The sequence below is a fragment of the Bidens hawaiensis genome, unplaced genomic scaffold (assembly GCF_021521415.1).
Source record: "Bidens hawaiensis isolate Kalapana, Puna unplaced genomic scaffold, B.hawaiensis_p1.1 tig00039982_1, whole genome shotgun sequence".
Lineage (NCBI taxonomy): Eukaryota > Viridiplantae > Streptophyta > Magnoliopsida > Asterales > Asteraceae > Bidens > Bidens hawaiensis.
The window spans coordinates 1-53,550 of NW_027497034.1; the positions used below are offsets into that span (position 1 = coordinate 1).

The 53,550-nt window shown below is 33.3% G+C and overlaps 3 protein-coding genes, 1 long non-coding RNA gene and 1 pseudogene across 5 annotated transcripts; 1 reads left to right on the forward strand and 4 right to left on the reverse strand.

Annotated features, from left to right (window-relative positions):
• Nucleotides 1-4,013: 4,013 nt before the first annotated feature.
• On the reverse strand, nucleotides 4,014-9,167 carry LOC143591673 (protein DNA-DAMAGE INDUCIBLE 1-like; annotated as a pseudogene). Its single transcript, XR_013145740.1, has 12 exons — nucleotides 9,026-9,167; nucleotides 7,481-7,604; nucleotides 7,271-7,376; nucleotides 7,060-7,176; nucleotides 5,858-5,923; nucleotides 5,708-5,749; nucleotides 5,577-5,621; nucleotides 5,215-5,276; nucleotides 5,000-5,093; nucleotides 4,652-4,744; nucleotides 4,305-4,557; nucleotides 4,014-4,080 (listed from the first exon to the last, which is right to left on the reverse strand). The product of XR_013145740.1 is annotated as a protein DNA-DAMAGE INDUCIBLE 1-like (transcript).
• A 3,328-nt stretch (nucleotides 9,168-12,495) lies between these two features.
• On the reverse strand, nucleotides 12,496-16,308 carry LOC143591675 (uncharacterized). Its single transcript, XR_013145741.1, has 3 exons — nucleotides 16,245-16,308; nucleotides 15,612-15,689; nucleotides 12,496-12,651 (listed from the first exon to the last, which is right to left on the reverse strand). It is a non-coding gene; the product is annotated as an uncharacterized LOC143591675 (long non-coding RNA).
• A 1,309-nt stretch (nucleotides 16,309-17,617) lies between these two features.
• On the reverse strand, nucleotides 17,618-21,712 carry LOC143591674 (protein DNA-DAMAGE INDUCIBLE 1-like). Its single transcript, XM_077071816.1, has 9 exons — nucleotides 21,623-21,712; nucleotides 21,457-21,489; nucleotides 19,941-20,068; nucleotides 19,749-19,854; nucleotides 19,000-19,116; nucleotides 18,331-18,396; nucleotides 18,168-18,230; nucleotides 18,033-18,077; nucleotides 17,618-17,649 (listed from the first exon to the last, which is right to left on the reverse strand). Exons 1-4 carry the CDS (start codon nucleotides 21,686-21,688, stop codon nucleotides 19,839-19,841), a joined length of 243 nt encoding a protein of 80 aa, XP_076927931.1. The 5' UTR covers nucleotides 21,689-21,712; the 3' UTR covers nucleotides 17,618-17,649; nucleotides 18,033-18,077; nucleotides 18,168-18,230; nucleotides 18,331-18,396; nucleotides 19,000-19,116; nucleotides 19,749-19,838.
• Nucleotides 21,713-22,788: 1,076 nt separating this feature from the next.
• LOC143591676 (general transcription and DNA repair factor IIH subunit TFB1-1-like) lies at nucleotides 22,789-31,197 on the forward strand. The gene is made up of 19 exons (XM_077071817.1): nucleotides 22,789-23,205; nucleotides 24,010-24,088; nucleotides 24,605-24,666; nucleotides 24,762-24,822; nucleotides 25,012-25,135; nucleotides 26,496-26,571; nucleotides 26,768-26,863; nucleotides 26,955-26,999; nucleotides 27,090-27,146; nucleotides 27,246-27,401; nucleotides 27,492-27,557; nucleotides 27,630-27,753; nucleotides 27,860-27,916; nucleotides 27,993-28,120; nucleotides 28,192-28,485; nucleotides 28,555-28,632; nucleotides 28,702-28,749; nucleotides 28,833-28,901; nucleotides 30,632-31,197. Exons 1-19 carry the CDS (start codon nucleotides 23,125-23,127, stop codon nucleotides 30,716-30,718), a joined length of 1,788 nt encoding a protein of 595 aa, XP_076927932.1. The 5' UTR covers nucleotides 22,789-23,124; the 3' UTR covers nucleotides 30,719-31,197.
• Nucleotides 31,198-35,620: 4,423 nt separating this feature from the next.
• LOC143591678 (uncharacterized) lies at nucleotides 35,621-36,204 on the reverse strand. Its single transcript, XM_077071818.1, has one exon. It carries the CDS (start codon nucleotides 36,117-36,119, stop codon nucleotides 35,637-35,639), a length of 483 nt encoding a protein of 160 aa, XP_076927933.1. The 5' UTR covers nucleotides 36,120-36,204; the 3' UTR covers nucleotides 35,621-35,636.
• Between the last annotated feature and the right edge of the window lie 17,346 nt (nucleotides 36,205-53,550).

Consider the following 53,550-nt stretch of genomic DNA (forward strand, 5'->3'; position numbering starts at 1 on the left):
AAACATGTTATCACAGGCTTGTCCGTTGCTCCAATTAAATGCTTGTTAAACTCATCGCATATGCTGTTCAATAGGATATCACACTTTGCCGATACTGAAAAATGTGCTCTTGACCAACTTTTAGCTGGGATTTGTTCGAGCCACTCAAATAAAGTTAAGTCTGCTTTTCTTACATCCTCCATAGCGTTGATGTAATACGGGGAGCGAAGTGGCAGAAGCGGCTTTCAAAAGCATGCTTTTAAACACATCTCCACACCATTGCTTCTTCATGTTTTTGTGTATGTGTTTAAGACAGTGCCGATGCTCGGCCATTAGGGAAGACCCGTTCTAATGCTGGAATAAGTCCCTACATGAAATGGAGAAAACAACTGATACAAGATAAGCATATATTGTAAATTTGAGCCCAAAAAAAAAGCGAAACCGAAACTCGATCGAGCGAGCTTAGTCGAGCCTTAGCTCGAGCGTAAAAGTAAGCTCGATTAATAAACGAGCCCGAGCCCGAGCTTCACTTATCGAGCTCGAACCGGCTCGCGAGCCTAAACGAGCCTGCCATTTATATAATTTTTAATATTATGAAAAAATAACTAAAAATAACAAAATACTATATATTTTTTTATACATAAAATAATATATATATATATATAAGTAATTATTAATAAATAGTAAACGAGCCGAGCTCGAGATTGAGAATCTACACACGAGCAAAAGTAAAAAAAACGGGTTATTGGATTTTAATAATCACAACTGAGTTTACCGTCATTGGTGGTCACAAGATTTAAAAACATTGGCTCTCAGTGGTCCGACGTTAAAAACACTCGGCATTAACTTTTTTTCGAATTTCAAACTGATTTTTTAAGGCTTTGATTAGAAGGATGATACGATTCGATTGATGTAAAACTTAGCTCGAAACGACGCTGCAAATGGCTTAATTTTTATTAATTGAAGTTCAAACAACCAATTCGAAACACTAATCAAGTCGTTTGGAGCATCATTTCGAGCTAAGTTTTACATCATTCGACTCGTATCTTGCTTCTGATTAAAAGCCCTAAAAAATTAGTTTGAAATTCGGAAAAAAGTTAACCCCGTTAAGTTTACGGGAGAGTGCAAACGAGCCGATCCCGGGCTCGAGCTCGGATCGTTTAACTTACACAAAGCTCGAGCTCGGCTCGTGAGTAGATTTTCAAGCTCGAGCTCGGTTCGTTTACTATTTATCAATTATTTCTTATATAATTATAATTATACTTATATATTTTTTTCTATTATAACTTTATGTATAAAACAATATATATTATTTAGTTATTTTTATTTATTTTCTTCATAACATTATAAATATTAATTAATAATTATTAAATATATATTTTAAAAAATTATATACATGACAGGCTCGTTTAGGCTTGCGAGCCAACTCGAGCTCGGGCTCATTTATTGACCGAGCTTTTTGGCGAGCCGATCTCGAGTAGCTCGCGAGCAGCTCAACTCGTTTGCACCTCTACGGGGGACCACTGAGAGCCAATTTTTTTAAATTTGGAACTACCAGTGCCTATAAACTGATAAACTCAGTTGGGATTATTATTGGCCAATAGTCTTTAATTGAGATTATTAAAATCCAATAAATCAGGTAAAAAATAAAATAACCTTTTGGCCGTCACTAAGAAATGTGAAAGTAGGCAAATCAAGATCATCTCCAAGGCACTTTAAGAACCACGCCCACGACTGATCACTTTCCGCTTCCACAAGTGCAAAAGCAACCGGATATATACCATTGTTACCATCTATACCAACCGCAGTCAATATCTGACCCGGAAACGGATCTTGCATAGAACACCTACTTAACCCAAGAATTTCTCGCCCACACATTTTAAACCCGCTCTTCATACCACCATAACATATATAAATCCTCCTGAATTGCCTCGTAACACTACTAGGATCACAACACGGTTCCACGTCTATTTGGACGGTGGTACCAGGGTTGGCTCGTAATAGTTCTTCACAATATTTGTTTAGCATACCGTACTGCTTTCGAAAATCACCGTCCTTTTTATACGAAATTAACAACTTGGCTCTTCTCATTTTAGATTCCGAGACGTGGATCTTGTGCTTCTTTTGAATTTCGTCTCGAAGTTCTTTCGCGAGTATATGTGGTTTGGTGTCAATAGTCGCCTCTATCTCCTTGGCTATGGTGCTCTGAGTGTATAGACCGATAACTTTACTTTCGAAACATTGATGTTGGTAACGCATTGTCTTCACACACCAATGATCTTGAATGGTGGCTCTTGAGATATGAAGCGTCCAAGGGCAAGTCGGTTTCATGGACCTTTTTTTGACCTTTTGACCGTCGGGGTTTTCATGACTCGGCCCGGTTGAACCCAAACACACTACTCTATACCTAAGTGGATCATTTTTCTTAATATAAATGTCTCTTCTTGAACTAACCGCATATTTTTTAGTCATCTCGTTCAACTTCTCCTTCGTTTCTATTAACTGACCAACATAGAATGGACATGTTTCACTCGCGTTAGTAACTTGTTTCCTTCTAATCTTCCTTGCCACACTTTTCAACATACGCTGATTCTCATCATCGCTATCAAAATTATCAATGTCAACATTTAACTTATCGTCATTTAGATCGCCACCATCTATGAGATGTTCATGTTCATGTTCATCCGCATCAAAATCATCGTCTACATCCTTCACATGATTATCATCAAATTCTTGAATATAATCCGGATCGTCGTCTTTACTACCCTCCGAATCACTTTCATACGAATCGCTTTCACTACATTCCTCCTCCTTTCCCCGAGACTCAGTGAACTTTATTAACGTCCCCTCATTCGAAACGGGAAAATAAGTAGAAAACGGCGTGTCCGTTATCACGCGTGTTTGCCCATGTTCAACATATACTTCAACAAGGTTAGTTCCACCTCTTACAATATCAAAAAGGTTTTGAAAATCGCCATCGTCACACAAGGGCTTAATACCCAAATCCAAACACAAACACGGTTCCTTATAATGAAAGTACAAAACTGTATCACACGGATATCCCCCGGACCTAACAATTTCTCCCAACTCATCCTTGTCAAATTTATCAACCTCGACATTGTCAACGTAACTTACTTTACCTCCCTTGTAAGCTCTACCGGGATTCTTAGAAAACTCACCTCCATGGAAGATTTTCATTGTAAACATTGTCCGGGTTGTATCACCTGTAATTATAATAAACTAACACATGATTTAAATTTTTACTACAAAATTTGGTTAAGTAAACAAAAAAGCCTTAAACTTACCGTACAAAAAGTCCGGCTCATAATACTCATCATCGCGACGTATCCTGCAAACCCCACGAGCCATGTCGATTTGTAAAGCTGAGGATGTTGGTTGATTTGATGGACGGATGATCGACGGATGATCCTGGGAATTATAAACCAAATTACAAGGTATACTAGAGGGATACAAAGGGTAAAATCTACTTTAAGTACAAGTTTACCACAATACCCTTATTTAGGGACAAAGGCAAGAAAAATTCTTGGCATTGATAAAATAGTTTTAGGTACAAGTTTACCAAAATACCCTTATTTTGAGCCGAGAGCGAGAAAAAATTTTGACATTGAATTTTTAAATAGGCTTATTATGTTATGGTCTGGGATATGCAAAACCTTTTTTTATAAAAATGGGCTTAAATGAATTAGGTAATTGGGTCCAAACATTAAATATTACATTTTATATATATATATATATATACACACACAAAATTTCGGGCCTACCTGGGTGATCGCGCTGGGGACGGGCGCCCTCACCACCCCAGGGCCGGCTTTGACAAAAAGAACATTATGCGGTAAAATAATTCACAATAAAATTGTTTTTGTATTCAGTGAAGCATATTGTTACAACTAGTATTTTGAAAGCTTAATAATATATGTGGAGATTTGAGCATTTATAAGGATATATTTGAACCTAAGCTGTTATTTTCATGTCATTTGCCAATAAAATATAAATATAACTCACATGACTGAGAACACCATGATCTGACCCTGCAGATGGTGTTGGGGTGTTGCTCCTCTCTGCTGCTGATCCAAATGAACCCTAAAATATAATAATACATAGATAAATAATAATAATAATAATAACAGTGACAGTAACAGTAACAGTAACAGTAATAATAATAATAATAATAATAATAATAATAATAATAATAATAAAACAGATGTCTCTGCCACTCAAATTGTGAAAAGACGGTTTGGTTGGATAAAGTATTCAGTGAACTATAAATAATTCTTTAAAAACTTAATTATAGTGAATAATCTTACTCCAGTTCCGGAGCTAGATGCTTCGTTTAACTGCTTCTCCCCTTCTATGAAATTGCACGGGATGTCCTTTTCTGTTAATTTATAAAGAAAAAAAAAGACGGTAACCATGTAGTATGATACATTTGTTATTATTTAAGAGTCGATAATATAAGGGGGTTTTTTTAGAAAATTGACAGAATAACAAACCAGGTAAAAACGGCACAGTAACCTCTTCACCAACTCTCAAAACATTATCTTTCAAATCAATTGTGCACTGTTACAAAAATCAATATTTCAAAATTATATAAACAGAATTAAATATCAAATACCATTTGTTTCATTAAGCAAGTTAAAATAATGAAAATTACCTGGTGCTTACGAAGCATGTCTAATCCAAAAACGAATTCCATATCAGGTGAATCCGACACGACAAATGAACACGGATAGAAGTTATTCCCAATCTACAAAAATTCGAATATTTGAAATCCATTAGATGGTGTTAAACAGATGCATTAAAAAGCTAGCAAAAATTTAAGACACAGAATAATAAATAAAAAAAAAGCGTATTTTGAATAATAGAACAACTGTTTTAACAACCAAGTTACGTTTTATTACCAATTATAACATGTCATCTTTTAATTTTTTTTAGCAAAAAACATTTTTGCGCATGTGGCATTTTACAGGTAAAATGATTAAATTCAGTTAACAACATTTACCTTAATTTCAGCAACATGTATCCTACCAAGAATCTCTGATTGGCCAACTCCGTGAGCAATGCCCTTATAACGTTCATCTAAAAGCCTCAACAATCTAAACGAAACGAAAAAAAAAAAACAATATAATATTTGATTTTTTGTAATAAGTTACATGATGTAAGTGGATGCAAAAAGTATAACTTATATATAAAAAAATTAAAAACAAGGGCTAGTACCCCAAACGCTCTGCGCAGCTTTTGGATAATATGGTTGATTCAGCTCCAGTATCGACAAATGCCTGATTCAAAAGAGTACTTGTTTAACAACTTTTTTGAATCAAATTGTACATATATATTCATCAAAAAGATCAAAACTTCGTATACATTTCTAAACTCCATAAGATCATATTTACCCTTGCGAAAACTAAAAATATTAAATCATTGAACGAACGATTACTATGAATCATCTCAGTGCATAATGATTACTAATGTAATTTTATTTATTAAAATATGTAAATATGATATTTTCAGTTTTTTGTAAAGATAAATATGATATTATAAAATTTGGGAAAGGGTATATAAGAAGCATGTCACATCACCTTCACGGGAACACCGTTGACTTCCATGTCAACATAAAGCATGACCTGAAAATTTGATTCGAACATGTTTTCCAAAATTAAACATTTTCAATATATTAAGATGTATAAATATGGTGGTAAAGAATACTTACCACACGTTCTAGTGCAGCAGCCTGGTTCTCATCAATACCTTTCTGTAAAACCAAAGTATTTATTAGTGGATTTATAATTGCAAGAGTTTAGCTATGAATTATGATAACTGAGTATAATGTCCGCAAAGTTTTAAAAAAAATATTATAAACCTGTCGAATTGCAGCTTCAATTTTCTTTTGTGCTTCCACATCGAAAGGGTCTGCATAAAGTAGTGCCTTTTTTTGTTTTTGGAAAAAGAACAAATTAGAGCAGAGCTCGTATAAATTTTTCTTACAAGTGGCAATTTCAAATTGTTTAAACAGGTCAATTCGAGTTATTGTCAATGCTAACAGGTCAAATGGGTCAAAAGTCGCCAAAGATTTAACTTTAATTCATAAAAACCTCCAAACTTTTTAAATCAAAAAGTTTAACTGTCACTGAAATAATATAATTTCTACAAACATATCTGACACACTTAACTGTATATAGAAACTTATAAAGTTTTAGTAAAAAAATATTATTAGGTCAACCTAGGGGTGGCAAATGTGACCCATTGGTTGAATGTGTCGTATTAAAATGTATATAATGGGTCAAACTAAAAAAAGAAAATGATTGAAACGGGTCAAAACGGGTTGACATTTCTTGAAAGTTTTTTTTTTATGGAACGAGAAAAACGGAGAAAACTTTTTAGTATTTTTACTTTTTTATTTATATTTCAAGTTATAATTTTTTAATTATTTTTTTCGAATTTTTTAATGAGGGGTTTTTGAAATCTCAACCCATTTTGACCCATTTCAAAAGCCCCTCATTAAGAAATTCAAAAAAAATAATTAAAAAATCATAACTCGAAATATAAATCAAAAACTAAAAAAGTAAAAGTACTATAAAAAGTTTCATCCGTTTTCTCGTTCCATAAAAATATACCTTCAAGACGTTTTGACCCGTTTAAATCATTTTCTTTTTTTAGTATGAACCATTCTGACCCATTATATACATTTTAATACAACCCATTCAACCCAATGGGTCACATTTGCCACCCCTAGGTAAACCCAACCAAACCCGACCCATTTTGATTTGTCGACTCATAGGCGAGTCGATTCAAGTTATGTTTCATATCTATCAAGTCAAATATAAAAACCTCTCAAATTTTTTTCTGTATACAAATTTGAACTTTAGGTAAGAAAGTGTTCGGGGTCAACCTAACAAAACCTGACCCGTTTGAACCTGTACCAAAAAGTTGCCCATTTTGACCCGCTTTCCAACCAGCCCGACCAGTTCACTTTGCCAATTCTAACACATTGATTTTTTTTGCAGAAAAAATATTCTTTTTAGGCCAACCCAAACGACCTGTTACCCAACCCGCTCAACTCACCATCTCTGCTTCTATTAGCCTACGCAATTCAGTTCTCTGATTGTGCCGTCTTCTTAATAACTCTTGCAGCTTATTTAGATCATTCCCGATTATGATTTGAGCCAGTTCAGGATCACTCTGCCATTAACATTTACATGTCAAGAACTCAACTTTATAATAATAATAATAATAATAATAATAATAATAATAATAATAATAATAATAATCCAACCTGAAGCAATTGAGCCATTAAATCTAAATTATCTCTAATTTGCTGCTGATAAGCAGCCGGATTCAATGCAGAACCGTCTGGATTTAATACTACATTACTAGAAACCCTGAAATTTAAAAACTTCATTATTGATTCTTACATTTGTAAAAAAAAAAGATAACAAAATATTAATAATAATAATAATAATAATAATAATAATAATAATCATACATTGAAGAAGTGTTGGAAACCATCATGACTAAACCTCATCAGTAACACCTAAACTACTCGGTGTCTCAAATTTCTTCATCTCCTTTCCATTGTGAAGCAGTTGTTGTTGAAGCGGCATTCGACTCTGATATAAACATGCATGTTAACACTGAATCTAAGAATGGAAATTATGATTTTTGAAAGTGAAGATTGATTTCAATGGCGTGTGAAATTTGAACTTGTGATGATTATATTTGGAAAATTATGGTTATTTAGCGATTTACAGATGAAAACTTAGGGATGTAAACAAGCCAAGCCGCTCGTGAGCTACTCGAAATTGCGAGCCTAAACGAGCTTTTATTTACTATAGTTATATAACAACTATTATTATAAATAAAACTATCATTAAAAAATAAATAAATAATTTACATTATATTATATAAATATATAATTAGAAGTATATAAACAAAATAATTAAAAATTTAATAAAACCGAGCCGAGCTTGAGCTTGACGAAATACTCACAGTCTGAGCTCGAGATTTAAAAATACAGTTCTCGAGCCCCCTTAACCTAAAACAAGCCGAGTTCGAGCTATAAAAATACTCTAAAAGCGTGAACCCCTCTTAAACTACAAGAGTCAAGCTACAAAAATACTCTAAATGAGTCGGGCTCGCACTCAAGCCCGCTTAAACTCCTCGGGACAGGCTCGAGCTTGACAAAATACTCATGAGGCGAGCTGCGCCCTCGTAAACTAAATGATCGGCTCGATCACACCCCTAGCCATACAATCAACACTAAATAAGTAAACTGTCAAATTAAGATAGATATAATTTCTAAACATGCGCAAAAGATACTTGTGGCCCGTGACCCCCCCCCCCCCCCCCGCCCTTTCTTTCGTGCAACAGTGTAAATTTACCCGTTTTCGATTTATACCTTTTAACCCCCCCCCCCCCTCCTTCTTTCGTGCAGCGGTGTAAATTTACCTGTTTTTGATTTAAACCTTTTACCCCCCCCCCCCCTTCCTTCTTTCTTGCAGCGGTTTAAATTTACCCGTTTTCGATTTAAACCTTTTACCCCCCCCCCCCTCCTTCTTTCGTGCAGCGGTGTAAATTTACCCGTTTTCGATTTAAACCTTTTACCACCCCACCCCCCTCTCCTCCGTTTAGCGGTGTAAATTTACCGGTTTTCGATTTGTACCTTTTAGCCCACCCACTCCCCCCCCCCCCTAAAAAAGGTACACCATTTTCGCACGGTAGTGTAAATTTACCTGTTTTCGCCCGAAAATTCTTTTAACCCCCCCCCCCCCTGGTGGCACTGGTTCTAAACGAGGCGAGCTCGTGCCCGAGCCCTCTTAAACTAAAACGAGGCGATCTCGTGATCGAGCCCTCTTAATCTAAAACGAGGGGAGCTGAAGCTATAAAAATACAATTCTAAACGAGCCGAGCTCGCGCTAAGCACTGATTGGGTCAATTACACCAACCCTAGCCCTAAATATAATAACTAAACACTCAAACATATTAATTGTGGTATGCAACTTACAATAAATTGTGAGAGAATGCGGCTCACCTCAATCTCAATCTCAAGCAAAGCTTTCAAAGTTTCCAATTACAGACACAATAATATTTCAATTACAGAATTTGAAAGTAAAATTAACTAATTATATATATATATAGATATAGATATAGATATATGTGTATATATAGATAATAAAGAAAGAAAGATTGTGTACGGTTTACGGTCTTCTCATTTCCTTCTTCCTTACTTCCTTCACTTGCAAGATTTAGAAATTGGAACGAAACTATTTATTATTATTATTATTATTATTATTATTATTATTATTAGGGTATTTGGCCTAGCTTTTTTAAAGCTTATAGCTTTTTTAGCTTTTTTTTACAAAATAAGCTTAATTTGGCGTTTAGCTTTTTAAGCTTATGTTTATTAGCTTATATAAGCTCACTAGTTTGAGAGACGTGTTTTACACGGATAGCTCTTGAAAATACAATGTATAATAAATAATTAGTATACAAGAAGCAATAAACCCGTTAAACACTATTAATACAGTCGTTGTACAATAGTTTTTAAAACAATTTTAAAGTAAGAAATAATTATAAATATCAAATTTTTGAGAAAAAAAATAGGAAGTAAATATTAAATTAATAAATTTTGAAGCATAAATTTTAGAAATGGTAACTATCATTTTACTATTATAAATTTGTTATAAAGAGTGAGGTTTAATGTGGGAGTGACAAGTGGCAAAACTTGTAGCTTTTTATTAGAGAGTATAGATATAAAAAAGCTTATTTACTGAAGCTTATTTGTTTAAGGGTGTAAATTACTTATTTGTCTTCAAATGGAGGTGGATTAGTAATTATTACTCTAACAAATTAAATAATGTTGGATTTAACAACTTATTAAAACACATAATTAACTTGTATAATATAAGTTAATCAAAACACTTAAAAAAAGTTTATCAAATAATAGAAAAAAAGCTATAAGCTAATTTTATATATAAGCATAAACTTAAAAATAAAAGTTAGGCCAAACGCCCGCTTGTTGTTGTTGTTGTTGTGTTTGTTCAAATTATACGGTTTTAGTCCAATAGTTTCAAATTTGTGACTTTTGCCGTCCATGTAGTTTCAAGACCCCACTAAACCCGTTAAGGCTGGTTGTTAAACTCATTAGTGTGTCATTCACGTGAGGGGCAATTTTGTCATTTTTCCTCAAATAAACCTCAACTTGAATTCGCAAGCCCTCTTACGTGAGGGATTGGGTGTATTTTGAGGGGAAAAAAGAGCACAAAAGTGCCCCTCACGTGAAGGCACGTTGATGGGATTAACGATTAAACTTAACGGGGTTATTAGGGTCGGATTTAATTGCAAGTAAGTGAAACCACAGGGATGAAAATCGCAAATTTGAAACTGCTGGATTAAAACCACATATTTGAACAAACCACATAGGTAAAAACCATAGTTTATTATTATTATTATTATAACATTTTATAATATCATTTTGTTTTTTCTCTAGGTTTATTAGATTTCAATAATAGATAATAATCACAACTTAGTTTATTGATACCGGTAGTTTCAAATTTTATAAAATTGGCTCATAGTGGTCCACCGTTAGAAATTTTAACAACATTATTTTTTTCCATTTCAAACTGATTTATAAGAGGTTTTGATTTGAATGAGGGTACGAATCGACTATTGTAAAACTTCACATTAACAAAACTTAAGCTGTTTGAACATTGTTCGAGCATAATATATATTTTATATTCTGTAACTATTCTCAACAACAGGCTAGTTCACATGGTAAGCTTGGTTATTGATAAACAGGATGTATAGGGTTTGAATCTCGACCTTTACATTATTTTAGCATATTATTTTTATCAAATGCTCCACTGGAGGGACTCAAACTAAATGTTTCAAAACCACAGGGAATAGAACATCGAAAAAGGTAGGCGATGGGTGGCTATGTCATTTAACCACTCACTGGATAGGTTAACTAACCTAAGGATGCAATTTTGTCCACCCAAATAGTTCAGGGACTCAACTAGCGCAAATTGAAAAATGGGGGCATAGGGTGTCCCTACTCAGTTAGTTAGGGATGCAAATCATAATTCTCCTTTTTTTTTCTAAACACAAGTTTTTAATGTCTTTGCTTCATGTAGTTTGCGAAAGGTTGTGAGTAAAGTAGAGTGAAAATGTTAGTATTCATCAGTAAATTTAGGAACACATTGTTCATACCATGTAACTTTTTAATATTTTTATTAAGTGGTTGTGAGCGGATGAGATAAACAAAAATGATAAAAATATAAAAAATATTATTGTATTAAAAAAAATAGAGAAAATTTAGTGATTTTGTATGTAATTATATGAATATGGATAAAGAAAGGACTGGGAGTATGCATCTTCCATTAAATTACTATGAGCGTATAAAAATGAGAAATAAAACAAGACAGGTATTTGTGAGTATAAATATGAAAATTGTGGATTTGATATGGGAGATTTTTAAAAATAAGATAAATTTTTAAAAATATGATTTTTAGTTAAATTATCTTTAAATTATAGAGTAAAAAATTATGAATGGGATGTGAATGCTCTAATCCTTATCATTTTATATCTTATAATTTAACTAAAATCATACTATTCACCATTTATCTATATTTTTAAAAAAGTCTTCCATATCTCATCCACCATGTTATCTTTATCTTACTCAAAAACACATATCTTATTATATTTATCGCTTTTATACACATACAATAATTTGATGGAAGATGCATAGTAACTTTTCATATATGAAAAGTTACCGTAACATATTTTTTTTTATAATTTAGGGTTACATAAATGAAATAGCAGAAAAGATTGAGTGTGTTTTTGAAATAAATGTTTATAGACGAGGAGGGGTTGATGGAGGGGTTGTGACTTGTGAGTGCTCTAAGACCATTCGTATTAGGCTCCTCTTAAGTCATAACAACTCTCGTCACTAAACTTTAAAAGAATAATGAAAAAAAAATGTGTGTGTTTTTTCAAAGGTAAAATGTCTGCAGTCTGCATCTGCTAACATATGTAGAAGAAGATGTGGACCAAACATCTGTAGTCTGCAAGAAGAATACTGTTTGTTTGTTGACATCTGTGAACTCTGCTAAAATAATTGGTGGTGGTGTACAAACTATGGTGGTGGACGACGATACTGACAATGGTGGAGTTGAAAAATGAGAGAAATAAAATCAATTGGATAATGGATTTGAACACTTAAAAAAGGGTCAAACGGATTAGCAGATCAACCTTTTTATTAATTAAACAAAATTACAGGTCTACCTATTCAACTAAACAAGTTAAATATGTCAACCCAAACATGACCCGTTTTTTAAGCATGTTAGGCAAGCCAACCTAAAACATGACTTATTCGCGTGTTGTGTCGAAAATGCATACTCAAAAGAACATAAGATCCAACTAACCTTTAAATGTTTACAATATTCAAACCCACAAATAATTCACTCATAAAATAGTGTCACCTTAAATGTTTACAATATACACATAATATAAATGACTAAATGAGTATATTTAGCCCCCAAAAAGATATCCAGCTGCTTGTTCTTCATTACCATCAAAAAACTTTAGAGCTTGTATAACTGTGTCTCTACTAAACCCCAACTCAACTAACTTCCCAATTTTGGCTTCAAATTCAGCTCCCTATATATATTCACACCATATATACATATATCAAAAATTCAAAACATATGTTACTAGCTTGGTCTAATGGCAAATAATATGTAACACACTAACACTTTGAGACACGGAGTAAAATAAGAGTACGAAAAAAGATATTAGCCGTTAAAAAAAGGTGTTATTTTGATACAAAACACTTCTAAATCATACATAAAATCAGAGCAAATAGCATATATTAGACTATATGTAGTGGAGGGCTACAAAATCGGAGATTTTTGACACGTGACGCCACGTCAGCAAAAGGGCGATTTTCATTTTAGGGTGTAATGGTGTTGTAGACTTGTAGGGGCGATTTTCACACATGGAGGGCTATCAACGGTCATGTTATTATTTTATTATTATTTTCCTTCACAACCAGGCGACATGAATATCCCCCCCCCCCTATCACCGGGTTGGGGGGGGGGGGGTACTCCTTATCGCCCCACTACGGACAGCCTTAGCAGCTTATTACATATTTTCACAAGTGTTCTATTTTATGCAACTTTTTATTTTCCGTACGCCTATGTCAAGAGACATATTCATGTATGATAGTTCATAAATTTACATAATAATAATGTTGTTTTATTCAGTGAAACATAGTGTTACAAGTAAATGAGTTTTATTTTTGTTTACTATGAAATAAGTAAAAATGTTATATTTAGTGTTTTTAAACAGTGGCGGATCTAAAATACAAAATCAGGGGTAACCTAATTTTTTTTTACCGTACATCCATACAAGGTCATCTATGAGAATTCAAAAAACCCTCAAGGTCCTATACGAGTGTAACAGTGAGCCCCTATTTTTTTATTTTTCAAATTTTAAATTGGGTTTAACGTCTAACGTATCTAGTTATTTATAACATCATGTTTGACCCAACTCGTTTTGAATAAAATTTACATTGAAACATACACATGATTGTTGTGAATAAATTTATATCGATACGTATATATAAATAAGCACGTCGTAACAGAAGATGATTAATTCGGGTTACCCAATATTGTCTGCCATCGTGGGCCTTGTGCCAGTGTATTACCTCGGGTAACCGGTCTTTATTCATTACCTCGAACAATCGGTCTTTATTCATTAGTCGTTATAAAAATAAAGCAAATAAGATCAACTAAATTAAATATATCAAGTTTCCAACAAATGTATAAATACATAACTAATAACTAACAAGTAAAAATCCAATTTTATTACTTTTTTTATGGAAAATAAGAAATCCAAATTCAATATCGAAAATTGAAAAACAATTGAGCTCTTTAAAATATATATTATATTATTAATAATTTAATAATAACTCAAATGCAATGACATGACTTTTCAGTTTCCACTATTTTTACCTCGATATCTGTAAACCAAAACCCATCTTCAACCTTTATCATCCTCTTTCACTTTTCTGCAAGTCTACATATCACCGGAAAAAATTCCGATGAAACATTTTACAATTTCTCTTTATATAATGTTTGCTTAGGGGTAACCTAATCTTCCCCCAAGGGTCCTCATATAGCAAACTATTAAAAATAAATAAAATTTTGCACTACGTAGGGAAAGTTAAGTTGAGGTTACCCCTGGATATATGGTATATCCGCCCCTGTTTTTAAAGCTTAAATAATATATGACAGAATTACAAATTTTGTCCTTTAAAATAAGACGAATTACGGTTCGTGTCCTTTTCTAAGTTTCCTTGCAGGCGGTGTACTTTAAACTTTTTTTTCCTACAAGTTTTGTCCTTTACGCTAACTGGGTTAGAAAAAGTCAGTTAAATCCCATCACGTGAGGCGCATGTGAGGGTAGTTTTGTCCTTTCGTTTATGCCTACAACAAAACCCCCTTTTATCTGTCTCTTTGTACCTCACCCACCGGACACCAACCCACCTTCTTCTTTCCCCATTCACCATCGTTAACCACTACTCAATCACCACCATCAATACCTCCAGCCACCACCAGTCCACCCTACCCTCTTCTTCCCTTGCACCACCATTAACCACTCCGCCGTCAATCTAACACACACAAACCCTAACTACCACCGCCTGCTACCTTCCGATGGCCATGTTCCAATTATATGTTTGCCTAAACAACAGTTTCTCACTCATAGCCACCGTCTCACCCTTCATCTCCACGTCTCCTCCCTGCATCGTTGCCACCGTCTTCCACCTCCACCCATCTCCATTACCCGGAAACCACCACCACATCTTGTCCTTCATCAGATCTGTCTTCGAAACCAAAATCACGGTTGCTATCAGCAAGGGGCGTTGATTGTAAGCCCGAATTGGTCCACCATTATTTGACTGCAAGTGACGGCGGGGCTGCTGTTATAAAAGAAATACACTCTGATTAGGTTTTTGGCAACGATTATTATGGTTCAATTATGGCCCTAGCGGCGCCGGTGGGTTTCCGACAGCGGATACGGATGTTGCAGTGGTTGTAAACTCCGGCGAAGCACCGGAACTCAACATCTCCGGCGACGCTAGAATGGTTCAAGGCAGTGGTGGTGTTGGCCATGATTTGAAACTAAGATATGACAAGTAATCGGGGGAATTTAAGAAATTGATGATTGTAGTGATGGGTTGTGTTTCAGTGGTTGAGGGAGATGAAAAGGGAGAGAGAGAGAGAGTGAGTATAAACTTTTTGTAGGTGTAGATGAAAGGACAAAACTACCCTCACATGCGCCTCACGTGATGGGATTTAACTGACTTTTTCTAACCCAGTTAGCGTAAAGGACAAAACTTGTAGGAAAAAAAAGTTTAAAGTACACCGCCTGCAAGGAAACTTAGAAAAGGACACGAACCGTAATTCGTCTTATTTTAAAGGACAAAATTTGTAATTCTGTCATAATATATACTAAATTTTGAAGTTCTTAGAAGGATATATATATAAAATTTAGTTGCAATTTTATATCATTTACCAATACCAATAAAAGTACATAAATAAAAGTATAAAACTCACATGACTGAGACCACCATGGGCAGACCCTGCAGATGGTGTTGGTGTGTTGCTCCTCTCTGCTGCTAATCCAGATGAACCCTAAAATATAATAATAATAATAATAATAATAATAATAATAATAATAATAATAAAAGATGACTCTCACTCAAATTGTGAAAAGAGCTATAAATAATTATTTTTAAAAACTTAAAACACAACTTGGCTTGTGTTTGGCTGGGCAGGGGGTAAGCATGCGTGTGTTGACCTCACTGGGGTGTCCCCGTTGGTGGGGCTGAGAGACAGTGGCTTCGTACCGGGACAGGCGGTTTTGAGAGCGGAGTCTAGGAAGGTTGCTAAGCATGAGACATCATGTTTGGAGAATCAACACGTGTTTATTCCATTTGCCTTCGACACTTTTGGATCCCTAGCTCCCGAGGCGGTTCGCTTCTTGGAGCGGGTGCAGAAGGTGGTCCACAGTGACTCGCAGAGCCCGAGGAACCAAAGATTTATATTTAGTAGAATAGGCTTTGCGATTCAAAAGGGGATAGCGGCGCAGCTTGTTGCTCGCTTACCCATTATCCAGATGTAGTTCGGTTTGTGTTATATATAAAAGGATCAATATTTTCTATTAAAAAAAAAAACAAATAATCTTACTCTAGTTACAGAGCTAGATGCTTCCTTTAACTGTTTCTCCTCGTCTACGAAATGGCGCGGGATAATTTATAAAAAAAAAAAATAGAAAATTAGCTTGTTATTGTTAAACAAGTTTTTTTATTATTATTTTTTAATGACAAAATTGAGGGGATAACGAACCTGGTAAAAACTGTACAGCAACCTCTTCACCACCGACTCTTAAAACATCACTTTCAAATCAATTGTGCACTGTTACAAAAATCAATACTTCAAAATTATATATACAGAATTAAATAATATATACCATTTGTTTCATTAATGGAAAACCACCTGGTGCTTACGAAGCATGTCTAATCCGAAAAGGAACTCCATGTTCGGTGAATCCAACACGACAAATGAACACGGATAGAAGTTATTCCCGATCTACAATAATATAGGGTAAAGTTAAAATACAAAGATGGACAAAAATGAGAAATGTGAGAAGAATTTGTGACCACATAAAAAACCGCTTAAAAATAAATTCAATAAAATATTAAAAAATCATAACTCAAAATATAAATAAAAAACGAAAAAAGTTTAGAAAACTAAAATGTTTCCGCCATCATTCCCGTTCAAATAAAAAAATACAAAAAAAATTGACGAAAAGACACAATGCCAATATCAAAGACACAATGACGAAAATGAACATCATACACAATTATAACTAAAAAAAGACACAATAGATAGCAAAATATAACCCGATTCCGAACAAATATAGCACAATGTTGAGTAATATAACACAACAAAAAGAGACACAATGTTAACGAAAAAAGACACAATCAATGACGAAAATAAACACACAACACAATGATAAACAAAAAGACACAACGACTTTTTTCACTTACCATTGTGTTTTTTTTATGAGAATGAGAAAGACGGTGGAAATATTTTTGTGTTTTTACTTTTTTCGTTTTTTTTATTAAATTTGTAGTTATGGTTTGTTTTATTTATTTTTTTGTGTGGCTACAAATCCTTCTCATTTTTGTTCCCCTTTGTAGAAATGAAGGTAAACGAATACGTGTTTCAAAATTTGCTAGCATGTATGCTATGTGACACTAAATACTTATTTTTGAAAAATCGTAAATAACTTTGTAAAATCAATAAACGATATTTACCTTTATTGGAGCAACATGTATCCTACCAAGAATCTCTGATTGGCCAACTCCATGAGCAATGCCCTTATAACGCTCGTCTAAAAGCCTCAACAATCTAAACGAAATGAATATAAAATAAATAAAATAAAATATTTGATTTTTGTAATAAGTTGCATGATTATGTAAACTGGATGTGAAATGTGTAACTAGTATATTTAAAAATTTGAGTAAAAAGGACTCGTACCCCAAACGCTCTTTGCAATCGTTGATTGGGCCCCACTATCAACAAATGCCTGAATTGAAAGAGTGCTCGCTTAGCAAATTTTAGAATAATTTAGTATTTAAAAATGTATTTCTCTTATTTATATTGGTATTCATTTATTTTGTTATAAACATTACAATATTTGACATATACAATATCCAAAAATTAATTTTCTTTATATTTATCATTTCCGAGTACTCCCTGAGGACTCCAAGTGCACCCAAATCCCCAGTCGGCCGCATAGGGTCCGCCTAGCAACTTTTACAACCTTGATTATAACTATTTCATTGAATGAACGATTAGGGTGCATAACAATTACTAGTTTTATTAATATGTAAATATAATACTTTTAGCGTTTTGAAAAAATAAAAAAAGATATTATAAAATTTAGAAGGATATATTTATCATCATTACCTTCACGGGAACACCGTTGACTTCCATGTCAACATACAGCATGACCTGCAAATTTGATTCATAAATGTTTTTCATGACAAAATATATAAAAAACTTAAAATATATATTTTAAATGTGATGGTTAAAAATACTTACCACCCTTGCAAAAGCCTCAGGATTGTGTTCTAGTGCAGCAGCCCAGTTCTCATCAATACCTTTCTGTAAAACCGAAGTATTTATTAGTGGATTTAAAAATGCAAAAGTTTAGCTATGATATAACTATATATAATGCCTGCAAAGTTAAAAAATGATGGTTTACCTGTCGGATTGCAGCTTCAATTTTCTTTTGTGCTTCCACATCAAAAGGGTCTGCATAAAGTAGCGCCTTTGTTTCCGAGACAAGCAACAAATTAGAATATAGCTCATATGTATAATGCTAAAACACAAACTGAAAAAAAAATATATGCATGAAATTTTAATTTTTTAGTAAAAATTTGTTTTTAGGATGACCCAACCAAACATGACCGGTTTGACTTGTTGACCAACAACACAGGTGTATTGATTTGAGTTATGTTTTATATCTAACAAGTCAAGAGGGTTGAAGTCGCCCAACTGCCCAAGGAGTATTTTTTGTGCTTAAAACCTCCCAAATCTTTACAAAAAGTATATTATTACTGAAATAATATATAACTTATGCAATCATCTGCAGAAAAATGAAAACTTCAGTTAAAAACATGTTTGAGGACAAGTCAACCAAACCTGACCCGTTTGAACCCGAACCAAAAAAGTTGCCCGTTTTGACCCGTTCTGCAACCAACCCGACAAGTTCACATTGCCAATTTTAACTCATTGATTTTTTATTTTTTATTTTTAAATTGTTTTTGTAATTTTAGTTAGTCAACACATTCATATTAAAAAAAATGAAATGTACAAGAAAGTGTTATCAGGTCAACCCGTTTCGACCCGTTACCCAACCCTTTAAACTCACCATCTCTTCTTCTTCTTGCCTACGCATTTCAGATCTCTGAGTGTGACGTCTTCTTAGTAAGTCCTGCAACTTATTCAGATCATTCCCAATAATAATTTGGGCCAACTCAGGATCTCTCTGTCATTAACATTTACTAGTCAGAAACTCAAATTTGTAATATTATATATATATATAGGGTAAGGATCCTAAGAGAACCTTTTGAAATTGAGAACCATTTTGAACCACAAAAAAACCCCTTTATAAAAATTAAAAAAAAACGAAAATTTTGAAAAAGTAAAAAAAACCAAAACGTTTATCTAGCATCCCGGTTTCAAATAAAAAAAAGCAAAAAAACAAAAAAAAAACTCGGTTCTGTTAAATTGTACATATGCGTATATTATCATTTAATCTCCAGTTACATAATATACACATATGCACATTATCATGTATCTTAATTGTACAAATGTGTATAAAAAGAACATGTGTATGCACATATATGTATATACGTGTTTATTAGTATTATACATATATGTATAATTTCGCAAAACCGAGATTTTTATTTTTATGAAACCGGGATGCTAGATAAATGTTTTGGTTTTTTTACTTTTTTTATTTTAGCATTTATTTTGGTTTTATAATTTTTATTTTATTTTTTCTTGAAGTGTTTTTTGTGGTCCAAAATGGTTCTCAAAGTTCTCAATTTACAAATGGTTCTCACATGATCCAATCCTATATATATATATATAAAAAACTAACAAAAATAATCTAACCTGAAACAATTGAGCCGTTAAATCTGAATTATTCCGGATTTGCTGCTGAAAAGCAGCTGGATTCACTGCAGAACTGTCCGGATTCAATACTTAATTACTAGAAACCCTGAAATTTAAAAACTTCATTATGATTCTTGCATTTGTAAAAAAAAAAAAAGATAACAAAAATATTAATAATAATAATAATCATACGTTGAAGAAGTGTTAGAAACCATCATAACTAAATCTCCATCAGTAACACCTAAACTACTCAGTGTCTCAAAATTCTTCATCTCTTTTCCATTGTGAAGCAGTTGTTGTTGTTGAAGCGGTATTCGACTCTGATTATAACAAACATGTTAACATTGAATCTAAGCAGATAATTTATAATTTTTGAAAGTGAAGATTGGTTTCAATGGTCTTTGAACTTGTAATGATTATATATGGAAATTTCTGATTATTTAGGGATTAAAAACTCGAATCAAGCCGATCTTAAACGGGCTCGAGCCCCAAGTTCGAGCTTTTATCAAGGTGCATTCAATAAACGACCTCGAACTGGCTCGCACGCCTAAATGAACTTTATTTATAAAACTTTTATTTAATATATTTATATAACTATTTTTATAAATAAACATTTTATAAAAATAACTAATTAATATACCTTATACTATACATAGAATTAAAATGCAATGTCGCTGCAAACGCACTAACACCTTTGGTTCATGACAGCTTTAGGGTGTGCCACCTTAGCAGAAAAAGTTAACTTTTTTTGCTTTTTTAAATGCGTTATTTTCTTGTATGATAAACTATACGAGTGCTGATACTATTTAGGGTGTTAACTTGTGTATCATAAACTATACGAATGCCCTATTTGGGTATTTATTCATTTAGTCTTTTCCATTAGCGCAGTTCCAGTAACGAACTTAACTAGGCCTGTAATCGAACACGAACACGAACAAGGGCATGTTCGTGTTCGTGCATTTAACTTTAAACGAATACGACCACTTAATCGAACACATATTTTGTGTTCGCGTTTGTTTATTTAAAAAAAAGAACAGTTCACGAACATAAATGAACATAAATGAACACAAACAAACATAAACGAACACAAATGAACAAATATAAAACCATTAAGTAGACGAGCCATTTAGATAATATTTAATTATTTTCTACTAATATGTAAACAAACATAAATAAACGAACGTTCATGAATAAACAAACAAAACATGTGCTCATGTTCGTCCGTGTTATTAAATGAACAAAAAAATTTTGTTCATGTTCGTTCGTTTATTTAACATAAACGAACTTCCCGCCGAACGGTTCACGAACAGTTGGCTGAACGTTCAGTTCGCTTACAGGCCTAAACTTAACCGATACCAGTTCGCCACTACAATGCATACCTTTTGTTAATTAATTAGTTCTACACAAAACATAAAATTATAAATACATATGCAAATAACTATAAAAATATATAAACAAAATAATAAAAATTAAAAATAATAATAATGACAAAGAGCCGAGCTTGAGCTATAAAAATACACATCTAAACAAGCCAAGCTCGAGCTCGATTCGACTCGTTTACATTTCTAGGTAAAATCAACCCTAAACAACTATACACTCAAAATTAGTTTGTGACATGGCATGCTAACTTAAAAACACAATAATCCAATAATCTAAATAATAATAATAATAATAAAATTTTTGTGACTAAATGAGTTCAATTTCTGACCTCAATCTCAAGTAAAGCTTTCAAATTTTCCACCTATTAACAAATAAACAGACATAGTAATAATTTAATTATTGGATTTTAAAGATAAATTTAACTTTTTTAAAAATATACAAATTATTAATCAAAGAAAACAAAAAAAGTTACTACTATTGCTACTACTACATACGGATTCGTTATGGTTGACATCTAATGTGATGATTTGTTCTTCAGATGTCATTACACTTATCTTCATCTTGTTTGCTTCGCTTGCAAGATATCAAAGCGTTCGTGCAGCAAGTTTTATTTGTTCTTCAGATGTCATTACACAAAGTTTTTTAAAAGGGCGTGTGTGGGGTGCGGATTGTTGCGATTTTGGGCTAAAATCGAAACTTCGGTTTGGATTTTCCGTTTTTCTTTTAATGGTTTTTTCGATTTAGTACCCAACCCTGGTTGTTCGGTAGTGTTTGACCAAATCTGTGGTTTTAAGTATCGTTGTATTTTTCTTATTAGAGTAATATGCGGTTTTCGTCTATGTGATTTATCTAGATCTGCGGTTTAAGTTCAATAGTTTCAAATTTGTGATTTTTGTCCTTGTGGTTTATTTCACTTGCAATTAAACCCAAATTCATTAACACCGTTAAATTTGGTCGTTAAGCCCATCAGCGTGTTCACGTGAGGAGCAGTTTTGTCATTTTTCTCCCCAAATAGACCTCGGTCCTAATTCGCAAGCCCCTCACGTGAGGGGCTTGGGTGTATTTGGGGGAAAAGGACAAAATTGGCCCTCACGTGAGGGACACGTTGATGGGTTTAACAACCAAACATAACGAAGTTAATTAATTCGGTTGAACCAGTTCCGACCGGCTGGTTCTCTGAGAGTCGAGAGAACTACACAGAACCGGACCGGTCAGCGGATTAAATCATGGTCAGACCGGTCCGGTCTCAACAACATTGGCGGGCGCTTCCTACAGAGAGTCGAGTGAGGGAAGGGGGGGTGTTGGTTTTGATTGGTGGGTTTTTTATTTGTTATTTTTTTATAAATAATGGTAATGTTTGGTTGGTGCTTCATCCGCTATACCGTTTTTTTTGTCAAAACGTCACTAATGGTGACGTGACGTCTCATGATGCATAACACTCTAATAGGGGCTCCATCTACTACATATGGTCTTATGTGACTCAGATTTGATTTCTTCTAGCTCTCAGAATTTAATTTTAGATGTACCATGTGATGATGGGCGTCTAGATGAGTATATGAGTTTCCCTAATTAGATCCTAGAACTAAACGAGTTTTATCTCACCGCACATGATGACTTCGAGCGTTGTCATTAGAGCATTCTCATTCGGGTTCGGCTCGGGTTATCCAAGCACTTCCTCACTAAATAGAAACTTCACACCCCTACGAACAGTTAAACACCCCATCTCGCATCTTCACTCATTCATTGTTATTGTTATTATTATTATTAACAAACCCACCGGCGATACTTCACCATCGACGATCTTCCGACAACCATTCAAACCCACACAACACCAAACTCTAGATCAATTAATCCATTCATTCCATATTACTACACCATCACAATTCACAATTACATACTCACTCACACCTTCCAATTCATCAATTACTCTCTTATTAAACACACTCAAAACCCCTAATAATAATTATTATTAGCTAAACCTATTGCCACGTGGACCATGACGGATGCGCAGGTGGTTAAGCGTGCCAAGTATAAATCCTCCGTCAAGGACCCTGGCGTCCGTGGCATATTGAAGATGGTAATATAATAATATTAATTAGTAATTAGTAACACTTCAATGTCATAGTTATTATTTTAGAAAATTTAGGTTTACATTTAGGTTTGCATTTAGGTTTACCGAGTCGATCCGGTACAAACAGCTCTTTAACGTCAGAAGCGTGCAAATAACCAGAGTAATTATGTTAACACCAGAGTAATTATTATTATCACGCTATTGTTTTTGAACTAGAGTAATTATTATTATTATGCTACATCGATATAAAGTAGCTTAATAATAATTACTCTGGTGAACCAGAGTAATTATTGTTATGCTACTGCGAAATGAAGTAGCGGAATAATAATTACTCTGGTTCAAAAACGATAGCGTGACAATAATTACTCTAGTGTTAACATAATTACTTTGGTTATTTGTACGCTTCTGATGTTTAGAGCTGTTTGTGTTTGATGCTAACGCTAGTTTATTGAGATTCAGTGTGATTGTTAGTAGTTTGTTGTTTAGGTTCATGGAGTCTCTTAACGTCAGAAGCGTGCAAATAACTAGAGTAATTATGCTAACACCAGAGTAATTATTATCACGCTATCGTTTTTAAACCAGAGTAATTATCATTATTATGCTACAACGATATAAACTAGCTTAATACTAATTACTCTGGTGAACCAGAGTAATCATTATGATGCTACAACAATTGTTGTAGCTTAATAATAATTACTCTAGCGTTAGCATAAGTACTCTGATTATTTGTATGCTTCTCACGTTAAGAGTTGTTTGTATTGGATTCTAAAGCTAGGTTTATTTACTCATTATAATTGCACATATTTGCAGACTAGGGGGAGGTTTGTTTTTATGCCTAATGATCCATCATCATCTATGAAGCTTAATGTGGAATTTAGGCTTATAAAAGGTAAGCAATGTTATCATATAATTGGGATCATTATATTCGTTAATGTAGGCCTGTAAACAAACTGAACGGACATGTACAGGGGCATGCATGTGTCCATTCATGTTCGCCTGTTTAAAACTGAAACGAACATTTCACGAATGTAGAAAAACAAACTTAAATAAATTGACATAGTTGACCAAACGTAAACGAACACAAAGGAACATAAGTTAGCATTATAAAACGCAAATATACATAAGTTAGCATTAATGAACACAAACGAACAATTCTAAATACATCACAATTCATCCAAAAACACATCTAAATTTGTGTCAAGTGAATTAGGATTTAGGGTTAGAACTTTTTTTAGTTGATCAGCCATATTTCTTCGTTTAATTAAATGAACAAAAAGTTTTGTTCATGTTCGTTCATTAAATAAACGAACTTCCCGCCAAACAGTTCATGAACGTTCGGCTCATTTACAGTCTACATTAATGCATTTTATTGTTGTTGAGTATGATTGTTTTTCGGCTTTTTTAGGACACAAATCCAGTAAGGAAGGTGCTAACAGGCCTGCTTTACTTAATCTTACTCAAGAACAGGTTATTTTGTGTGGATTTTAATAAATCATTTGTTGTTTATTTGTCTGGTCATTGATTAAATATTTGAATATATGATTTTCTTTGTATGATCACAGGGTAATTATATATTCGAGTTTGAAAATTTTTCAGACAGGGAAATTTGCAGAGACTTTGTAGGTGAGGTCTTTGATGTTTTCATCTTACTCTTTTCTTATTGTTTTTTTAATTTATGATTAAACATGTCTCATTGTCTTTATATAGTATCAATAGATGTTGCATTTTTATGCATCTGCTTCTTAGTTACTTATGTGACACAGCTGACTATTCTTTTATGTATAAATTGGTTATCTTATGATTGCTTAACAGCCAAGGCTATCACAATGTCCGGGGAAGGTGGGGGGCCCACCTCTGAAAAGGCTAATCCACTTAAAGATGAACAACTTAGTTCAGCAGAAATGGAACGTCGAATTAAGCTGTTGCAGTCTGACAGGTAGGTTTCTTCTTTCAATACCGGTTATGTTTACTAAAGTTTATCTTTTATTTCAGTAATAACAAACAACCAAACGTACCCAGTAAAATCCCGTTTGTAAAGCTATTGGCAGGGTCTTGGGAGGGTTGGAGTGTTGGACGAGGGCAAACCTCTCCTCTATACCAACATATAGTGAGGTTACTCCCACTGAGACCCCGACTCTAAAAATCCCATTTTTTATATGTAAAGTGTAGAAAATTAAGTAGCACAAAGTGTGGCTAATGGAACCAAAACCAACAAGATGTGGACTACTAATAGTAATAATTGTGGAAACTACTGATAACCTAAAGTGGTTAGTAACTATTTTAGAACCGGTAGGAGAGCAAATAGCAAAGAAACAAAGAAAACCCCCCTTGATAGATCTCAAGCGAAGCTAAAGGCAAAAGTAAGGCTTAGGCATACGAAAAGTATATGAAAAACTTAAGTGTAAGCAAAATAATGTCCCAAGAAAAAGCTACAACCAAACACACACACTCCCCTAAAAGTCTGGAACCTTTAGCCTATGTCTCCGAAAAGTCATATCCCCAATCATGTACCTTGGTAGGTGCAAGTCTAACAAATCCCGCCTAATTCGCTCATTCCATGTAAGTTTAGGTCTGTGTTTGCCTCTCCTTCCCTCCACCGTTATTGTTTTCATGGTTCTTACTGCCTGTCATCTGTCTACCTTTCACGTGACCAAACTATCTTACTCGAGATTCATATCACCTCAACTAATCCCGAATAACTTCATTTCTTATCTGACCCAACCTTGTGTGCCCACACATCTAGCCGGTTGAACTGTAAAATTTCCCCTTTGGTTTGTTGGGATCCTTTTGTCACACAATACTCCTGCAGCTTCCCACCGCTTGCACAAACCTGCCTAAACACGGTGAGCTACATCACTATCTATGTCCCCGACACTCTGTAGAAACGACTCTAAATACTTGAACTTGGTTCTCTGTGGGACATCTAGTCCTTCAATAGTGATTGGGTGTTCTCTTTGATCACACCACCGAAGTTACAGTGAAGATACATGGTTTTAGAGTGACTTATTCTTTAATCTTTGCACTCTAAAGCTGCTGCCGCTTCTCTAACTTCTCATTTAGGCTCAGTTATGCTCTCCGATAGTAACACAATATCGTCTACGTAAATCGTGCAATACAGAATTTGCTTCTGAATTAGATACTTCTATTTTGTTAATGCATAGTAAATATGATTTGTGAGCAATAACTTCATGTTGACATATTAGATACTCTGCTTAATGTTTTTGTTTCACATTCAACAGTATATTTTATACGGACTTTTTGCCACCTACATTTATGTAGCTAAAATGTTACTGTAGTGAGTTGCAGCAGCTTCATAAGCAATTTGTGATTGGAGGCGTGCTGTCAGAAACTGAATTTTGGGCTACAAGAAAGGTTAGTTCTATATGTGTATGGAACTATTGATTATTTTGAGCCTGTGTATGTTATTATGTTATATGTGTGTGCTTATGTGGCATTAATCTTTGATATTTTGTTAAAGTTGTACATTGGCATCTGTTTTTTGTTGGTGATTTAGTCTTACTGCTGTAAAACATGTAACATAAAACTTACATTTATCAATCAAGTGCAGAAGTTGCTAGAGGTGAACGCCAGCAGAAAAGCAAAACAACGGGTTGGGTTGAAAAGTGAAATGATTTTCAATGTCAAACCGTCATCTGATGGTCAGGTATAACTCCATTCTCTCTCTCTCTCTCTATACACACATACATTAATTATGCAGTGATATTAATGTTGGATCCTCAATTTCTTTGTTTCAGTCTAACAAAGTTACTTTTAACTTAACACCAGAGATGATTCACCAGGTATTTTCATCTTATTTTGCTTTTCTGGAAACTTAGTTGAATTTAGTTTTTTGTAATATTCTTTTGCACATGTATATTTTTTTTTGCTAGATTTTTGCTGAAAAACCAGCAGTGCGACAAGCGTATTTAAGTTTTGTACCTAACAAGGTAAGGAGTAAACGTTATCAAATTACTGTCTTTATGTCAGACAGTTTATGTTTTCTGCTATCTAAACATACATAAAATTATTTACTGGTTTAACTACAGATGACAGAAAAAGACTTTTGGACTAAATATTGGAGAGCACAATATCTTCATAGTACAAAAAATATTGTTGCTGCTGCTGCAGAGGCTGCTGAAGATGAGGAATTAGCAGTTTTTTTAAAACAAGATGCCATTTTGGCTAGTGAAACTCGCCAAAAGGTGCTCTAATGTTTTAGCATATTATTATTTGATAAAATAATGATAAACTATAATGAAAACTCTCATTTTTTTGATATTTTCTTGTTACAGATTAGGAAAGTGGACCCCACTTTGGATATGGAGGCTGATGAAGGCGATGATTACACACATATTCCGGTAACTTGGATATTTCTTATAATTGTTAAAAAACTTTGTGGTCAACGGGTTAATGTATACATGTAATTATAGGGTCACGGGTTAGCTAATGAAGATATCAAGGATGAACTAGAAGCACAATACGAGCCGTATAAAAGATCTTTCCTGCAAGATATTAACCGCCATGCTGCAGTTGTTCTTGAAGGAAGAACTATAGGTAAGTTTTAAGTATGTATATTATTTAATTTAAATTAATGATACTATAAGTATTTGTTTTATTACTTAATGAGATGTTAATCTATTGTCTTTTGACTTGATTGTAGATGCTGAGACTCGAGATACAAGGTCTGTAGCTGAAGCACTTGCTAGTTCAAAACAAGGTGAGTACACTTCACATCTTTTATACGATTATTTCTATTTTTTAAATGTATTTATTAAAATTTGGCTTCAAAACAGTTGAGTTAGCTAAAGAAGTTTCTGATGTCAATACACATCAAGAACGGTTAGATAGGGTAACTCGAATGGCTGAGATTGAAGACCTTCAGGCCCCACGTGACCCGCCCGTTGCACCCCTTTGTATAAAGGTTTGACCTTTAACATATTGCTTATTTTCTTTTTATAATATTCTATGTTTTATACGTTAGTTCTTAAACAGGATCCACGAGATTACTTTGATTCGCAACAAGTAAATGCACTGAATCAAATATCTGGATCAAGACAAATGAAACCTAGGTTAAGTACTTCTGAAGCATACGGATCTTTGCGGGCTTATATCTCTGAAATTAGAACCGCGGGTCTGAGTGAACCCATTGTTAGACCCGAAGTGGCTTTTAGGGTCTTCAACAGTTTGACTCAGAATATATCAAGCTCAAAATATCAACTTGGTAAAAACCCAAATGAGAGTATATTGGATACATTACCAAGTGTCACAAAAGATGAGCTTTTGCTTGTAAGTCTTTTTTAATATAACTTTTCAGTCACATTTGTTCATTCATTAAACTATATAATTATCTTTCAGCACTGGACGTCTATTCAGGAATTATTAAAACATTTCTGGTCCTCGTATCCGATTACAACATCGTATCTTTATACAAAGGTAATATTATGTCTTATGTCATAATTAGCATAAATTAATCTGATAAATTACATATATTCGTGTCTATAGGTCAGTCGGCTGAAGGATGCCATGTCGCAAATCTACCCAAAGCTACAGGTATTTTAATTATTATTATTTTATTACTTTTTTGAAGAGTTATTTTGTATGTTGTAAAATATGATATTTTGTACATATTTCAGGAGATTAAAGAATCCGTTCAGTCAGATTCCCGGCATCAAGTTTCCCTTCTTGTTCAACCAATGTTGCAGGTTAATAAATATAAATGTTAAGCCAATACTACTTCTTTGCCCATTATTAATCACTGATAAAACATAAGTAACATTATAGGGGTGTTCTTCGGGTTTCGGGTTTATCGGGTCCGGTTATTCGGATTTCAAAGTTTTAATTCTGGACCCGAAACCAAACCCAAATCTCTCACGGTTTTTTCGGGTTGGGTTAATCGGGTTTCGGGTATCTAAAAAATCAAAAAGAAAATAAAAAAGTGAAGAACAGCTACAGCGCAAAAACTAAAGCAACATTTTTCTCTTTACTCGTTATGTAAATAATCAAATTATAAACTAGTCAGGTGCCCGCGCTATGCAGCGGAGTACGTGCGCAAACCCGATGACAATGCGTTCGTAACTTGAAATTGGACGCGTAACACGTGAAAAGCCAGTACGTGTGTAACTAACAGTTGAACACGCATAAACGGCACCTGGATGCATGTTACATGCATTAAACATTCTTAACCGACATCATGTGTGTAACTCGCGTTGATTACTTATGCGTTACGTGGTGTTGGGCGCTTACCAAGGTTGGGTAATGCTCGTTACGTGATGTTGGACACGTGTTTATCGGGTATGGTACATGTAAACATTGTCATCACGGAACTGATGCCGAAAATGTACAACAATTTCAAATAAATCGATTTCAAACCAACCCGTTTTGACCCGAAACCCATCTGGACTAGACACCGTTTTAACTCGAAACCTGTTTCGACCCGATACCCTTTTGACATGACCCCTTTCGACCTGAACCGAACCAAATTAACCAGCTTTTGTATTGACATGTTCCGACTCTAATTCATTTTGACCCATGATTCGAACCGCCCGACCTGACCCATTGTCGTTACAAACCGGTAATCACGTAAAATGTTATTTTTTTTAAAATTAATAAACTCTAGCAATATTATACTCAAATTAAAGAGAATATAATGTTCGTTTTCATAGAATGATTTTCTTAAAAAAAATATTAACGTGGGAAAAAATTATGAACGTTTAAAAGTCGTGGAGGTAGTTTGTTTTAAATAAGGGGTAGATGTGTAATTATTCTATAAATTAACAAAATTTTATTAAAGTTAGAGGATTAAAATTGAAACTATTATGGAAGAAACTAAAGTAACCGTACATGTGTGCTATAAAGACAACATTACCCTTAAAATTTCTTAAATCTATGCATAGCATGTTGTACAATAAGCAACAAGTTAGGTACCTCTTAAAATTTAAGAGGTCCCTAACTCATGCTTTATATATAGTAGAGATAAACATAACCCAGTAAAGCAACATTTTCTTCTATTGCGGTTGACGGTTGTTATTAAAAAAAGATATGTAAACAATAAATAGTCGATAAACTATAATAGGTGGAATAGAAGCAAGTGGAATGTGTAGAGTGTTCCGTATACTGTATGCATACCTAATAATAATAATATCATGTTTTTTTAAACAAACAGTTTATTCGGGTTTTTCGGGTTGACCCGAAACCTAGAAATCAGACCCAAGAACCAACCCAAATTACTTCGGTTCGGGTTCGGGCTGGCCTTTTCTCTGGTTAGTTTGGGTTCGGGTTCGGATTTTCTCGGGTTGGGTTCCGGGTGAAAGTGACATCCCTAGGTAGCAAGCATTACGGTTGATAAATACTATTAATTTAACGTTAAAGTTTATTACTTTTTGGTTCTTTTTATACTTATAATATGTCGTAAAGGACTCTATAAATGTTGCAGGCACTAGATGCTGCTTTTGCTCATTATGAACTAGACCAGCAGAAGAGATCTGCAAAGAGTGGCGAGAAACCGAATGGGTATGTTTGATAATGTTTTTTTTTTTTTACTTTGTTTTATTACTTTTAACCAATGTTGATTGGTTACTCTTACATACACATAAATGTACATTGAACAAAATTTTGCTGTGAGTCACCTCTCGGTCTAAAAGACCTGTTTTTTTCTATTTGGATGCATGTGTCGTTATCCCATTTGTAATCGCGACGACGTATAAACCATTTAAAAGTTTTAAAAGTTGACCTTTTCTAAATATCATTGACTTCTGGGAATCTGTTTGTAATGCTTGTTTGTGTTATAAATATTTGTTTTTTTATTCTTCTCTATGTATTACCATAATATTTGTTAAACAGGATCGGTTTGAAAACCGGTTTTGATTTGGTCAACGTTGAATATAATCAAATTGGTTCGTATCTAAACTGGTTTCGAATGGCAATAATCTTGAACCGCTAGGAGCTAGATCGGATTGGGTTGGAACCAGATCGTACCATTTTTACCAATGCCAACGGATAATTGTGGTCGACCACATTCGGATGCCATTACTAAAAGTGTTTTTAGGAGATTAGGAAGCGGCAAAGCGCTTTTGAACTGTGATATAACCAACAATGAGGGGCAAAAGAGTCATTAGAAAAAAAAAGGCAAGCTTTTTTTTAGCAGCTAGGATCCCGGACTGAACTTGTTCACCAAGTCAAGTTTCGCTAACGGATTTTTCATTTGTTAGTGATGGTACTTTGGTCCGTCGGTCATTTCACGCTAAATTAACATAACACAACTATCCATGTTAGTAAGTTGAATCGAAACGACAAAAAAGTGTAACCAAGTTGTACTACTTAGAACATTTTGATCAAAAGTAACGAAATTGATCAAACCGTGTGGACAAAAATGACAGATTAGAAGAAATTAAGGTTACTATCGTTTGAAAAGAGATCATTTTAATATTAATCTATAAATAATAAATCTTCGGTACTTATCATTCGACTATTATACCACACATATTTTTACGGTTATCATTCGATTATTAGGCAACACGTATTATTATGTACTTATCATTTGTTAATTATGCAACACACATTGCTACACCTAAGATGACCTTATATGTGACGATATTCAAATGCGTGTGGCCAACACAAATTTGATTACTTGAGTCAACGCGTATGTTATTCACACATCCATTGAATTGGGCGAACGTCACTCATCAGCACGTTTATTTAACGAGTTTGTTATTATCACTAACAACGCTGTTGTTTAAAGGTTTTTGGTGACAATTAAGTGTGTTTGGCCATCGAAAAACAACTTGGATTGCTAGACCTAACGTGAGTCATTATCACTCGTCAATGAAACTGGGCATGCACCACTGGCTATCATGTGCGCTATTAACGTGTGTTTGTCGTTATCACAAGAAATATTGATGTTGTTCTTAGCCATCGAAAAACAACTTCGAATGCTAGACCTAACGTGTGTCATTATCACACACCAATGAACCTGGGCAGGCACCACTCACTATCATATGCACTTTAACGCGTGTTCGTCGTTATCACATGCAATATTGATGTTGTTCTTAGGGTTTGGTATAGTTGATTAGGGTTTGGTGCAATTTTTCTTTGTCCATAATTTGTTTGCTATGGACATGTTCACACTATGATTTGTCATAACCATAAGTTTATCTTGATATGTACCTCAAAAAAATTATCATATTATGTGACTTGTGACCAAGAAAAGATGATTGTGATCTTCATTAGTTATAATAAAATTTGTCAAGTGCTTGTCATGTTATACAAGTAACATAATTTGTTATGTTGTTTTTTTAGATAAATGTGAATCCGTGCAAAGATAAAGTTTAAAGGATTTATAGTGATGCTCGATAGTCATTCTAGCACTTTCAGATTTTTTTAAACTACTAAGCATATTATACATACTAGTTTCCTAAAAAATGCTAAAAACCTTAAATATCTGCACTTCGCCGACAAAGCTGACGGTTAACCCGGGCTACCCCTCAAGCCTCCTAAATCCGACCATGCTTTCAGATTGTTAGTTGATGTCCTGCTCTTTCCTTTACAATTAGATTCTTGTCTTTATTTTTTTATTTTTTAATTTTCTTTTTGACATATTTCTCCCTTCTAATAATCATTGCAAACTCAAAAAAACATCAACATTCATGCTCACCTCAAATATGTATTTTTAATGATTAAATCTAATTACTCAACTTATTTAAAGCCTATTTTTATAAACAAAACTTTTTTACTCAACCCAAATAATAACCAAGTAAACTCATTTAAAATTTTATTTGTTTAAAGTTTAAACCTAACAAAAAACTCTTTTACTTAAAACCAACATTCTTTTTTTTTTACATTTAGCCGAAAATTTTAACAATTTTTGAAAACGGCCTTGATAAAGCTCAAACACTGCAGCAACATGTCAACACGAATTTGACTGGTATTTTAAATTTAGCAAATAGCAATTAAGAAAACAAACAACAACAAAAGGTTGGCACCCCCTAAATGCTTCACATGTCCCATACTTATAATACTATAAATTAACATCATTTGTACATTGACTCTTAACACAATCCATTAATATTAATAATATTATTATCACTAAGGATTGAGGTATAATAAGAAATTTAGTTTTAATAAGAATGATAAGAAATAATCTTGTTCATTCATTTTAAATTGAATGGTTGAGATTAGATTAAAAAGATCATCAAGTGTAAGATAAGGGTAAGAGCATAATAGGGATAACATATTTGTTGACTTTCTCTCTCCACATGCAAGGCACATGTCAAATACCCCAATCATTTTAAAACGCCCATAACTTTTTATACGATATTTTTTTTCAAAACAATTTCACCATAATAACGAGTATTTTTTTATATTTTATATGAGTACCATATTGCTATATAAAAATTAAAAAAAAAATTTCGTGGGTTTTTTACAAAGTGTGTTTTTTACCAAAATTGTGTTTTACAAAATTGTGTTATACAAGTGTGTTTTATTTTTTCATAGTGTTTTTTGCATTGTGTTTTTTACATTGTGTAATTTAATTGTGTTTTTGTCATTGTGTTTTTATTTTCATAGTGTTTATTCCATTGTGTTTTTTACATTGTGTCTTTTTCATTGTGTTTTTCTGTTTTATTTTCCGATGAAATTTCCGAAGACTTTTCCGGCAAGGTGGTGGCGGTGGGTGGCGGTGGGCGGTGATGGTTGTAGGAGATAAGTGAAAATTTTAAGTGGGTTTTAATTAAGTGGGTTTTTGAAATTAAATTAAGTGGGTTTTCAATATTAAAGGATTAGACAAAAATACCCTCTTCCTAACCTTCTTAGGATAATCAAACTTCTTATTTGATCTTTTCTCTTATCACTAATCCTTTGTTAAGCATTCTCTTAAACATGGCCGGAACTCAACCACATCCACTGGATCAACATCTTTTAACTTCCTCAACAATACCCGCGTGCCGGCCTCAGTGCCAGGCGCACTTGTGCATATTAAAAGTCGCAACGCTGCTCCCAAAGCATCACTCCACGCAGTGATGGATGAGCCATTGGTCGAGTCTACAAAAAATAAATCGACGAGTTTGTACGATGTTTTAAACGTGAAGCGAAACGCTACGCCTTCCGAGATTAAGTCGGCGTACCGAAGACTGGCCGAAGCGGTACCATCCGGACGCTTCGGGCTCGAAAAAGGGCGGTGATCGCGATTTTATTGATGTTCATAACGTGTATGTCACGTTGTCGGATCCCACGGCGCGCGCAATGTATGATTTTAAGTTGGGTTCGGGTTTTGAAAGGCGAGCGGGAGTGTACGCCGGAGGGGGTTTCGGAGTGTATACCGGAAGGAGATGGGAGACTGATCAATGTTGGTAGAAGTTGTTAGTATGATTATTAGAGTTGTATAAACGTATTTATTTGATTGTAAGATTGGATTAAATTATTTTAATGAAATCCTAATTTAACTATCTTAGATCTTGTCAAATGTGTAAAAAACATATGACTACTTGTAATACTTATAATTGTTTTAACTAAAAAATAAAAATAGGTAACTGTTATGTCAGTGTTACTTAGTCTTGGGTTTTCATTTACTTTTTTACATTTGTGGATAATAGTTTAATTAGTAAATTGCATTAAAGGTAAAACAAGAAGAAATGAAGTGTTTGCATATAATTGGTAAAAACTTTATGGACCTTTGGCTGTTCCCAAGTCAAGTCCGGGTGAGCTCAAGGTCGAAATTAAACGAGACAGCTCAGCTATGTTCGAGCTCGATTTTGAAATTAAACAAGTCTAAGATCGCGCCAACGACCCGGGCCGAGCTTGGGTAAGGTTTGGCTCGGTTACAAAAACGAGTCAACTTAGCTTTAGATTGTTTTAAATCAAGTTTTTTTGGCTTGTAGTATTCGAGCTTTTATCGAGAGAGCCAAGAACCCGAGCTTCGAGCCACAATCTTTTTGAACGGCCCTCAGGGCCCATCTCCTTTTGCATGTATCCAACCATAGAAGTTTAAGAAATAAGGGCGTTTAAAGCTCTCGAGAAACTCATATTAACTCGTTAATAGTCTCACTCGCGTCTTCATATCTCTAATGCCCGACACACAAGTGAACCGCCCCTGAAATACCACATTCGAGTATGAATATTTTGGGTTTCGCTCACCTCTAACTAATTTCATGAATAGACAAAATTGTGTTACGACCAACAATATGTTGAAAAAATAGGCGAACATCTGCTTCGCTTACAGCTCTAAATTTACCGATTAAACTACATGCACAAAAATAAAAAGTAAATGAAAACCCCAAAATTACGTGACAAAAAATTACGTGACAATGACGTGACAGTTACATTTATGTTTTCTTATAAATTTGACAAGAGTTAATAGAGTTAAATTAGGATTCCATTTAAATACTTTAATCCAATCTTACAATCAAATAATTATGATTATACTATTCTAATAATTATACTAACTTCTACCAACATTGATCAGTCTCCCATCTCCTTCCGGTATAGACCCCGGAACCCGCTCCGGCCGCGGCGCCATACACTCCCGCTCGCCTTTCGAAACCCGAACCCAACTTAAAATCATACATTGCGCGCGCCGTGGGATCCGACAACGTGACATACGCGCTATGAACATCAATAAAATCGCGATCACCGCCCTTTTTCGACCCTGAAGCGTCCGGATGGTACCGCTTCGCCAGTCTTCTGTACGCCGACTTAATCTCGGAAGGCATAGCGTTTCGCTTCACATTTAAAACATCGTACAAACTCGTTGATTTATTTTTTGTAGACTCGACCAATGGCTCGTCCATCACTGCGTGAAGTGATGCTCTGGGAGCAACGTAGCAACTTTTAATATGCACAGGTGCGCTTGGCCCTGAGGCCGGTACGCGGGTGTTGCTTAGGAAGTTAAAAGATGTTGATCCGGTGGATGTGGTTAGAGTTCCGGCCATGTTTAAGAGAATGCTTAACAAAGGATTAGTGATAATAATATTATTAATATTAATGGATTGTGTTAGAGACAATGTACAAATGATGTTAATTTATAGTATTATAAGTATGGGACCATATGAAGCATTTAGGGGGCGCCAACCTTTTGCTGTTGTTTGTTTTCTTAATTGTTAGTTCCATAAAAATGATTGCTAAATTTAAAATGCGGATTAAATTCGCGTCAACAACTTGTTGTAGTGTTTGGGTTTTACTGATGTAACGAACGTAAGCGCTACAGTATTGCTCGGGTTTTACCAACAATTAAGAAAACCGATCGGCCCAGCTACCGTTGCACCAGAATATTGTCTGCTTTGGTCATGACGAGTCATCATCACCTCACGAATCTGTATTTGGTTAAACCAAACCAATTGAGAAACCAATAGTCTGGTTGCTATTTTCTTATTGGTTTGGTTATGATCATATGCGTATAAATTAACGAATTAACATTTAACCAACACAAAAAGAACAAACTTTTATACAATTTGTTTATAAATAATAGTAAATTTTGTTGTAATTGTTCATATATGACATATGTTATTTATGAACAACTACAACAAAATTAAAATTAAGAGCTTAAAAGTTAAAACTCGTTATGATAGGGAATGTATCCGTCTCGTTACCTTATAAACAAGATTTTTTGCTCTACTCCCCAACCGATATGAATTGTTACAACTCGGGTTTTTCCAACGCTCGCGTTTTACCAACCGAGTAAACATCGTTTTAAATATTTTAAATTATTTTATATGTTATAACGAATTTATTATATCAAGTCTAATTCTGATATGTAACGATATAATCAATACCGACTAAATTCACGTCAACTCGTCGATGTATAAAAAAGGAGTTCTACGCGTAATTCACAGTAAATCACTGGTTATGTATTATTATTATTATTTATCATTATTAATTATACATTGTGAAGAGATATAAAATGATATTAAATTAGTACAGTATCCTGATAATATGGGGCATATAGGGGGCGCCAACAATTTGCCGTTGTTTGTTTAGTAGACTGCTATTTCCAAAAGCCAGATTACTAAAGGCAGATAAATATACAAGTTTTAATGCATGACGTACATGTTTCTTGAAGATGAGAGGTTTGGGTATGGAAAATATGGGTCTGGAAAAAGGTATACAAAGTATTGGGCAGATTGTTTGCCTAATCCAATTGGCTTTTGAGTTTATTATTATTATTATTTGTCGTTTTTGTTTGATTATTTAATTAATTATTATTTGCATTAGTTAAAGAGCCTAATCACATGATTACTCACAACTTACAATAATTGGTAATAAGGCCGTATGTAATTTGGTCTGTTAAGTAGATTCAAGAGTCAAAAGGCTTAGATTAAACTCGTGTGTTGAAGCGGAACTTGATTTGTATTGATTTGGTTCGTTACGGTATTAACTTATATCATATTAAAATTTTGGTGGGTTGTTTGTTTGTATAACTTAACGAAACTTGAAGGTCAGCAAATCAAAAGGTTAAATTTATGAGATTAATAGTGTAACAAACTGAAAGTTGTAAGACTAATGAGTAGTTGAGTACGGGTCATTCATTTATTTCCAACCCTTGAAGAGTCTTATGTCGACAATCCCTCGTTCAAGAGTGAATAAGAACCCCCTGATCAGCCATTACGGGATGCGTGGGACCACAATCATTCCCATCCTCCAATCAATTTTTACTTTTTTTTGTTTTTCCTTTTCTTTTTTATTTTTTTCTTATTAAATAATATAATGGTGAAGAATGAGGTATAACATGGGTTGATTGAATGATGGACGAAAAACTGAGTTGACAGCAAAGTGACACAGACGTGTCGAATGATAATAATTGAGGAGAATGAACCATAACAGATAGTATAAGATAGAATATATATAAATACTTCTGCACGGGTTTCTAAACTAAGCCTTTAATCAATGCTATAATACACAAGTTTCATGGTCACTAAAAATATACGAAACATGGTTAGGGACACGTACGTCATATAATTAGATTTAAGTTTAGCACGATGAAAAACACATGATTCAATTGTACATAGTGTTTGACTTGTCTAACGAGGGTTACATAAAATGCGAGAATCTTTATTATTATTATTATTATTATTATTACATAATTATACGTTATTTAATTATTTTAAATAGCAAAATTGACTTCCTTTAATTTCAACGTTGACATTCGTATTCGTATGTCAAAAGCATCCGGATTCACAACCTTCTAGATGGTCCGTTATAACAGGAGAAATACGTTACATCCACTCGATGAAGTTACGATGTATCATCACACAAAAAAGTGGTTGTATTCGCTTACATCTAATTAAAAACCGAATATGTTATTAAACCAATGACCGCAGTATTGTGGTATTGTACAAGTCGATGATCTTTTATTAACATTTAACACAACCCAAACTACATCTGGATAATGGGTAAGCGAGCAACAAGCTGCATCGCTATCCTCTTTTGGATCGCAAAGCCTATTCTACTAAATATCAATCCTTGGATCGCAAAGTCGATGATTGGAATGGTTGAGAGAACTCAAAACCCGATTATGTGATAACCAATTTTAATAATTATGTTACATAAATATAAATAATTAATTTATATTTGGTTATATTTAAAATAAGTTTATTATTTGGAAAAACAATAACTAAAAGCCATCGTTTCCCTAAACTAGTTGACAAAGTTTTCTTGTATGTACAAAGGTATTAACTATTATGTTCTATTTTCTTTTATCTAAACAGAAATACTTTTATAAAGTTTTCTTTATTTTCAATTCAACCGCTAATGAGAATGATATGACATTGAAGCGATAAACTGATAAAGTATTGTACTCGGTACAATTGCCCTTGCTACACGCACTTATGCTTTAATAAGTTTCTTTAGTCCATTTATTGTGGCAATAACAAATTTTTGATGGAGTATAACAACCTTTTGAAATCATTGTTATAAATTAATAAATATATAATTTCTAGTCATATCCCGTATAAACTTTTAAATTTCTTATCAGGATAAACAGTTTTACATATAGAATAATACTATTTAAGCGATCTCTCTACTAATAATTTTGTTATTAATAAGACTTTTACTTGGGTATAATTGATTGATTGACATGTAATGTTGAAAGAACTAGTAGCGGTATGCAATGTTGTAAAAATCCCGACTAGGCTCCCATTAATCCCCGATTATTTTTGGGCTAGTCGACCAATCAATCGATCAATGGTCAAATACCCAAAATCACGATTAATCAGACTTCTTCGACATTTTATAGCGAGGTTCCGACCAAATCAGCGGTTTTCAATGAGATCCCGACCAATTTCCAACCAAAATGTATATACAGCATATATATAAAACTGAAAATTGCATAAAAAATGTGTGTGTTTATATATAAAACAGAAAAATCATAAATTAAAGTCCAATCCAATTAATCGTTAGTCTCCACCCCACCACCCAACTAGCGACTAAAGATTTCTTTAGTCATATAATTTGGTACCTAATTATGTATTACATTTCTTTAACTCCAAATGGTAATATTCCAAGTTCTTTAAAAATATTTAATGATCGGCTAATCATTAATGAAACGATGCCAAGTGTAAGTTGATAATTTTGTTTTTGTATTAGATTCCAAAAGAATACCATTATTGGATAAAGTCGTAGATAGGTGTACACAAGAAAAAAAAAATAAAGTTTAAGATACAAGTAATATAATCAAAATAGCATAGCTAACTTTTAGAATTTTCTAAAGAATTATTTTTGTGTTAGTTCTAGTTAAATAATAAGATGGGACTCGCATATTGATATCGATGATGCGTGTTCAATTATGATTGTCTTGTACAGGGCAAGCTTGACCCTTGAAACAACCGGTAAGATTGTTGTTTTGTGACCCGAAGCTCACAGATGGGAACAACATCGTATATAGAAAATGTAGCTCAAAACTATATAAATTAAATCACGAAGCAATCTGGCTTCTTCACGACCCTACTCAAACACATAGCCTAGTGCAGCGAGTACACCATTTGTCTCATAAAATATTTCACGTGTCTTTGTGTGAGAAATAATAAGATTTGAATGAGAGAGTTTAAAGTTATAAAAGTTTGTTTGCCAACAAAGTTATAAAGTATTATTAAACAAATTTTATATATTATTAGTCTTTTAAGTACATAATTAAAAGTCACAACCTTTTGTATTTAACAAGGTGTCACACTCTTGTAAAGTTGTCATATTTTGAACAATATGTGTATGTAGGGTATACCAACCTTACAAACCTGCCTAATCCCATTTGGCAAAGTGGCCCTATAGGAACATTGCGTCTCTGTTGGTGGCGGTGCTGGTAGTTTCCGAACACCTATATTATTATGAGGTTCTTGAGAAAATTAACATATTGTCTCAACTATATTTTTTTAAAAATTGGGGGGCCTCGAGACCCGAATATCCGTCAGCCCTAGTTTCCCCTCTCGGGTTTATGGTGTCTCTCGGCAATTGTCTCATCCCTATTAGAGTGTGCGTTTTAGTGGATTTGTTTTGGTCACGGTTAACCAACCCATAACCAACTCGCTATAACTTTCAAATCCGATTAACAAGAAACCGTCATAACAAATCAGCTATAGTTATGTTTATCTATTAACCGACATATTAGTTATGGTTATGGGTTTGGCCACAAAGTAAGGCTGACATAATGGGCACCTGTTTAGACATGATAAGACACGTTAAAACACGAATTGCCAGCCCTACCAAAAGCGTCCCAAACCAACTTATACACACCCTAGGTTGTAAGCTTTTATAGTTTAAAACTAAATATTTTTTTTAAAAAAGAAGCTAAAATATGAAAGATGAATATTTTCTTGGTTGAAAATGAGATGAATGGTGGAGGAGAGTGATGATATAGACTACTGCATAGCACATGAATTTTTTTTGTTCACGGTATATTTTAACTACGATAATAAACGAGCCTAGCTTGGATTTGTAAAACTTCTCACAAGCCAAACTTAAGCTTTAAATTTACTAAAAAAAACCTAATGTTATTTCGGCGTTCATAAAGTGCTTGAGAAAGGCCCACTTAATAATCAAGTGTGGAATGTTTTTAGAAAATTTAAAGATGCATTGTATTAAATCCATGTAAAGTATAATTGGAAAGTGACTATGTCGGATTTTCAAGATTATGTGAACCTTAGCTATAAAGAATTCAACACTTATGATTAGAAATAAACTTTTTATCTAGGTTTTCAAATTTGGCTTAATTTAACATAAAAACTTTTATATTTCTTCGGTTATGTTAACAACGAACCAGATTCTCTTTTATTGGCTAGAAAAAAATGATGGTCCCACCTCCTTGCACTTCCAGCGTTTTCTCCACAACTTTAAGTGGCATTTTGATGCCTGAAAACACCCGGGGGGGAGGGGGGTGTTCCCCCGCGTTTTAGGCCAACACCCCCCCCCCCACAATGCTCTCACTACGCTCGGTCTAAATGAAACTAAATTGAATATAGAAAACACATAGGCAAAAAACGAAAGAAAAATAAAATTAGTTTTGTGTTTATTTATGTTAAATACATAACCATAAGTCTATAAGTCCTGAAAAAGGGAAAAAAAATATGAATCTTTTAATTCTTTAAAAGTTAATGTCTAGCATATGATTAATACTTTCAACTATCTATAATCTATTGACTCAATAAGTGGTCTTAACATTTAATATAAGACCGTCACCGACGAAGCAATGTCAATATGATAAAAATATAATACAATTATTCGATAAATTGACTTTTCTATTAAAAAAAGGAATATATGCATTAAACAATCATTATTTATCTACTACGTATTGCGAAACACAATTTATTTATAAAAAGAAAATACAAACACACACAATAATTATTTACAATAATTATTTTTTGTATAAAAAAGATATAAAAAAAGTCACCATAAGATGATAATCATATTTGAGCATAAAATTAAAAACAATCAAACAAACACTTGTACGCAATAAAGGTCATATGTATCGTGTTTATATTAGAATGATGTTAAAAAGAAAACCCTTAAATATGTACGTTGGCACGAGTGCCACATCATATAGTGACAATTATCAATAAAGTCGTTTATGTGTTAGTCTAACACGTCAGATACTACATATTATTTGGGGAGCATGATCTCATACGAGCCTTTAAACCTATACGACCATTTTCACAGTCTTACGACCTGTATAACCTCTTTTTACTCACAACACGACCTATGTGACTCTTTTTCATGTCATATTCATATGCTTTCAATTTCATTTGCATGTTGACACATATGATTCCCACATTGACTTTTATATTTGTGGAATTGTGAGATGTTGCATAAATGGTATTGGGCCCACCACTCTTCGAAGCCCAATATAGTATTAGTTTACACTTTTGAAGTTTTGGTTTATTTATGCTTAATATATAAAGATGATTCTAATTTCTATCCACCAGGTGGATTATTTTATTATTAAAGGCTTAACATAAATAACCACCATTAATCATTAACATAAACTTTTTATATTTAGAAATGGTATAGTCTTATCCATATTAAAAAATAGTTGCATTATTTATGTCTAAATAGGGTTGTAAAGATAGAGTTTTTTATCAAAATAGGCGGAGAGGAAAAACTATTTACTAAAATGGATGATTTGAAACTTATTTATCAAAATAGGTATTTTTTAAAAACTCCATCTTTCACTCCTATTCTTGTTAGATAAGAAAAGGTTCTATATTTAAAAATATATATAATTTGAAAGAAGCTAAGAAAAAAAATTCAAATAAAATATAATAAAATAATAAGTTGGACCATAATATTAAATCAAAGATATTTTTATATGCTTAATAACTTACAAACGTACTGTAACTTTTTAAATACATTTTATTTTAAAAAAAAATATTTTTACAAGCATCTATGTTTTTAATTTTTATATACATTCTATATGTAACTTTAGAATTTTTTTTTTCTTGGGTTGTTCAGCAAACTTTAAAAAGCATAACACGAATAAAAATATAATTTTACAGACAAAAGATTGATGATCAACAATTGGAGAGATTAATACACAGTTAAAAAAAAGCATTGCATTTATAATTTATATACATATTATAGTGAAAAAATTATGATAATTAAAAATTCCCTTTTTAATATTTTGTATTTTCAAAATAACTAGCAAAATATAGCCGGCGGAAAATTTGGTAATTGATTAAGATCTTTACGTTACTAACACTTGCTATATCAATCGAAAGAAAAAACCAAAAGTGCTATGACCAAAACGAATACTGTTATTGTTGTTTGCCAGAATCGGTTCGGTTCGTACCTTACCGACACAACAACACCCATATAGTTTACTATATATAAAAAACATTTTTTCACAATCAATTCAGTTTGCTATGTTATATAAAATTCATCTTCACAAAAACAATGTTTTGAAATATAATAAAGTCTATATTCAGATTTTTTTTATAAACATAATCAAAAGGTATTTTATTAATAACGTAATTTGTTTTACACAAAATAAAATTAAGAGACGAAATAAAAAAGAATAAACTAGCAATAACTTAGTTTACATAGACGTGAAAATAATAATTTTTGATAAAAAATATAACTATACAATAAATTGTTAAAAACTTATTAGAAGTTATTTTTTTTTTTTAACTTTTATTAATTTTAAAACTTTGTTTATCCAATGACCCAATAAGAATAGGAGTGAAAGATGGGGAGTTTAAAAAAAAAATACCTATTTTAGTAAATAAGTTTTAAATCACCCATTTTGGTAAATAGGTTTTCCTTTCCACCTATTTTGGTAAAAAAACTCTGTAAAGATACTTATCAAACATGAATGAATTTATTCTGACAAAGCCAGCTCACATGTTACTTGAGCTCGGATTGATAAAAAGCTTGAATTGAGCCGAGCTATTTCGATCCCGAGCCTCAAACAAAGCTCATTATCAAGCTCAAGCTAGAGCCTTGTATGGAAGCTCGTTTAGGCTCATCAAGCCTTAACGACCCATATGTTTTTAAGTTGACCTCCTTTTAGGCTTCAATGTATTAACTTTACACTATATTACCGAGCTCAAGCCGAACTTTGGCTTGTTTAAGGTGCTACCTTTCTTATTTTTCTTTTCATGACTTGAACTTTTATCACCACACTAGACCGTGAAAACCTGTAGTTTGAAATGATTGCATTTGGAAAAGGATTCACCTTAGATACCCAAAATGGGTGAGTTGTCCATGCTTGTTCATGTTTTTTTTTCAAGTTTAACTAAACAAACGAGCGAGTACCACCAAAATTGTTTAGTTTTGTTCCTTAACTTAATAAGTAAACAATGTAAATGAAATGAAAATTTTTAAAAAATTAGTCAAGTGTAGTTAAATTGTTAAAAATATACTTGATATGCAACTTTTTATATATATAAACACAAGTAATAAAGAGCAACCCAATATTTATATTTACTTCCATTGATATGGCCCAAAAGGTTATTCAACTCATTTTTCTGGGCCTTATGTTCATAATTAGTTTGGGCCTCCACACTTTTTATTCATTACTTTAACTAGAGATGTTCATGAAAATCGGTTTAGAACCCGACTTAACGCTACCTATTTAACCGATTTAACTCGAACCAATTCCATCCCGACCCAAACGGGAGAGCGTATGCTTGTTCCCCCTCTAGTCATATGACTGGTTCCAACCCGAATCGGTTTACAACTAGATTTTCGAATCGCTTCCCCTCATTTTTATAAACTTGGACTTTTCTATGAAATATATGTAGGATATGCAACTCTTACATTTGATATGGGTACCGGTTTGGACCTGAACCGGTTTTGAACTGACCCAAACCGATTTGTATAAGGTTCGAATATTTTCCATCAAAACAGGTTTATGACTCGAACTAATCTCTCCTCAAACCGGTTTTGACCAAAGTTTACTAACAATCCAACGCGGTTTTAGAAATCCCTTATTGCCATGGCAAACCCTCTATCGCGCAACTGCCTAAACTAGATATTCGTTTTCCGATGCTACACCTGCTTCTCATAATTTGTGACACTCACAACTTAAGAACCCAAATAATTACGTCTTTTGACATATTTTGTTTCTTGAATTTTTTAATAAATCTTTGATAAAATTGGAGATGGATAGTAAAATAAATACAATGAAAGGTAAATAAGTCTGTTTTTATTTATTTATGCAATTAACTCTAAAATTATAGTTATTCTAATTTCTAAAGATGACTTTTAAGTTTTAATCACCTTCGTTAAGGATTTGCTGTATTAGATTTTATTAACAAATGATGACAAAAAAATGATTTGATTTGAATGGCATCCAATACATTGCTTGGATGTTAGCTTGCCCTTCTCTATCAATCCTAGTCATTCTTGTATAGTTGTATGGTCGTTTTTATCCGTGATGGTATTCAGTCGGTTTACGAACTAATGAAGGTCGATCTTTATGCTGGAGTTTCAAGTTTTAAATCAGACGGAACAACCATTAAGCGTGCACAAAACCGTTAGTACCTCAAATCGACCAACTCAACCCAATTTTATTTTTCTAATATAGGCCTTTGTCCAATTTCAATCGTATAAAACTAGTGTTTTACCCGACGCGTTGCGCCGGGCATGTTGGTAAAACCCGTGCGGTGATAAAACACACGCATTTTCGGTCCAGAGCGTTGAATCATTATTTTGACGCGAATTCGATCGGTTTAGATTACATGTGTTATGATACCATAACTAAAACAAAACATAATACCAAAAATAAAACCAAAAATTATATTAAAATGGAGGTTCCAATGGGAATGGGTTGCCGTTGGTCGGTAAAACTCGAGCATTGGTTAGACCTGAGCGCTGTTGAACCCGAGCTTTGAGGCAGTGAGTCTACGCAAATTCGGTCAGTTTCCGTCACTTTCGTTACTGTACCGGGACTAAAACTAAAAAAACAAATACAATTGGCATTCAGTTGGTTTTTGTTACATTCGATACGATACCAGAATTAAAACAAAATGCGGTGAGTCTTCGCAAATCCGGTCGGTTTTCGTCACGTTTATTACGATATCAGAAAATATAAAAAATTGGCATTCGATCGGTTTTCGTTACGATACCCAAAGAAAAACGAAAAAAACAATCAAAATGCCTTGACCGATATAGTGCCACCAAGTGGCCCTTGGCGCCACCAAAATTTTCAATTGTATTATATAATATTGAACGATTCGACGGACGTTAACTAATTTTAACTGTTTTTAACACTCCTATTGCAAAGCTTATGAAAATTTGGCTTTCAAATGAGTAATAATTTTAAACTAGTAGCTCACCCGGCAAATTACGCCCGGGCAGGTCGGTAAAACCCGGTTGATGGTAAAACCCAAGCGTTGTCAGTCACGGGTGTTGTTGCGGTAAGTCAACGCGAATTGATCGATTTTGGTTACGTAAGTTATGTATCGAAACTAAAACAAAAATACATATAAAAATTGGGGTGGCCCAATGGGGTTTCTGGTCGGTAAAAGTCGAGCGTTGCTAAAACCCAGCGTTGTCAATCGCTGGCGTTGAGATAGTGAGCCGACACAAATTCGGTTGGTCTTTGTCACGTTTGTTGCATATCATAACTAAATCAAAACAAATTTGGCACTATGTCGGTTTTCGTTATGATACTGAAACTAAAACAAAATATAGTGAGCTTATGCAAATTCGGTTGGTTTATATCACGTTCGTAATGGTACCGAAATTAAAACAATAAAGAAAAAAATTGTCATTCGGTCGGTTTACGTTATATTTGTTACAATATTGGACATAAAAAAACGAAACAAAAAAAAATTCTTTCAACCACTAAGGTGCCGCCAAGTAGCCCAATAGGGCACTTGCAGCACCAAAGTTGTCATTTATATCTATTAGTAACTAGACGGGTGCCCGCGCAATGCAGCGGGAGTTTGAACATGTTAATCACGTACAAATATAAGTGTTTATGGTTCGGTTAAAACCTCGAAATCGTTTAAATCGGTCATTGGTTTGACTTCTTTTTTTTTTCTTTTTTACTTTCGGTTTGTTGGTCGGTTTCAAAATTTTCAAAACGTAGTGAACGGTTGGTTCGCGGTTTATATCGGCAACCGGTCATATGAAACCAGAATAGACTGTAAATTAACTTAATTGTCATATGATTCCTTTTGTAATATTTGTTATTATTTCACGTCCTAGAACTTCCATTAATATTTACCATTTATGTGACTAAATTATCATTTTTTATTTATGATCATCTCAAGTATCATATTATGTTGGTTTTTAGTTAAAATTGATGGTACAATTAAATTATTAATTATTTAAACTAAATTTATTATACGAACATCAAATTAACAACGGTGTACTTAAATCTACTAATATGTTATTACCAAAATGAAACCAGGCCGTTAGTAACGATTCGGTTCCAACTTTCAATGGTTGAGTTTGGTTTTGGACGACAAAAAATCAGTATTAATGGTTGAACTCACAAGTTTAACTTAAAAACCATCAAAACCGACACTTAACACTCTTACGAACACCCCTACGTAACATATTAATTTATTTAAAATGAAAAAAAAATTACAACAATATCATATCCAAATTAAAGAAAATAAAATGCTCGTTTTTATGGTGCAATTTGTTTATAAAATATTAACGTATGGAAAGGCTATAGTCGTTTAAAAATCATGAGTGGGAAGTTAGTTTACAAGTTAAATTAAAAACATAATATGGTTAAAGATGAGGGACCAAACTTGTAAGTTGAATGAATTGTGTTTAAAAGACATGTTTACCCTTACTAACACATGTACCTCATGCTTTAAGTGTTGTAAATTACTTAAAAATGAGTGTCTTAATTTGCCTTTCTTTAATGTATTATATATAGTATAGATAGTAATAGTTGTAGTCGGTGATAAAAATATGTTTATGAAGAAAGTATAATTTTGGAAAAGAAAAAGAAAAAGAAATCAAATGAATCAAGTAACAAAAGCAATGGGATTCATGTGACTATGTGAACTTTTTTACTTTTTCCTTTTATTTTCATGAATTATTTAGTTCTCACCAACCAAAAGATATTTTCTTTAGAAGTATCGATTATGTGCCCCATGTTGAACATGTTGCTTCAATCATGTCACTTGTAACACTTGGATCACAATCTCCAATAATGTCTCAAATGTAACATTTAGACCCACACATTGGGGCTCCACTTAAATACATATTTTAACGTTTTGTAACCACACTTTATTATTTTTTTCCACAACTTTATTCATCAACAACTAACAACATACTAGAGTTAAAACAAACTTATAAGTATTAAGTTATAACTATCAAGAAAAAAATACATCAACGTTTCCATTTAGAGATCTAAGCAAGGATTTTAAAGTGCATCAACGTTTCCATTTAGAGATTTAAGCAAGGATTTAGTTTTAATGTAAAGAAAGCCTAAATATTTAATATTTTTTTATAACTTTAAAAACCACCGCCGGCCTATCTTCAAATACACAAAGAAAATCGTCATAATAACCCATGTAAAATTATCTTTTTATTACGCAACAATGTTGTTTCATGTGATGTGATATCTACATAAAATTTAAATTCATAAATGTATACTCTATAGCCAGATTGCATATGAATTAAAAAATGTACACATATAAAATATCAAATTTGATATAGCATCATACAAACACTATCATTATGTTATATTTGGTCCTATTTAGAACATTTGTAGTCACAATGTGGGAAACACCACCACCTCTCATCCTATTGGATGGGTTCTCTTCTTAGCCCCACCAATTTCTTTAACCAACGTTTTTTCCATAATGTTATGAGAGTTTTGAATGCCAAAATGCTCTCAAAATGCCGAGGGACCAGTGTTCCCGACATTTTGGGTCAAAACACCGGCCGCAACTTTTCACTACGCATGGTCATAGTTGTATAAATATAAGTTAATAAATTAGATTTACATTACTTCCTTTATGTTTTAATAAATTTAATATTAATCTATTACATGCATGTTTTGGTTTCTTGTACGTTTAGAATTGTAACTTTTTTATATTTTATCTACTGAAACGTTTTTCTCCCATAATTGGATTTGGAGTTACTTAATAATTTAATTCATTGAAATTTCATAATGTATAATTCAAGTTATCATTGTACTCGACAACTACGTGGATCTGACTCATACGCTAAGAGCATTGTAAAGTAATAATGGTTTTGTGAGATTTTATTGTCTTAAGTTCAAAACTGACTTATTGCAATTTTTATTATAGTAGTGGGTTTTCTTATTTATGGTGTTTCTGGGTGAGTCTAGCAGAGAGTGTCAAAATCAGTATGAACAATTGACATCCCGTTTCATGATGATTCACTCGAGCATTAGGGGTTTACGAATGCTATTAAGAAAAACAAACAAACCGTTTTATGAAAGTAAAAATAGGATAGAAGGGTGCCATGGCTCAAATATCACTGTGTTTTAGCCTTATCCATTGTTTATGCTCTAATAAGCAATGTTGTTATAACTAGACCAAACTGGTTGATTGGATTGAAACCAGACTCCTACCCAGCTCAATTGGCATGCATTGAACCGACACCGGCTATAATAGTTGGGTTTTTTACAAGTGGGGTCGACCGATTACTCGATCTTGAGTAAAAAAATTGTAAATTGTTTTATATATATAGATTTAGACTCAATAGCTCTAATATGCATATGAAAGAGTGTGTGCATTGAAGTATACAAATATTGTTGTATTTTTGAGGTGGTGCTTTTCCTTAAAGAAAATATCTTGCTGTTATTTTATATTTTTTCCTTTGAAAATCGATATACCAGTTTACAAGCAAACGAGTTATTAGTTTTAATACTTAGAATAAGTGTATGACTTGTTGATATAATGGTAATATATCTTTTAAAATCATAGTGCAAGCAATGTATATATGGCCCTGTATATACATTGCTTGCACAGTGGTATTAAGGTTTTCGTTGTTTATTAGCTATTCGTCTTTTTGACTCGTATAACTACTATTCGAATTGTATGGTTCATTATTCACATAAAATTCAATAGCAAAGCCCCCAAAACCTTTGACTAGTATATACTACTCACATAAAATTCAATACCAACGGAGTCATGATCATGTAGACAAACCCTAAAAGCCATCTTGCTCTTCGTTGAAGAACTATACGATTCGAATAGCTCCTGTATGACCCCAATAGTGGCTATACTGCTCGTATATAGCTATACGAGGCACATAAATACAAATATTATACAACCGACATATATTAACAAAAGTTGTCCTTATATCTGCATAAGTCGCAAATGATGTCTGAATATCTACTCAGGTGTCTAGATATCACATGCCTTCTAGATAAGTCTATAGATTTTAGTATAGCAAAAATGGTTTGGATTTGTTTTTCCTTTTTTTGTTTTTCTTTTTACACATTTAAAGACAATGCTATGTAACATTGTATAGAATAATTTTTATAATGAAAATGATATAAGTATGCTAGGTATTCGTTGAATAACTATAACAAATCATAGAGCTCCTATATGTCCCCATAGGGGGCTATACAACTTGAATACGGTTATATGAGGCACTAAAACACAAACGACACAAACCTAAGGGTGTAAACGATCCGAGCCACTCGTGAACTACTGGAGACCGGTTCGTGAAAAGGCTCGATCGAATCGATCTTAAATTCGCCCGAGCATGAGCTTCACTTATCGAGCTCAAGTCAACTCATAAGCCTAATCGAGCCTGTCATTTACATATATTTTAAAAATAATAACAATAATAATAATAATAACAATTAATTAATTAATATATATAATGTTATGAAAAATGACTAAATATATATTATGTTACATATAAAAAATAAGTAATAAATATAAAAAAAGCAAAAACCCAAGTTTGAAAAATTACTAACGAACCGAGCTCAAGTGTTATGTAAGTTAAACATGATGAACTCAAGCTTAGTTAAGCTCGGGCTCCTCGTCTCGACTTATTTGCACCCGTACACAAACTATACGAGTCATATGGGTCGGAACTCCCAAATGATATCTGGATACCTACCCAGTATCCAAATGTCACATGCTTTCAACAAACAGCCAAATAACGTATCCCATCATTTCAGATCTTTTGATTAAAAAAACCAAAGTGACTTGACCACTTATGGGCCGTGACTGACCCGGATCCAATCTAATCCAATCATACACAACGACACGTCACCTTTTTCCAACTATAAATACCCTTCACTGTGATCTGTTATTGTTATTATTATTCTGTTACATCCATTCATTCAATCACTTCATGATTAATATAAACGAGAATTAGTTGTTTAGTTCGTATTTGTTTATCGATCAGGACTTGAAGATGACGGTTGGAGCAGGTATATCAGTAACTACTGATCGGAAGCTCAATGTGTTCGGTACGCCAGTGCTGACTGACGTACATCACAATGTGTTCGTGACGTCATCAATGATCAATGGAGCGTTTATCGGCGTTCGATCGGAGCAGACTGGAAGTCGTATGGTGTTTCCGGTTGGTAAACTCGAGTAAGTTTGTTATTATTATTATTATTATTATGATAAGTTTCTTCAACTGTTTAGTTTAATTAGTTTTATGTTAGTTGATTTGTTTAATTAGTGTAAGATTTGTTTGATTTTGAATGAGTTTTGATATCATGTGATTCGGATAGAGTTATTGATTTGAATAATGGATGCATAAACATAATGATAATTTGTTCAATTATGCGGTTTATTAGTTTTATATCAGTTGATTATAGTGTATAACTTGTTTTATTTTGAATGAATTTGAAGTCGTGTGATTCAGATAGTGTTATTGATTTGAATAATGGATGCATAAGCATAATGATAATTTGTTCAATTATGCGGTTTAATTAGTTTTATATCAGTTGATTGTAGTGTATGACAGTATGACTTGTTTGATTTTGAATGAGTTTTGAAGTTATGTGATTCGGAGTGCTAATGAGATAGGATTTTGTTAAATAGAGTTGTGGATCGGAGTAATGGATGCATAATATGTTGAATTCAGTTGGTTATATCGTAAGAGTTGTTATTTTGAATGAATTTTGAAATTGTATGATTCGGAGTGGGAGAGAGAGGATTTTGTTGTATAGAGTTGTTTGATTTGAATAATGGAAGTGAAATGAGGCGATTTAGGTTTGCGTGTGTGTGTGTCTGTGTTCGGTTTCCAATTAGATCGTGAGATTTGTTTTAATTTATAGTTTTATACTGTAGATGTAAATGAACAGAACGTTAGCGAACGGTTCGGCAGGAAGTTCGTTTAAGTTTGTTCGTTTAGTAAATGAACAAACATAAACAAGGAATTTCGTTCGATTAACTAAATAAACGAACATGAACAGAGGCTATGTTTGTTCAATTATGTTCGTGAACGTTCGATAATGTACTCGTTTACGTCCGTTTATGTTTGCTAATGTTTGTTTGTTTGTGTTTGTTCGTTTAATAAATTAACGAACATGAACAAGGAATTTCGTTCAATTAACTAAATGAATGAACACGAAAAGAGGCCATGTTCGTTCAGTTGTGTTAGTAAACGTTTGATGATGCTTTGTTTATGTCCGTTTACGTTCGTTAATGTTTGTTTGTTTATGTTGGCTCATTAAAGGTTTTAAATATTTTTTTAATGACTTTTCTAAACTTATTATGTAGTTAATTTAATGTAAATTAGCATATGAAGATGAATGTTAAGAAAACACCCACATAAACTTGGTAGCTAGAGCGAACCGTTGACACTGACCATTCTTAGTTAGCCAAATCATATAAGACATTGATTGTGTTCATTTACGTTTGTGAACTGTTCATGAACAAGTTCATTTCCTTAATGAATAAACACAAACAAGAAATTTCGTTCGATTAGGTGTTCATGAACCGTTCATTTGCCCGATAAAATCTTAACGAACGAACATGAACAAGACCTTGTTCAGTTTGGCTTGTTCAGAGGCTATGTTTGTTCAATTATGTTTGTGAACGTTCGATAATGTACTCGTTTACGTCCGTTTATGTTTGCTAATGTTTGTTTGTTTGTGTTTGTTCGTTTAATAAATTAACGAACATGAACAAGGAATTTCGTTCAATTAACTAAATGAATGAACACGAAAAGAGGCCATGTTCGTTCAGTTGTGTTAGTAAACGTTTGATGATGCTTTGTTTATGTCCGTTTACGTTCGTTAATGTTTGTTTGTTTATGTTGGCTCATTAAAGGTTTTAAATATTTTTTTAATGACTTTTCTAAACTTATTATGTAGTTAATTTAATGTAAATTAGCATATGAAGATGAATGTTAAGAAAACACCCACATAAACTTGGTAGCTAGAGCGAACCGTTGACACTGACCATTCTTAGTTAGCCAAATCATATAAGACATTGATTGTGTTCATTTATGTTTGTGAACTGTTCA

Bases quoted from the DNA above. Each gene is read 5' to 3' on its own strand.
- LOC143591678 (XM_077071818.1), bottom strand. From the start codon at position 36,119: ATGGCCGGAACTCTAACCACATCCACCGGATCAACATCTTTTAACTTC.
- LOC143591676 (XM_077071817.1), top strand. From the start codon at position 23,125: ATGACGGATGCGCAGGTGGTTAAGCGTGCCAAGTATAAATCCTCCGTC. The intron at 28,750-28,832 runs GTATTTTAATTA...TACATATTTCAG, and splicing joins AAATCTACCCAAAGCTACAG to GAGATTAAAGAATCCGTTCA. The intron at 28,902-30,631 runs GTTAATAAATAT...TAAATGTTGCAG, and splicing joins TTGTTCAACCAATGTTGCAG to GCACTAGATGCTGCTTTTGC.
- LOC143591674 (XM_077071816.1), bottom strand. From the start codon at position 21,688: ATGAAGATAAGTGTAATGACATCTGAAGAACAAATCATCACATTAGAT. The intron at 21,490-21,622 runs GTATGTAGTAGT...ATTTGTTAATAG, and splicing joins ATGTCAACCATAACGAATCC to GTGGAAAATTTGAAAGCTTT. The intron at 20,069-21,456 runs GTCAGAAATTGA...TGTTATAATCAG, and splicing joins AAGCTTTACTTGAGATTGAG to AGTCGAATACCGCTTCAACA.